At 49.0% G+C, this 71,581-nt stretch overlaps 1 long non-coding RNA gene across 3 annotated transcripts; it reads right to left on the reverse strand.

Moving 5' to 3' along the window:
• Window positions 1-33,962: 33,962 nt before the first annotated feature.
• LOC132509894 (uncharacterized) lies at window positions 33,963-45,071 on the reverse strand. 3 transcript variants are annotated; one of them, XR_009537163.1, is made up of 4 exons: window positions 44,847-45,071; window positions 43,939-44,152; window positions 34,449-34,758; window positions 33,963-34,181 (listed from the first exon to the last, which is right to left on the reverse strand). It is a non-coding gene; the product is annotated as an uncharacterized LOC132509894 (long non-coding RNA). The 3 variants fall into 3 exon arrangements; XR_009537164.1 differs by having other exon boundaries at window positions 33,963-34,199; XR_009537162.1 differs by having other exon boundaries at window positions 34,443-34,758.
• Window positions 45,072-71,581: the final 26,510 nt, after the last annotated feature.

The raw sequence follows: 71,581 nt of genomic DNA on the forward strand, positions 1-71,581 counted from the left end.
TTACAGAGAGAACTGTCTCTCAGAGGAGACTTCAGGGACAAAGTCTTAACCTTCTCAGTGGTTTATGTTTCAAAGTAAGCTCCTGAGGACTCAGCTACAGGAAAGGGTGAGCCAGGAAAAGACCCATTGCTGGACACATTTGGAAAACATGGCCTCCGATGGCCCCTGGCTGAGATGACACAGCAGGAAATAATCATGTCTGCAGCCGCATCTCTCCCCACGCTTTCTGTGAGGGAGGCACTGCCTCAAGCCATCCTTCATACCTTACCTCACCTTGTGAGACAGAATGTAACTGGCAGGGCTGAAATACAAAACAATTCTGTTGAAAAATAAAGCTGGATTTCTTCCTAACCTTAGAAACCATGGTGAAATGGAAATGGATTAAAGACAACTATCAGAATTACAACCACAGAACTGGTGTGAGTTATCCATTGCTGAGTAAGAAATTACCCCCAAATATACTGGCTTAAAACATGTGTATTTTCATCCCCGTGGGTCAGAAACCTGGGTGGGCCTTTAGCTGGGTCTTCTACTTCAGGGTCTCTCTTGACCGCAATTGAAGTGTCACCAGAGCGGCAGACATCAAGTCTCGACCGAGGAAGTATCTGCCTCCAAGCTCGTATGAGTGTTGGCAAAATTCACTTCTCCACTGACTGTTAGCCTGAGGACCCCAGTTCCTCACTGACTATTGGCTGGAGGCTGCTCTCAGTTTCTTGCAACGGGGGCCCTCCAAAATGGCAGCTTCCTTCATCAGTAGCGTCTGCTAGCAGACTGAAAGCCACAATCTTTTGCAATGTAATCGTGTAGTGACATCTCATCATCTTTGCCATACTCCCTCAGTTAGAAGTAAGTCACTAGGTTCGGCCAATCTTCCAGGAAAGGAGACTTCACAACTATGTGGATACCAGGATGCAGGGACCTTTGGGGGCTGTCTTAGTAGCCTTCCTACCATAGGACTATAGAAAAAGAAATAAATTCTGTTCAACTGAAGACACTACAAATAGTTAATGGGCAATGATGGAATAAGCGGAGATCGCTATGATGTCCAAAACTGACAAGGAATTCCTATAAATTAACAAGAAGAGGATAGCAGCCCCAGAAGGAAAAATAAATGTACAACGGCTATATTTAGGCAACTTGCAGAGATTAAAAAGGCTAATAAGCATATAAAGAAATGCTCACATTTATTAGTAATTAGAAAAATGCCATTAAGACAAGATAGCACTTCACACCTTTTTGAATGGCAAAATAGACAGCTGGATAATGCCATGTGTTGGCAGGCATGTGGGACTCTTGTCACTGCTGGTGGCAGTGGAGATAGCATCTGGTCCCACCTTCTCAAATTGACTATATGTACACACTCTAACCCAGCAACTCCGCTGCTCGACACGTATCCCAAAGAAACCCTCGCCCTCATCCCAAAAGACGCTCCTTACAGCAGTGCAACCCAAGTGCAATCTGGGCACCGTCTCCCGGGAGAATGGATGGGCATCGATATCCAGATGACAATAGGACCAGAAGCATTAGACTGTGTGTTCACAGGGCAACACGGGTACATGTCAGAATCATGGTGCTTGGGAAACAAGAAAGATACAGAATGAGATAAATAACAATATTACTTACATAAGTTAAATATACATGCAAACTAAACAAAAACGCACATGAAAAAAAATTCAACAGTTTCCAGTAAGGAGTAGAGCAAGCAGTTGAAGGGGAATAAAATACACAACACAAGAAAGGGACCATGCACAGACCAGTGATAATAAAGCTCTTAGAGCTGAGGAATGTGCGGACTTAACCTTCTGTCTCTGAAGAGAGGAAAACTCAAACAGAACAGAACAAAAATTTTGCCCAACTGTCCAGTCCATTCTGTAGAGTGTGGTGCTCTGCTCTAGGCAAGCACTCGATTTAGTTTGTCTCATCTGGATGCCATGCCAGCTCTTTTGATCCCGGTACTGTTTTTTGACAGGAGACCTACTAATAACCATGAGAATTTGTGCTCCTTGTCATTGCTCTGGAAAAACAGTTTACAATAAATCAACCCACTGACATTGCCTTCATTTTATTGCTCCAGGAGCTCTGTGTGTATTTACATGTGCACGTGTGTGTGTGTGTGTGTGTGTGTGTGTGTGTGTGTGTGTAGTCAAACAGTGATGGTCTCTCCTGGGAATTAATGACTCTGTAGATTGATGCATTTTTCAGAACTGTTAATTTGACCAGACATGAACTCTTACACGGCTTCTCTCTTCTTAAGACACTGAATTATTTCTCTTATTTTTATCTTTTTCTATTTTTTCAAATAGCATGTCCAAATAGCAAATAGTAATCAAGACTGGACACTAAATAATTAAACTTTTGGTTAAGCTCAAAAATAAAAGGCGTGAGTTCTGATGTGTGGGAAACACACACACACGTGCCATCTAGCTTCTCAATGAGGTTCTAGCTTCCAATATTATCAGCACCTGGCAGGATGAGACTATTTTATGTAAATGGATTCATTATTATTAATTTCTGCTGGTGCTGAACGATTTATGAACTGCTTTTCGAATGTAGAAAAGTGGTTCATGAATCAGAAGGAAAAATGTTCCCCAAAACTGGCATCGATAAATAACGACTTTTATTCATGGATCCCGCCCATGGTGTCTTTTATCTTCAGCAAGGATGGAATGGAAATTACCAAGTCACCGCAGGGGTGGGTGTTGGGGACAAACAAGGAAGCAAGGGTCGAAAAATTGGAGAGGCGGTTGGCTCCTGAGACAGAGCCAGCGGGCCACGTGTGGGAATGGCTGAGACTACCCTCCCTGGGGCCGTCTCCTCCTTTCCCCTTTCTCTCATTCCCCTGGAATTATGCACTGGATTAAATCAGCTTCACACTTATCTAATTGCAAACTGGAGCCAGCAGCCAGTGTTTTTAAAAAAATCTTCATTGGATTCACTCTCTCAAGATAGAACACAGCGGAAAGCCATGCAAAGCTGAGTGACAGCTAAGGTGCCAAGTCCAGGCCTTTTGTCTGGAGAAACCTCTAGGACTGCTTTGGACCTACAAGGTAAGGACAGAAATTAGGGACTGTTCAATAAACACTACTCGATTTCATAGGATCCAAAGTCAGCAGCAACAGGAGATTTTTGGTACCAGTTTTACAAGATTATTTCCAGGTTCTGCAAATTAGATTTTGCTGAACTGCTGCCTTAGATATTTCAGGTTTGATAACCCACGAGTCAGGTGAGCAAGGCTTTCCCAGCATCGGAAGAGAGGGAATCTGAGGCTGTCCCTGGAGCACTGAGACCTCTCTTACATGGAGAGAGATGTCCAAGTGAGCCGTCACCTCAGCTGCCTTCAGATGGGACGGCACTTAGCAAGCCCTCCCAGGATGTGGTGGTCCACCAGCTGTCTCTACCACTCTCCAGAGGATTTCTCAAGCTCCAGTCATCTGGAACAGCCTGAAACTACAGGGGGGTTACCACTCTTGGACTAAGGCCTACGCACACCTACTTGGGCAGTATGGGGACCAGAGAGAGAAAAGCAATGGGAGAAGTAGCAGGCCCACTCTACCTGCCAGCTCACTCAGTCAGCTCCACCAAGAAACAAACACGAAATGGGACCCCGAATCTGCAGTCCCTTCTGGGTCTCCTTTGCACATGTCTCTCCTTGGGTGGCCAGCTGATGGGTGTGATTCTCATGCTTTAAAATATTCATTTTTAATACAACTACTTAATCTAGTGTTCAGTGGCAGAAACAGAGATCTGTTTCAGCACCAGAAGATAAATTGAAAAAAACGGGTTGTTGGAGTTGTGGAAGCTCCCACAGGCATTTCCAAAGGGATGCCTCACCAGCCGGAGAGACTTCAGTCCTCAGATAAGATGTGGCCTCACAGCCAAAGTCAGCTGGTTTTCTAGATTAATAAACTCCTAGCCTTTGATCCTGTTGCGAATAATCCAGAAAAGTGCCTTAAAGGCAAATAAATAAATAGCTTTGTTCTGTTTTGTTTTACAATAGTTCATCTTCGCACCATTTCTGGGCAGCAAAGAAATACCACTCTCCTTATTTAAAGGTGGAGAAACTGAAATTCAAAGATGATAATTATCCTACAATGATATGACAGGAAGTTGGAACCGAGTCAAGATGAAAACTTTCCGTTTCTGCATCTTCCTCCCAGAAATGTATCCATTCAGTAATTGAGTGCCTTCTGTGTCCCAGCACCATACGGGGCCACAGGAACAGAGGCATCAGCAAGACCAAGAAAGCCCCTGCTTGTCCCCAAGGGGTTTACATTCCAAGGGGAGGAGATGACTAAAAAAATGCCATAATGAAATAAAACTGGATGATGAAGAGGTAGATATTTTTCTAGAAAATGACATGGTCAGGGAAGGCATCTCTGAGGAACAGAGATCCAATGAAAACAAAAAAAAGGATGCAGCAATGGGAAGAGCTGAAAAAGAATCCAAATAGAAGGGCCAGCATGGATGTCAGCATGACACATTCAAGGGACAAGCAAGACCAACCTGGATGTGGCAGGCAGAAGGGCAGAAAGAGGTGCGTCTAGAAAAGCAAACTGAGCCAATCCTGTGGAACCTATGGTCAGGTGTTGGAATGTTATCTAAATGCCATGGGATACTTTGTTAGATTAGTGACTAGGAAGACTGATTTCAATTACTTTATTACCACGGAACTCCATTGAAGAAAGCACACTTTAAAAAAATGCAAAGAAACATATTTTCTCCACCTATTGGCAAACCCAGTCCTCAAGGAGGCAAGAGTGGATTGGCTGTCACTGGGAGCTGAGTAAATCACCTATTGCCTGCAAACGTCTCCCCTGGTCTGGTTGCTCCAACGTAAGCCAAACCTCTTTGATACTCGGGACACCAAGGGTTGTCCAACTCTGAAGAAGTAGGGGTTGAAAGAAAAGGCATTTGGGAATTAAATATATGCTCCAATCAGTTGAACTTTTATACAGATTGACTGCAGTGAAAAATTAAAGCTTTGTGTAATCCAATAAAGTAAAATCAAAGGCCCCAAATAAATAAATAGTTGTCTTTTTTTATTAGCTTTCCATCACCCCTGGCTTCATTTGTAAGTTGCATTGTGTCACCTCTCTCTTCATTGGCAAAGTTGCCTCTGAAAACTGTTCTGTTCATTTGAGCTCAGCAGTCAGGCTTAAATGTACCAATATACTTTGTTCTAAAGTGTATATTTTTTCTGTCTCCCAAAGACATAGTGACTACTCCCTTTTATGGGAAACCAGTTATTAATCCAGTAAGTCTCCGTGAATCAATATCTTTGTGAAATGACACCGTGTTCAAGTTATTTTATGTTATGTTGATGGGTAGCTAATTTTGGAATGGAGACATTTCTTTGAGAAACAGACATAGCATAATTTAGTGGTGAAAACGTCAATCACTATAGGTTGTATGTCTTTGTTCAGGCAAAAGAGGGCAGATTTATTGAGGGAAATGCAGCTATATATTCCCTGCTGCACTCTGACCCAAAACATCCATTTTGCTTATAATTTTGTTTGGCAAAATGACATCAACTGCAATCACTAACAGAAAGACAATGCCAAAAGCCATTGTTCTTGGGTTCTGATTCAACAGTATTGTTGCAGGGCAATACAGTGACAACTTCAACAAGGCACCAACATGATGGTGCTTCTCTCTGCTGACGGATCTACAAAGGAAGATCTGCATGGTACTAAGCAAATTTGTAAAATTTAGTCTGGGAAATACACTTCAGACTAACTCCTTTTTTCTAGTATCTAACAGCCCACAGAGAAGGGTGTGGCCCTTAGATTCTCTGTCTACCCCTGACACATCTTCTTCCTCAAGGCAATTCTCTTTCCCCTGCCTTTCCCATCCCACTGGTGTTTTAGGCCAAAACAAAAGGTATGGGAAGGAGAAAAGGGGGAAATCCAATGGACACAGGAGGGGAGGGACAAGGAAACAAGAATGTAGGAAGACTCAGACATTGTAATAACCGCTGACAAGGCTGGATAAAGAAAATTCGCAAGCACATCTGGATGAAGAGTCGTTTTGATACTGAAGTGGACAAAGTGTTTTAACTGAATTTTAGGTAAAATGGTAACCTGGGAACATATTTTCATTCCAGAGTGAATGCGAAAGTGCTCCCTTAGCATGATAAGGAATTTCTCTTCTAAGCCAATAATCACCATCAAAATTAAGACTACAATAATAGACACATTTGTGGTAAATTGTTCCATTAGTGGCCCCGATGAGTCATACCTCCCAGTTCCAGGCCCTGCCACATTGACTCTGGACTTGGCCACGTTACTTGCTCTGGCTAACAGCTCATCAGCAAACATGAATCAAACACAAGACTGCACATTGGGGGGTGCCCTCTTGGACCATTGTTGCTTATGAAATCTTAATAATGGATAATATCTAAGCACTACTTTTTTTGAAAAGTTAAAACATTTTACATGTATTATTATTTATCCTTACACAACCCTCTGAATTAATAATGTTACAAGGCCCATTTTACAGATGAGCAAACTGAGGTACAAAGAAGTAAGTGCCTTGTCCAGCGTCACACAATGGACAAGTAATGGATCAGATGTAGACAAGGCTAGATGAGACTTGAGTCTGGGTAACAGTCTGGCTCGGAGCGAGGAGTGAACTGTGATTCACCACCCTTACTGCACTTTCCCCTGGCAACTCTCCTGCCCACGCCACCCAAACAGGTGTGAACATTTAATTGCTCTTAGTCCAGGAAACCTGGGAGAGTTTCACTATTTCTGGACTCTTGTCCTTTGCCCGGAGCTCTCTGTTTCCATGGGGCCTTATTCATACTGCTCCAAAAGCCACATCAGAACATTGGTGACAAAAGAAAACTTTCAGGATGGGTGGGCTTATGCACTGGCCAGAGACACAGAGATGAAGGTTTGAGAGCTCTGGCCTGAGAGTTCTAAGGGGTTTGGGGCACCCAGATTTCGTAGTTGAGGCAAAAAAGCTTTTCACTTCTGCCTAATAGAACATATTGAAATGAGGTTTGGGCACCTCTTGGCCTTCCTCCCCCCAGAGCAGTCCAACGCTCCTGGTGTGCTCCCACAGACACACTGAACATTCAGACGCATCGTCACATCCCAGACGGGAGTGTTCCCTCCAGCTCCTTCCGGGCCAAAGCCCCACCTCACCTCATCCCCACTTTGTAAAGGTGCTCATAAGCTTTGAGGACTCCAGAAGTCAAAGGGCGATATAGGAAGGGGAGGCGCCAAGAAACAAGACCCTCCCTAAGACCCCAAGAATACAGGGTGGCCCAGGTTTTAATCGGCTGCTGTCCCTACCCGGTAGTCCTGGAGAAAGATCTCCCAGCACAGGATCTACAGCAGGGCACACACCAGCTCCTACTGTCTGGAGGACCGGGTGAGGGGCAGGGCTGCGGTGGGACTCATTTCATCTTCGCATCCGGGCGGAGCTAAGAGCAGTGGGGGTGGGGTGAGGGGGTGGGTGCTCATAGACATGTAGGTGAGGGGCTGCCTGGAGGATGGTGTAGGAGGGGGAGCAACCCTGTAAGCTGCCTTCTGACTCAGAGGGTAGGACGGGGCCAGGGCACATCCGAGCCTCCAACACGGTCTGAACTCTGGTGCCACTTCCCTGCCAACAAACGTGAACTCTATGGACTGACGGTATCCATCCCCAAAGAGATACTGAAACCAAACGTCACCTACCGGAGACAAACCCTCTCTTGCTGACATTTAGTGATTACAGCGCGGAGTTAGAGCAGGGAGGAATGGGCTCACAGAGAGAGCCTGGGGGAGGGGCACCTCCTCTCTCCTGCCTGATCTGTGGGACAGGACACCTTTATCCCAACTCGTCCAGGGTCCACAGTCCAAACACTGGAGCCAGGGCAAAGTCAGAAATGAAGTTCAGCTGCAGGGCTCCACCGTCCCAAGAGCTTTCTCCCAAGCCTGAGCATCTATCGGAACTCCTGACTCCTTCCATAGATGACATTCATTCCCTGGAGAGAGCAACCACCCCCAGAGTGGGGAGTGGAGCGGCTGCCCCCAACCAGCTTGCACAGAAGCTGTCTTCCTCTGCCTCACATGGAAGCATTTAAAGACATCCTTCAGTTCAAGGCACCTCTGATCTCCAGCACTGACTCCCTGGCCCCAGCAGCTGGGGGATTTCAGTTCCAGCAAAGAAGTGTTTCCCAAGTTTCTCAGAGACACTCAGAAAGCCCCAAGGTGGGGGACCTGGTATTTCTCAGGAGGTCTTGTCCAGGCTCCTTTGTCCCAGGAAAGGGCTTATCTGAAGGTAGAACAGACAACGGAGTCTTGCAGGCATCCGATCTCAATGCCGCTCAGATGCACTGCTCTCCTTTCCTCTCTTTAGGTTTCTTTCATGAGATGTTCTCCATCCCAGGCAGGAAAACCATTTCCCTGCAAAATACAAAATCTATTGCTGAGCACTGCGACGAGAATTAACCTTGATTACTACAGTAATTTCCTAATCAAAACTGGAGACCTGCTAATCAAGCTGGAATTGCCAGCTGCTTGATTTTTATAGTAACATAACCAAAATTGAGCATTTGGTAAACAAGGGGTGTGGCTGTGGTGGGAAGACCGCAGAAGGCGAGGCAGGGCCTGCCAGGCTGGAAGGAGGCCGGCCTTCGCTGTGCTGACCTGTCGGCAGGTGTGGCAGAAACAGACACACCAGAACCTCTCCTGAATGGGGCAGGAAGGCCCACTGAGACACACACAAGGGGTGAGGAAGGGGCCAAACCAGGTTCTTCTCACATATCTGTCTCAGGTTGCGTGATGTGTTCCAGAAGCCAGCCCTTAGACGAGGGCGCCGGTGTGGCTCTTCACGTAGGAGGCCATCCCAGGAAACATGAGGGGGGAGGCAGGAAAGGGAGGCAGGTCATGCAGGCGTCCGTGAGCAGGTGGCTGCTGTGGGCAGCGGGGTTCGGGCCTGCTGGGATGGACTGGGACCCTGCGTGGATGAGCCACAGGTTGGTCCCACCCACGGGAAGGCTGTTCCTGGTGGTGTAAGCTCCCTGCATTCCAGGATGCCTCACCTGCGGGCACAGGCAGCGTCCTGTGGTGCGAGGGGCTTGCAGTAGGAACGTCGCATGTGAGCATCCTTGAGGAGGCCGATGTGATACGGGTGGGGCTCCTACCATGTCTGCTACACCACACAGCTCTTCCTCGACCTTCACACCCGCAGGAGACCTCAGCCTCTCTGAAATGCACCTTCTGGGGAGAAGGCACCACGCTTCCTCACACATCTATGCCTGTGTAATGCTGCTCACTCTGCTGGGGATGCAGGGACGGGTCAGCTAAGGAGACTCCCCGGAGTCGAGGGACGTGCCTGTGCCCAGAGCACCTTTCCTGTCTGCCCCAGTAGCACCTGCCACTCTGTGCTCTTCAATTTCTCTTTCTATCCCTTCTGCTAGGTGAAAGGTTGGATTGTGTCCTTATCTGCATCCTGCAAGTCTTGAAGAGTCCCTGGCACACGGTGGGTTCTCGATAAATTCCTGCTGATCAGGTGATTTGACGAATGAGAGGCTAAGCTTGAGTGACCCACTCCACACTCAGACGGCAGTGCCCCTCTCCCACAGGAGGAAATAGGAAACCCGGGTTCAGTCTAGGCTCAGCTACCTGGGACATCACTCAGTGGCCTCAAAATTCTAGGCAGCTGAGTCAAGAACTGAAGGGAGGGGCTTCCCTGGTGGCGCAGTGGTTGAGAGTCCGCCTGCTGATGCAGGGGACACGGGTTCGTGCCCCGGTCCAGGAAGATCCCACATGCCGTGGAGCGGCTGGGCCCGTGAGCCATGGCCGCTGGGCACCTGCGCATCCGAAGCCTGTGCTCCGCAACAGGAGAGGCCACAGCAGTGAGAGGCCCGCGTACCACAAAAAAAAAAAAAAAAAAGAACTGAAGGGAAACATTCTGACTCTGAGCCACAGATGCTGCCTGGACCTCAGACGATCCTTCCCTGCGTCACTCTGGCCTGGAACCCCTGACTCTGAGGACCACATCCATCCCTGGCCTCTCTTCTCGAGGCCAACGTGGTGAACAGCGTGGCAGTTAAGGGTATGCATACCGGAGTTCGCTGTGAGCCACTCCGTATCCTATGCTCTCGGCAAGTATTCAATAATTAACAGCAGTGATCAAGGACACTTGGATTTAGGACCTCTCCCTGAAAGCAGTGCTCCTGGCTGCTGTGCAGGAAACAGGCTGAAGAGGGCAACCCCGGTGGCAAGAAAGTCTGTCCAGGGGCTCGGCTCGGCACGGATGATGGCAGTGTGAATTAAGGGAAGGGGCGGTGGGCGCAAGAATGGTCATGGAAGGACAGAGAGGGTAGGGGAAACTGCTTCCGCACACGTCCGCACCCCCAGCCTGAGCTCTCCCAGGCCCGTCTCAAGAATACTCAGGCTGTGGCAAGTCCTCTTGTCTTAGCCTTGAGAAAGGAAATAAAGAAGGTTTTTCACCAGTGAATCTAAAACAAACCATTCATGAGAGTCAGAGAGTGGAGCCTTCCCCAGGGGCTGGGCCTAGAGGAGAGACTGCAGGGAGGACTGGCCAGCAGAGAAGAGGCTTGGCCTGGGGAGTGAGCCTGCGACAACCAGCGGCGATGGGCCGCCATCGTTAATGCAGCAATGGTGGTGAGGAAGACTAGAAAGGTCTGACCAGCCCTCAAAACAGAAGCTGCGGGCTTCCCTGGTGGCGCAGTGGTTGAGAGTCCGCCTGCTGATGCAGGGGACGCGGGTTCGTGCCCCGGTCTCGGAGGATCCCACGTGCCACTGGAGCGGCTGGGCCCGTGAGTCATGGCCGCTGAGCCTGCGCGTCCGGAGCCTGTGCTCCGCAACGGGAGAGGCTGCAGCAGTGAGAGGCCCGCGTACCACAAAAAAACAAAACAAAATAAACCAGAAGCTGCATCTGAGGGATTTGCAGGAGGTGCCTCTGCCTAGTGGTTTTAGAGTCTGGAAAGATGCAGAAGTCAGGGAAGAAACCCCTCTGAGCAGTCATGGGTCACCCACTCTCGACGCCACAGAGACGTCAATATGGAGAGACTCACCATTCAGCGCCACGGACGAGGAGGGCAGGAGGTCCATAACAAAATGCCTCTGCCACTCACAGGCTGCTCCAAAGTGCCAGGGGTGGCAGGAGCCTACCCAGGAGGCTCCCAAAGCCTGGGTAATGCGAGTACCGGCATGCACTCCCTGCCCGCCCTACACCTCTGTCTCTGTGAACGTGACTTCAAGCAGTAACCCATAGGGATGCTGCAGGCTGCCCTCTGAGTAACCAGCTTCCGACGGAGCTCAATAATGATGCAGTCAGTGGATACCAAGGAGAAGGGGCCCCACGGCTACTGTGGGTACAGCGACACGCAGCATATCTGTCTGTCTGACCTCACCCTGCCACCCTTCTGTATTATGTTTGGTCCAGGAGCCAGGGCTCTTTTAAAATGAACTTAATTGCTCAAAGAATACATGAACATGTTCTTACTGTAAACACTTAAAAATTATGAACTTAATTACTCAGAGAATACATGAACATGTTCTTACAGTAAAAACTTAAAAATGATAAATAAAACTAAAGTTCCCTTTGACCCTCCCCATTCCAATCCCTCCCATATAGGCTTATAATTATCCACACAGATGCAGCTTCCAGTCACTTCCTTTGTATTCAGAGAAGACATATATGGTGCAGGTGAGTGGGAAGTTGTCGTTCTTGCTGTCCTTATTCTCTCCGTGAATATGATTGGATGCTTCTCTGTTGCTCAGAGGTGAGCTATATGTCCTATGTCTGCTCACTCTCTACTTACCCATTTCCCCGGTGATGGGCAGTTTGGTTAATTTTGGCCTTTGCTGTAAGCATCCTTCCGTGTGACTCCTTGAGCAAAGTTTTACTGAAGCGCACACCCAGAGACAGAGATGCTGGAAGGGCAGAAGATCTGCACATCCTATTAGTCATTCTAGAGTTTGCCAGTTTGCTATCCTAAGGGTTTGTAACACACATACTCCCACTCAGTTTCCACATCCTCCCAGCCTTTCATGTTGTCAGATTGAAAAGTTTTGCCAGTTTGGAGCATAGGATGCTGTTTTATTTTGCATATCATGGACAACTGGTGAAACTGAGCAGCTCTTGGTTTTGGCCGTTGGATTTCATTGAAGAAGTTCTAGCCTTGTCCATTTTTCTCCTGAGGTGTTTTTCTCTTATTTACAGTTATTTATGTGTTTAGAGACCAACACATATTTAGTTATTAGATGCTACAAATCATGGAGATCTTTTTCCCCTCCTCCAACTTCTCCCCCTCTTCCTTTCTCTTCCTTTTTTGGGAAAATTCAGGTACTACTGAGAAAATATCTTTACCTGTGGCACATTCTGGGACTTCTTCCTACCTCACCTCTGCAAAGCGAAAAGCCCCAAGCGTGTACTTGCTGCTTTAGGAGAGAAGCAGTGCTCGTCCTCTGCTTCCTTGGAGCTTTACGATGAATAAAAGCCATGAATTCTGATGATTCCAATGGACAAGGATGCCACGGATTACACGTGCTCACACCTCTTCTCTAGGGTGGGTGGTAGACACGACTAATTAATCAGTGAAACCCCTCTCCCTGGACCTAGATATGGCCTCAGAATCCTTCCTAACAATAGCAGCCACCACACTCAGTTGGAGTGGGCATGTAAGAAATCTATATGCTGTTGCTGCCCCAGCATAACCAAGTGCATTTTAATCATCCCAGTTAACAAGGGATTCAAAGCCTTTCTGCCTCACAAGGATTATCTTATCGGAGTTTTCATTAAAAAGAAAAACCCAGCTAATTGGTTTGACCTCACTGTTTAGGAAAATGATGATAATAACAAGCTAACGTTTATTGAGTGGTTACTATGTGCCAGACATGGTGTGAAATGCTTTCCACGTATTTTCTCATGGAATCTAACAGCAGCTCCTTAAGTGAAAGAATGTCATGTCACAGGATAGAGGCAAAAACAGTCCCTCTGTTGCTCTCAAGTTGACCCTTTCCTCTCCTTCCTCTCCTAAGATGCTGCTGCAAATCATCAGCTTTCCTTTCCGCCCAAACCATTATTAGTTAACGTGTTTTTCTTCTGAGATGTTCAAAAACTTACTGGAGCACAGTGAGGTTTCTTGCCTTCATGGATCTGGAGTGTAGCTCTCAGCTCAGAGGGGAAATGTTAGAATGAAATTTCACTGGATAGTGGTGCCCCGCCAGACCCACCTGTAACGGGCCATGGCTCCTATCTCAGGCCACTGTGAATATCAGTGGTAACGAGTTTGCACATCTCCTGAGGACCTTCCTCAGCCCTGGGGGAGTCTCCTCACCTGGAAATATCCTGGAGGTGGCCCAACCAATGGCAGACTAAAACAGGAATCCAAAAGCCTAGACCCCTTGCCTCAAGGTGGGACAACTCGTGGCGCCATTAACACTCCAGAGTTCCGCGTGGACCTGAAAGTAGACTCCGGCTGAACCAGTATCCTTGCCTGGCTTCTTCCCTTGTCTCCCCGCCCCTTTCTCATCCCCTAACAGGTTACTTAGGACAGCACTCACTCCACGAATCCCTAGCCTGAATGATCTAGGTACACTTGGTTCCAGAGTTGAAACTTCTCAGTATCTTTGCTTTAAAAACTATGGGACTCCTTTATCCATTTATCCTTAACTAGACATTTAGGTTGCTTCCTTGGCTATTGTAAATAGTGCTGCAATAAACATTGGGGTGCATGTATCTTTTCGAATGAAAGGGGGGAGGGATAAATCGGGAGATTGGAATTGACATATACACGCTACTACATATAAAATAGGTAACAAATAAGAATGTACTCTATAACACAGGGATCTCTACTCAATACTCTGTAATGACCTATATGGGAAAAGAATCTAAAAAAGAGTGGATATATGTATATGTATAACTGGATCACTTTGCTGTACAGCAGAAACTAACACAATATTGTAAATCAACTTGACTCCAATAAAAATTAATTGAATAGGGTTTCCCTGGTGGCGCAGTGGTTGAGAGTCCGCCTGCCGATGCAGGGGACACGGGTTCGTGTCCCGGTCCGGGAAGATCCCACATGCCGCGGAGCGGCTGGGTCCGTGAGCCATGGCCACTGAGCCTGCGCGTCCGGAGCCCATGCTCCACAACGGGAGAGGCCACAACAGTGAGAGGCCCGCATATCGCAAAAAAAAAAAAAAAAAAATTAATTAATTGAATAAAACTGTTGGGTTTTATTTAAGTGTAAATTACCCAGATAAGCACCCCGGTTCTCGCCTTTTGCATACGTAAACACGTCACTAATGCTAGGAGAGTTCTTGTATTCCTTCATCCTCAGCTGTCCTAATAAAACAGGAAGCCAAGGGCATCAGACCCATTTTTGATATGGAAAAACCAAGTCACAGAAAGGCTAGTTTGCCTATGAAGTCTCTGTCTGGCAGATGTCACGGGTCACCTGATTTGGGAGTCGGATATCTGTTTCTCTCAAGCTGCTCTGAGCTTCGGTCTGAACCTTCCTCACCACCCCCTCATCTCCCTGGATCAGAAGTCAGGGCCTGTCCTAATATGACAAACGAGAATGACCATCTCAGTTCAGTCAAAATCACAGGAATTTTCTGGGTTCTCTTCCTTCTTCAGGGGCTTCAAGTTCATACATCCAAGCAAGTCAGCATTCCCTGCGTTCCCTCTCACCTCGCCAGCTGCCTCATGCACAAGGCTTTATTCTCCCTGCAGTCTCTCAAGAAGACTGAAGAGCCCACAGAATGACCTCAGGACAGAGCTTCTGGTCAACTGGTCCTCTCCTACCCCCAGCTTGCGGACAGGTGTCTCTTTTAGAATTTCATTTGGAGGTGCCAAACCAGCTTGAGGTTTCCAGGTGGAAAGTCATATCGAGAGGGGAACTGAACAGTAAGTATTGAAACCCAAGATTTCCTCCTCTCCTTTGCATCTGTATCTGAGGTGGTGACTCTCTAGAGAGGACAGGTGGACACTTTGCATTCAGGAGTGATATTGGAAGCTAGACCTTCAAAATGGCAAAGCACAAAAGGCAAGAATACATGGCGAGTTTCTGTGCTGCTGCAGGGTGGTTTCCAAGTTCATGCCAATGTATTCCACAATAAACAGCAACCTGCCTCACTTTGCCAAATCATGCAATCATCCTCTCCCCATTACATCAAGGAACGGGAGACGGCAACACACAGCATTACGACATCACAAATCAATTTTATTGAAAACGTATTAGGTTTCAGTAAAACTGAAGAATCAGACACCAGAGGAGAGGAAGCCAGGGGAGAGGAGACAGCATACCAAGATTTACTTCTGAGTACTACAAAATATTGAACTAAAAATAACATTAAAGATGAAATTTGTAATGAATCTCAAACTGCTAAGTTCCCCAAGGCTGGGTCTGCCAAAGGCTTTGCAGCAATCTTCTGTTCTTTGCTGTCTTTATTTAAATATTTTATACAGTTGTCTATGTTCGTGTGCAGGGTGAACTGTCATTTACCTTTCAGTCCACTCGAAAATGGGTCTTAGGCTGTGTCATCTGAGCACTGGGTGGAGTGGGTCTGAGCTGAGCAGGGGGTTGGAATGCGGTGCTAAATGAAGACAGATACTTAATGTACTTTTGGTGTCCTTAGATTTGGCTGTCATGGTTTCTGCCTTAAACCTGATTTGTAATTCTATGGGTTTCGTGGCATTATGATAAGACGAGATGTGCCTAGGACTCCCATTTAGCAGGGACATTGATGGGCATTTGAGTTAAAGAGAGTGGTTGACGGGAGTGAGGCGGGATTCGGACCCAAGGCTTAATGCTCAGCGGAGAGCCAGCTCCGTCTGGAGTGGTAGGATTTCACGCTTTTTTCTACATTAGACTTTGCCAAAGTGAACTTTTGGAAGAATAAAACATTTCCAAGATAAATTCAATTTTCCCTAGCGTTAAACGTAACTTTCTGTGGCACTGGATGGTTTACTTGAGTTTGGGCGAAAGAGTGCATTTTCCTGGTTTGCAGGCTGAGAGGGGGGATAGAGAGTAGATGGTGAGGCCGGGGAAGAAAGCAAAGGGAGGAGGAGTGCGGGGCAGTGAGTGTGGAAACCCTTGGAAGAAGACCCTCTCGTACTCATCACACGAAAGCCTGTCTGTGTGTGTCTGTGTGTGTCTGTGTGTGTGGTGGGGATGCAGACATATCCCCTATGAAGTTCTCCATTTGTTTCTGCAGAAGGGCTGGGGTGCCCAGCATATTGGAGCATCACATACAGAGTCTGATGAGCTGGACAGTCTGGGGTGATGAAGATGCAGGGGGCACAGGGCCCTGCACAGTCCCTTCGCCTTCCCTAGCTGCTGGCCAAATGCCACCTATGCTCAGCCATCACCTCCTGGGGCCGTGCCTTTCCCTGCAGCCTGGCATAAGACGGACAGCTTCGTCTCTGCCAGTAGAAGGGTTTCTGCTCCACCCTGCTCCTGACATCCCCCCTTCCCCTGGCGTATCCCTGGACCTACCCACCAACACCTTCACTTTCAAAGGGCTCTCTCCAGTGTTCAAGACTCTGACACCTGCCAATGCTGCTGGCCGTGTGGCCGGTGGGATCTGTAGGGTGTCTCCTAAGAGGGTAAACCATGGTTCGTGTAGAAACATTGGTGGGGACATAGTTACAAAGATGTGGACACCACCCCAGGCCCCCTACACTGGCTTTTCTCTAAGAGCCATAGATCCAGGATACATATCTGGTTTCTCTCAGTACATACAGGGGATAGCCAGCACTGGGCAGCTCATTATCTCTTTGCTTCCCCCTTCTCTGTCCCCACCTTATGCTCCTCCCATGTGTCCATATGTCCGTGCAGGATCCAGCAAACACCACAGCACTCAGGCTGGACTGGCTCCAGCCCACACTCAGACTCTCACAGGTTTGTGACCGTGGGAAATCAGCCAGCCTTGCTACAGGGAGTTGAATGGTGGTCCTCAAAATGATGTGTCCATGTCCTAACCCTCAGAATCTGTATGTCCTTGTCTGGAAAAACAAAAGGTCTTTGCAGATGTAATTAAGAATCTCAAGATGAGATCACCATGGGTTATCTGGATGGGCCCTGAATCCAATGCCAAGTGTCCTCATATGACATGGATGAGGAGACACAAAAAAGGAGGAGAGAGCAATGTGAAGACAGGCACGGATGGGAGTGATGCTGCCACAAGCCAATGAATGCATGGAGCCACCGGAAAAGGCAAGGGACAGAATTACCCCAAGAGCCTTCGGAGGGAGCGCATCCCCGACTTCAGGACACCTTGGCTTCAGACTTCTGACCTCCAGAACTGTGGAAGAATGAATTTCTGTTGTTTTAAACGGGCCAGTTTGTGGTCATTGTTATGACATCCCTAGGAGACAAACATGCTCTCTGACGCTCAGTTTCCTAGTCTAAACGGGAACGTTGTCGTGCCTGAGGGAACTTTGAGGGAGTGCGTACGTCAGGGTGAGGGTCAGGTAGTCAAGAGCTGGCACCACTGACCCTCGTGATGCCCCCTCCTGCCCTTGCCCCACGTGCTCTGTCTCCAGTATCCGCATATTCTGGGATGACTTTCCTGGCTTCCCTCCGCCTGCAGGAAACCTGTCCCTCTTTCAAATGGTGTGTCCTACTTGGCCATTCAGGACATCCACAGAGACTGTTCTCTCCTGATTGGGGGGGGCGGGCGGGTACTTGACCTCAGGGTCAGCAGGCTCCAGCCCCAGCCCCTGCTGGACCTCAGGGTGTCAGAAGAGCAGCTGTCCCTCCATCTAGGGTCCTTGGGCCTCTACCCAAACCACGCCCAGGGCCGTGCTGTTCACAGAGGCCCACACAGTTGCAGCCGCCGTCAGAGCTCCTTTGGTTGCAAGTAGCAGGGGCCACTCAATCAGTCTCAAGCAACCATGCGAATTCTGTCATTAGGAAGCAGAGGACAGAGGAGGACCCCAGGGCAGGGAGGATGGGAATACTGCCAGGCCCCAACCTGGCATCTCCTCCTCCATGTCTCCCTCTGCAGACGGCTTTTGCTGCTTCTTTAGGACAGAAGAGAGAAATCCATGGGTCCCAAGCCACTGTCCCCAGCACATTGATGGGAGGAGCTGGCCCCCAGAGCCTTCCCACCCTAAGTCCCTTCAAAAAGAAGATGACCCACTCAGCCTGGGGCAAGAAACCACTCTGGCTCCACTCCACAAGACGATCATAGAAAGGCCAACATGGCCCTGAGTATCAGTCTTGGCAACTGGGGTCAGTTCTCAGACACAGGGGGGACAGGTAGAGCAGATTCCCTTCTTCCCCCCCAAAAAACTTCAACCATTGCTCATCATTCCATCAGACCCCAGGCTGTATAACCAGATGACTTTCTCTGGGGGAATCAAGCCTGACCAGGCCTCTACCCACCCCAACCCCGGTGACCTGCTTCTCTGCAGTAACTTGGTAACTTTGTAAGTGATAAGGAGGGTTGTGTGGTTGGGGATGAAGAGGAGGGGCCTGGTTAAAACTTCAGCCTATGCATCTCTAGAAACCTTCCCCCAATGACCCACAATTCCCAACAGGACTGTCCTGGAGACCCTCGTCAGGTTATGTGTATCCTGAGACTTCCGGAATGTGTGAACCATCTAAGTGTTTGGGTCCTCCAGCCCTCCAGGTTTTCGGGAGAGGTGAGAGCAGAGGCCAAGGCTGGCTGTGTCCAGAAATACTTGAGGGCTGGCCTTTTCCTCTCCCTTCTACACACAGGCTTCTCCTAGACTGGGAGGTCGATCTCCAGACAGGGTGTCCATAGTCTGGGGTCTTTACATCCTTCTCCCTTCCTGTGTCCTCAGTTGGCCTCTCTGGGCCTCAGTCTCTTCATCTGGAAAATGGACATGGTAAGGCCAGGCTGTGGTGGTCCTGAGCATCCTGTGAGATGCTTCGAGAAGGGAAATCATGATACGAATACAACACTTCAGAGAGACTCCGGACAAGGCAGGGCCGCTTGGCTTGCCTGTTAGGAAGGCAGCATTTCCATTGGTAGGTGTGGAGTCAGGCTCTTGGGACACAGGATAGGGGAAATGCCGTGAGCAGCCTGGTATCCCTTCTCAGACAGAGAAGAGCCAGGTCCTGGGAGGGCAGGGCCGCCTGCCTGTCTCGCTGTGGTTCTGCTAGGTTAACTCCCAGCAGGAGGACGCCCTGCCCTGCCCTCTCTTTGTCCCCTTAATCTCTCTATGTTTCCTCACTGACCCTGAGCATGCACTGACTTGTGACCCTCTTGCTGATCACAGAATGCGGGCATTCACACGAGAGAGACAAGGCAATGATGAGCTCTCCGCAAATCTCCAGCCAACAGGAGGGGGAGGGCCAGCCCTCTCCCGGGGACGCCACAGAGCTGCAGCCTGACCTGTGACTTTGAGCTCTTCCCTAGCAAGGAGGACACGTGTCCTGGGGAAGCTGGCCAGAAAATCGTAGAGAGGGGACAAGAGACTGCACATTTGTGGAGCGAATACTTATGGCAATATGTATACGCCCAGCCTGTACCTGATGACCAAGGAAGCCACGGGTGGTAGCCAGGACAATGGACCCCAAAGACATCAGGTGTCTTAGGCCATTCAGGCTGGTATAACAAAACATCACATACCGGGTAGTTTAAAAAAAACAGAAATTTGTTTCTCACCGTTCTGGAGGCTGGGAGTCCAAGATCAAGGTGCCTTCATGGCCGTCTCCTGGTGAACGTCTTCTTCATGGTTCACTGTGTCCACACAGATGGGAGGGGAGAGGGATCTCTCTGGAGCGTATTTTATAAGGTACTAATCCCACTCTTGAGGATTTCATCCTCATGACTTAAGTTCCTCCCAAAAGCCCCAGCTCCTAATGCCACCGTCTTTGAGGGTTAAGATTTCAACATATGGGTTTGCATATTTGGACCATAGCAGGTTCTAATCCCTGGAACTATGAATGTCACCCCATAAGCATGTAATCTGCAGATGTGATTAAGTGAAGGATCTTGAGATGGTTTGATTATCTTGGTGGCCCCAAAGGCAATCACAAGGGACCTTAGGAGAGGGAGGCAGAGGGAAATTTGACACACACAGAAGAGAAGGTAATGTGAAGATGGAACGGACAGAGGTTTGAAGATGCTGGCTTTGAAAACTGGAGGAATGCAGCCACAAGCCAGAGAATGCTAGCTGCCACCAGAAGATGGAAGAGGCAAGGAATGGGTTCTCCCCCAGAGCTTCCTGCTGGAGCAGGACCATGCTGACACCTTGATTTGGGCCCAGTGATACTGATTTCAGACCTCTGGCCTCCAGAACTGTGAGAGAATAAATGTCTGTTGTTTGAAGTCACCAAGTTTTTGGCAATTTGTTACAGCAGACGCGGGAAACTGACACGCCATATAAGGCAGGACTTCCTCACAAGAAGTCGTGACAGAACCGCGGCTTAGGGCACCAGATCCCAGAGTCACTAGCTGGGGGCTCTGTGTCCCCAAGCTCCAGAGCATGGGGACACAGTCAGACCTGTCTAGCTCCCCGGGTCTCTTCCGAGGGTCACATGCTCCAGTCAAATGTGAGCTCCTGGAGGGTCAAGGCTATGTGCTATGCATGCTCGTATGCCCCAAACTCAGCACAGTACCGAGAAATGAATATAAAGAATTATGTTTGAGTTATCAGCCCAGGTAGGTAGTAATGGAATGTGAGTTAGTAAAGGAACAGGACAGGGTCTGCCCTGTGGATGGCAGATATGTGAGAGCATCTTCTTGTATTATTATTTGCCTTGCATTGGATAAGCCTCTTCAACCATGTGCCTTGCCTTCCCAACAAACCAAAAGGCACCTGAAGGTACGGACCTCCTCCCTCTTAGCAGAGACCTGCTCAGGACTTAGCACTTAGCAGGTGCTCAGTGAAAACCCATTGACTGATTGGCTGGTGATAGATTGAACACCTGGATTCAGCTGTACCTGAACTTGCAGTCCCTTTGTCTACATTTCATCTAATCCAGTTTAACTGTTTTTTACCCGCCACCAAAACTAGTGTCAACTACAGAACGAAGTGCACAGTCCCAGGGCTGGAAGGGGTTGCAAACCACATATTGAAGCACATCCAGGTGGAGAGTGAATATTTGCCCTGCAAGGCAATTTGCCCTGCAAGGCACCCATTGGCTTAGGGTGAACAGGGCTCTGAGCCCTATTTTAAAATGTGGACTACAAGGGTCTCAAAATTCAGATTCTGTAATTCTGGGGAAGGCCCAGGAAGCTGCATTTTTAATTAGCCTCTGAAACAAGGGTCTTGTTCCAAGGCCACCTATGATAGACACTGATGAAACCCCCTGAGGTAGAAATAATGAAGCTTTCCAGCTTTCCATGGACCTGCCAGTGAACTTGAAAGTATGCTCTCTGCTTAAGCAATAGGCATGCTTTTTAAAATGCAGGAGAAATAAACAACACAAAATGATCTGGCTCCATTTGGGGAGGAGCCCAGCTGGACATCAGTCAGGGTCTGTTTGCATGTGCGGATACTCCAAGGCAAAAGCTGTTGCATGAAAATGCAGTGCAGAGAAAATTGCAGCAAGACACTAAGTGAACAGGGTGTGAACACACGGCGAAGTTTCGGTGCAATCATGTCTTTTCTGCGGGTTGGCGATTACTTCTGAAAATTCTGGATTCACAGCACGTGCTTTGGTAGAAGCAGCTGCCACTCTAGAAGCCAAACTTGGAGCCAACAAAGATTGTCCTTTGAGCTGAGTGTCCTTGTCTTTGAGATGAGGCCTGAGTCGCGCCAGCAGCCTAGCACTGCAGGGTTCTGGCCGTGTGTCCTATGCAGAGAGACCACCCTCACGTTGCTTCTTCTTCCAGGAGAGTTAGACATTTGTCCCAGTTTACCCCGGACATGCAGTATTCCCTCAACATTCATTTAAGAGCTGCTGTGGTGAATCACAGAAATAGGGACGGAAACAAGAGAGAAGCTGGAACTGGGAGTGAGGGGGCTATTGGAACCACAGAAAGGCTTCCTCCCTTCTCTGGTCCTCAGCACCCCATCTGTTCAATGAGGGACCTGGACTCCATCGATAGGGGTACTTAGTAATAGGAGTAGTTGAAAAGGTTTGAAGTAGCACATGGACAACCCATGAAATAACAGTAGACACCACAATGAGAAATTTGCCCATGTTTTATTTAACTTTTTTTTTCTTAAATCACTCTGATTACAACAAAGTCAAAGACTCAGTTTGGTGTCACGACGCCTTAAACATCTTTCTCACATTTTGCTCACCTTTTTCAATAAAAAGGGAATAGACCTGAGGCGCAGAGCTCTGGGCATGCAAAAGCATCAGGCTAGCTTTTAGTGACGCTCTCTTGTTTTCATTTTATTCAAGGCAAGTGATTGTGGTCTTACATCTGCTGTAATAATGTAAAGGTTCTTTTCAAATAAATGTGAGTGAGGCATGCCACGGAGCAACTAAGCCCGTGTGCCACAACTACTGAGCCTGCGCGTCTGGAGCCTGTGCTCCACAACGGGAGAGACCGCGACAGTGAGAGGCCCGCGCACCGCGATGAAGAGTGGCCCCCGCTCGCTGCAACTGGAGAAAGCTCTCGCACAGAAACGAAGACCCAACACAGCCAAAAATAAATAAATTTATTTATTTAAAGAAAAAAAATGTGAGCGAGGACAAAGAGTGGGACAAATGGGATAGATGCACTGGGTAAATATAAGTGCAGACGTTAGGTGGAGAGGGGTATCAGGTACCTGATATTTGGGGATACCTGTATCTCTCTATCCCTAAGAAACCCTCCAGCTCATCTTTCTGTCAGGCCTCATAAGAACCAGTCAATATTCTCAAATGGCTACAATTTGTCCCTGGTTTCCATTTAGAAGCTAGATCTGCAATGACCATGGGCTATATAGCATGATAATTGCCTTTCTTTTCCTGCTGAAACCCCCAACCTACAGCCACAGAAAACATCCTTTCTCTTTTGTGCCACTGACGTCTGCACCATCCTGGATTCCCTTGATGCTAATATTTCCATCAAAAGACATTTATTTGGGGTGTGTACTATGTCAGAATCCAGCAAATTTTTCCTCCTGCCTGTTTACATTAAAATTACTCATTATGATTCAAATTACCTTCAAATTATGCTCATCTGGATTTCTGTGCTTCATAAAGACTCCCATGCCTGTCTCTTCCTGAGGTTATAAGTTAAAGTATTTTTATTATGATAGAAACAACTTTACAGACTCCACAGACATTTGCTAAACTGTGGCTAAGATAGCTTCATGCTGAATAAGCCTTCTCTCCCACCCAGACTGAAGGAGGGGAAACCGAGGACGAGAGGTTTGGGAATTAACGCTGCTTCAAGTATGATCGCGAGGCTTTGTGTGTCAGTTCTGGTGGTACGTGAGTTCCAGCCCTGCGATATGGGTTAACTTCACCCATCACTGGCATTTTGGAGGGAGTTAGGTACTAGCCCTGGAGTCCTCAATAAGAATGCTGGCATTCTCCGACCTTCATCCACGAATAAAAAGTATAGGAAAATACATTTTAGCTACTATGAGAGGGAACTTTCTAACGTTCAAAATTTTCAACAAGGAAATGGGCTGACTTCAAATGTAGTGAGTCTGAAGGCACCACAGGAAGATTCTCATCAGATCTTCAGAGGCTGGATGGTCGCCTGCTATCGTAGAAGTTCAAGAACAACTTCTAGCCCTAGTACTGTGTACTTCATCCCTGAGTTTAACAAGAGTTTAGTGAAAGATACCGGCTCAAATTGAATTAGATAAAATGCATTGTAGACAAAAGAACTGTAAATCCAGGTACAGCTGGGTCCAGGTATTTGAATGACATCATCAGGAAGCCATGTCTCTCCCCTCCTCTTTTATACTTTCCTAGTGGCTTCATCCTCCAGAAAGCAGCCAACAGGCCCTCCAGCTGCTGTTGACTAACACCCTACCAGTCAAGTGGCCTGAGCAGGAGACTCTTTCCCAGTTGGTTCCACAAAGGTCTTGAGGTTTTCCTAAAAAATAATCAGAGACATTCACAAAAATCCATTACAGGAATGTTCATTTGTTTCTACTTTTTATTGGAAAATAATTGAAACACCTTAAATATCCAGTGTTAGAAGACTGATTAAATAAATAGTAGTATACCCAAATAGTGGAATACAGTTCAACCAGTAAAAATGGATAAAAAATGATACAAATGAACTTGTTTACAAAATAGAAACAGACTCACAGATCTTGAAATCAAACTTATGATTACCAAAGATGAAACATAGGGGGAAGTGATAAATTAGGAGATTGGGATTAAGATGTACACACTACTATATATAAAATAGATAACTAACACGGACCTACTGTATAGCACAGGGAACTTTACTCAATAGTCTATAATAACCTATATGGGAAAAGAATCTGAAAAAGAATGGTTATATGTATATGTATAACTGAATCACTTTGCTGCACACCTGAAACAAACACAACCTTGTAAATCAACTACACTCCAATACAAATTATCAAAAATAAATAACTAAATAAATAAAAGTAGCCTGGATGAAAAAAATTTAAATAAATAAATAGTATAGCCAAGTAGTGGAATACTATGCAACCAGTAAAAAGTGTGCTTTCAGAGAGTAATCATGATGATAATAAAATATTCTTGACATATTGTTAAGCAAGATACGGGAATGAATAAATAATAAGGTCGTAGTTTTGTTACAAAATATTTATTAATGAAAAACTAGATGCAGTGAATTCCCTGGCGGTCCAGTGGTTAGGACTCAGTGCTTTCACTCCTGTGGCCCGAGTTTGGTCCCTGGCTGGGGAACTAAGATTGGGCAAGACATGCGGTGTGGCCAAATTCAAAAAAAGAAAAAGGAAAAACTAGATGCAAATGCACCAATATATTTTCTCCATGTGGAGGAATTACAATGATATTATTATAATTTTTTTCCAGGTTACCTATTATGAATATGTATTACTTTACATACTTAGGAAAAGGTAAACAAATATTGTTTAAAACCCTAGATTAGGTGTATAGTGGTTGACCAGAGAACCCCGGACGTGGGGCAGCAGAAAGACCCACAGAAATTGCTCATTCTCTGACCTGCAACTGGATTGGTTCTTATGGAATATATAGTCCACTGTGGGAGAAGGCAGGATGTTGTTTGCTTCTCTGATGACACAACCAGGAGAGCTGGAGCGATGGGCCAGCCAGGGACCTGCAGATGAACTCTGGCCCAGCTCCCAGCCTTCCAGCCGCTAGCTCTCAACTCAGCCTCGCAGATTAGTATACTCACACCCAGGAGACAGCATGCAAGGCCATGGTCAGAGGCCTCTGAAATGCAGTCATTCCAAATATTTAATGAGATTCTCTCTCTCTCTCTCTCTCTCTCTCTCTCTCTCTCTCTCTCTGTCTCTCTCTCTCTCTCTCTCTCTCTCACACACACACACACACACGCACACATGCTATATTGTTAAACCAGACTGTATACATATATATATATATTTTTTTGCGGTACACGGTCCTGTCACTGTTGTGGCCTCTCCCATTGCAGAGCACAGGCTCCGGATGCGCAGACTCAGCGGCCATGGCTCATGGGCCCAGCCGCTCCGTGGCATGTGGGATCTTCCCCGACCGGGGCACAAACCCGTGTCCGCTGCATCGGCAGGCGGACTCTCAACCACTGCGCCACCAGGGAAGCCCCAGACTGTATATTTGATATAGTTTTATGGCACAGACACTTCAAAACCTCGCAGGCCTCCTGGATGTCTGTTCATTTTACACTTGGGCTTCCTAGTAAAAGCAGTATCACCTCTCCTGGTATGAACCACACTCATCAGTGGCCCATGGAGCCATCAGGGTGATGGGCACACTGCAGAGTGAGCCCCAGCACCAATGCCCCTGACTACAGCCAGAATCCTGCAAACCCCTCAGCTGCAACGTTACAAGGTGACAGCCTGAAGTTGTCACCATCCCTGTCTGCTGCCCTCTGTTTCCAAGAGCAATTCTGAGACCCACCCAAATACCACACCTTCCCAAACCAGACCTTCCTCGGCCTGAATTGTTGGCTTTTCACTGCTCTGCCTGTTCCAGATAATTCCTGACCCATCCTCTCCTCTTTTGAGGTCACCTGAGAATGGGTTTTAGGGAAATGTGAGTTGTGGCCACATATTTGAGGGTAGGGAGACCAAGACTTGGCAGGAATGACAAGAGAGAAAACTGCATATAAGAAGTAAAGGACAAATGCATTCACTTATTCACTGAGAGCCTACGTAAATATACTAGCTTCTCTGAACACAGTGCTGTGCAAGGGACACAGGCCTGTCCTTACGAGCCACAGAGGGTGACAGACAGTCAGATAACTGTGAGCTCATATGAGAACAGCTGGGTGCAGCCTGTTCAGGAAAAGTAACACATGCTATTTAAAAACAACAAACACCCCAACATAATGAATGAATGAATGAAGACTTATAGCAGAGTGGTCTGGCCCAGTTTGGGGGCAGGGAAGAGCCATTCAAACTGAGATCTGAGAAAAAGGATGGGCAGGAACTAACCCAGGGAAGACAGAGAGCTCCAGCAGGAGGGAGAACAAACGCCCAGGAGGGAGGGAGAGAGGATCCTGAGGTTTTGGGACCAAGAGCACGCAGGGAATTTAGGTCTGCTAGAGATAATTCTGGTTGTTTCTCCAGGAGCAGTAAGAAGTGGTGGGTTTTTTTGGGTTGTTTGGTTTTTTTTTTTTTTGCGGACGCGGGCCTCTCACTGCTGTGGCCTCTCCCATTGCGGAGCACAGGCTCCGGACGCGCAGGCTCAGCAGCCATGGCTCACGGGCCCAGCAGCTCCGCGGCATGTGGGATCTTGCCAGACCGGGACACAAACCCGTGTCCCCTGCATCGGCAGGCGGACTCTCAACCACTGCGCCACCAGGGAAGCCCAGAAGTGCTGTTTTAACTACCTCTGGCCTCCTGGGTGGCCCAGATACAAGCCCCATCTTTCACTTCTGAGCAGCCCAGTTGAGCTGCGTCAGTTCTTAGTGGACATGTTAAGAGAACGAAGAGCACTGGGGCCCCAGTGGCAGGAGGTCGTTGGACCACAGCCATGGACACAGTGGGAGGAACTGGGGGCATTTAGCTGGAGAAACTGGTCTCTGCCTTGAGCAGTTCAAGCCACCTCGTAGCAGACAGAGGACGGCTCGGAGTGAGCCTGGAGAGCGGCTTCCTGTCCACAGAGGCAAACTGCGGGGCTCGGAGGAAGAACCTGGCCATGGTGAGTGCTGCCCATGGCTCCTGGTCTCAGGAGGCCACACAGTACCTCCCCATCTCTGGAGGCAGGCACTGGACATGTCAGGGAAGCTACGGAGGGGCTTCCGCACTGGGACCCTGCAGTTTCCCTCAGGGGGGCTCAGAATCCCCAGGTGGAACCTAAATCTGGCTCTCGCCTTCACGCCTTTCCTCCCGCTCTGCCTTGGGCCAAAGATGGGTGTATGTGAGTCTCACTGTTGCAAGGGCAATAAAAAACAGGCAGACAAAAGCATCCAAGTGGGTTAGGCATGAGTCAGTGAGAGGCCTAAGGGTGGTCGAGCCAGGGGCTTAAACTCTGTCCTGGGAACTCATTCGCAGCATGCCTGGGCACGGGGCAAACAAATGCCCATCAGCGGCCCCAAGATCACACCTTCTTTTCAGCGACTGGGCAGAAAAGCTGCTTCTCATCCCTGGAGATTCAGGCATAAGTCCTGATTCCAACTCTCAGCTGCCCAGATGGGGCCACGGAACCACCCAGTACCAGCCTCAGGGGACTGGCTGGAGGCAGCTCACTGATTCAGGCTGGACCACTGGTTCTCCCTGGAACTGGGGCCAGTGGAGGGGGAGGGGGACGCAGTTTCTAATCACCCAAACATCACCATCATGGACTGAGAATATGGGAGAAGCACGTTCCTCCAAGGAAAACCAAAGTGCTATCAGTAGAAGAAGGAGGGAAAAGAGCTGGGCCATGAAAACCGACAGCTGTCCACTCCATTACAGAAGGACACCCACTCGTGGGCTCCTGGGTCCAACCCCACCTCCCCCAGCCTCTGCTTCAGCCCCAGAGAGCCTCCCACCGGAAGTGCTTGTGGACAGCAGGAGGGGAGCATGTCACCCAGTTTATACACTTTATCACAGGCTTAGAAAAACCCACCTGTGAAGAAGAGGGTCTCCACCCTCCACACTCATGTTTGCTGTTAAAACAGCCCCATCCCCTGCTCAGCACAGCGTTGCTGCTCTGAGAAGGTACACCTTCCCTATGACTTTAATTATCCTGCCAGACTCATTAGCACTAACAGCAGATGTTCTGACCTGAGGTGAGAAGGGACCCGAGTTTGGGGTTTTCCCTGAGTTTTCTTCCCACTTCTTTAAGAAATTTTTCACAAAACATAGTATTTTTCTCTTTGGGGCCAAAAAAAAAAGAAAAAGTGGAATTACATCTCTGACTTTTCTCCCTTCTTATAGAAATATTTATGATCTCTCTACTAAATAATGTATTTGAAGGACAACTACATAATGTATAGGCATAAAATAGGATGCAAGATTTTAAATTATGTAAACGTAATTAGACTGAAAATCCGCTTCTACAGCCCCACATTTAGGTTTCCACATTCAAGGTACATGTTTCCTCCTTAGGTGAGTCAATATAGGTACCACTGTCCCAAAGATTCAAATTCATTACTGTGGGTGTTTGGATTTTTTTTTTAAAGCTTTTTTCTCATGCATACACACAGAAAGTTAAACGTTTTCTTTAATTTCTGAATGTGTAAGAAGATGTTCATGGATTTTAGAGGCGCCAGACATGTGCGTGCAGAGTTTTCCCTTCTCTGCCCCCCTTCTCTCTATGGCTCCTCTGGGCGAGGGGACTGGATCAGGTACCAAGTAAGGTCAGGGAAAGTCCTCTGGGCAGGAAGGAGCAGCTCTGACATGCTCTGAGCAAACTTTCCGGCTTCCTCTTCACATGCCCTTTTGTCATTGGCACGCCTCTTCCAGGAAGGGGAGCTTCTGTCCCACTCTGCCTCTGGACCCAAGACAGCCCAGCCAGTTAGCACCATATGACTAATTCAGATTCACTGTCATGGATCAAATTGCAGCAAAATATTTCCAGTTGCCAGTCTCTGTTTTCCAACTGTCCCTCTGTTATCCATCTAAGTAAACATTTGTTCTGCTTATCTTTTTTGAGCAAAGACATGAATCACTCGCCCAGAAGAAAGCGTAGCAGCAGCTGTTGCATATTAGGAATCGACATTTGGGAACAGGGCCTGCTAAATGGGACTCCAGTATGGGGTTCGCTTTTTATTTGTCCTCATCCTAGAAAAGGAAACTTAGGGCACTCTGGGAGACTCACAGCCAGGTCTGCCTACCATTTGTGGCAGGATACTGGAACAACCAGAAGCCCCCTACTCAGAAATTCTTCTCCTGGCTTGCCGAGGTACCTGAAATCCCACCCTTAGTGCTGCCCTTTGGCTGAAGACGGATGCTATTGCCAGTAGGTTCGTGGGACAGTGCTGTGGTTTTGCCTGAGGTGGCTACACACGGACCGGTTTGCTGTCATTGAAAGCATCTTGAGGAGCCCTCTGTCAGACCCTGGCTTCTAAGGAAGGATGGGAGGGAACCTTAAAATGAGGGGCTCTCAGAGTTTGGGGGCTTGTCTGGTTTTGCAGCAACTTGCATGGAAAACATATTTTCTAATAGGCTCTGTGCTGGGCATTTCTAAAAGTTTCATATAGGTGATTTAATCCTCAAAACCCAATCAGCTGGGAGAAAAGCCGACATAGTCAAAGCAGGCAACAGACAAAGAAACAGAAGTTTTGGATCAGAGAAGGCTTTGGGCCTGGTGGATTTTCCAGGCTGGGCTTGGAAGGGCAGACAAGGTTGACCTAGGTGGGGAGGAGGGCAGACTACACTTAGGTGGAGGAAACAGCTTTTGCAAGTGTGGGTAAGATGGGGATGCTTGGGCATAATTCTGATGGACCAGTTGGAACCGAGCAGAGTTGAGGGTACAGATTCTGAGGAAGTTCCGAGCCCCTCTCAGGGCTCAGGGTCTAACCTGGACAGTCCCCCGCCCCCGGGTGGCGGCGGGAAGGGCAGTGAATTCCATCAGTCTTCTGCAGCCCAATGCCTAGCAGGAATCTGCTTACCACAGGTGCTCAATAAGTGCATATTAGTGGGGAGACGGGAATGACTTTAAAGATGGTCTCCATGATCACAATTTAAAATTTTTTACTCAAAAAAGATAAGAATGAAAAGACAAAGCTATTGATCAGGGAAAAAATTTGTAAATCACTTACTCAATACAACAAAGAACTTGTACCTTTAAGTATACAAAGAACCCTCAAAACGCAACTGTAAGAAAACAAACAACTCAATTAAAAAATGGGCAAACACTTCAAGAGATGCTTTACCAGGAGGATGTAAGGATGACAAACGGGCATGTGAAAAATATTCAACATAATTAGCCATTAGGGAAATAATGGCTGAAACTTAAAACCATAATGAGATACCATTATATACCTATTAAAATGGATAACATTTTAAAAATACTATCAATACCAAGTTCTGGCAAGGTCTAGCAACAGAAACTCTCATGCATTGCTGATGGGAATGAAAAATGGTACGGTCACTCTAGAAAAAGTTTGGTTGTTACCTATAAACGTACACTCACCATAGGACCCACACAGTCCTATTCCTGGGTGTCTTCCCAAGAGAAATAAAAATCTATCTTCACACCGAAACCTACATAAAAATGTTTGTAGCAGCAACAAAGAGAAACACATATTGATACATGCAATAATTTGGGTGAATCTCAATGGCACTGAGCCAAGCAAAAGAAACCAGTCTCAAGAGGTTACACGCATGTGATTTGATTCCACTTCTGTGACATTCTTTTTTTCTAATTTGTTTTTTTTTTTTGTTCTCCTTTTTTTTTAACATCTTTATTGGAGTATAATTGCTTTACAATGGTGTGTTAGTTTCTGCTTTATAACAAAGTGAATCAGTTATACATATACATATATCCCCATATCTCCTCCCTCTTGCGTCTCCCTTCCAACCTCCCTATCCCACCCCCTAGGTGGTCACAAAGCACCGAGCTGATCTCCCTGTGCTATGCGGCTGCTTCCCACTAGTTACCTATTTTACATTTGGTAGTGTATATATGTCAGTGCCACTCTCTCACTTCGCCCCAGCTTACCCTTCCCCCTCCCCGTGTCCTCAAGTCCATTCTTCACATCTGCGTCTTTATTACGCGGGCCTCTCACTGCTGTGGCCTCTCCCATTGCGGAGCACAGGCTCCGGGCGCGCAGGCTCAGCGGCCATGGCTCACGGGCCCAGCCGCTCCGCAGCATGTGGGATCCTCCCGGACCGGGGCATGAACCCATGTCCCCTGCATCGGCAGGCAGACTCTCAACCACTGTGCCACTAGGGAAGCCCTATGACATTCTTGAAGAGACACATTGTGGAGAACAGACCAGTGGCTACCAGGGGTCTGGGGTGGAGGGAGGCTATGTCTATAAAGGGAAAACATGAGGGAGTGGGCTTCTTTTGTGGGGGTGGATGATGGAACTCTCCTGTATCCTGACTATAGTAGTCATTACAGGAATCTACACGTGTTAAAATTCCTAGAACTTGTGTTCCATAAGGAAAAGGTGGCCTCCTGACCTGCCTCTGCTCCATGAACCAGACTGGAGAGGAAGCTGGGGGCCTATGCTTAGCAGCAGACTTTCCCCAAATCCCCCTGCTTTGGGTTTGATATTCACTCTAGCCTTTAACAGTGTCATCCTCCCATCTTCCAAAAAGAATGGGGGAGGAAATCTCAGGCTCATGAGTGGGGGCCTGGGGACACACTCCTCCCATGGAGTGTGTCCCTGTGCCACACGTGGTGTCTCCTAAGCCTTGTGCGGTGTGTCCTGAGCTACTTGAGGTTCCACTTAGCAGATTGGCTCCTGCGCCGCTGCAAACATAGTAGAACAAGGTCCCGAGCCTCTCTCATTTTTGTTCTATCCTTTGCACTATCAGGTTACGGCTGTCAGCTCATTTTGTAAAAAAACAATGGTTTGTGTTTCTACTTGGCATTCTTGTTCTCTCATTTATTTGCCTTTTTTTTTTCTTTGGTGGGGGGTGGGATAATGATTTAGAGGGAAAAGATGCAGAAACTTCTTTGCCCTACCAGCTTAACCCAGACCTCATAACTACATCATCAGAAAGCTACTGGGGGTTGTGCACCATCGAAAGGAGGGATTAAACCAAGAAAGAAAAGACAGAAGCTCCAGGAAGCAGGGAATCCAATGGCTGAAAGAGGTGACGGAAATTCCCAGGTTGGCGGTGAGGAAGAACTCCAGACGGCAGCTGTGTAGTCACCCAAGTATGGAACCAGACTGCGATGTCAGAGGACTCAGAGGGGCCTCCAACAGCAATGGAACATCTGAAACGTTCGACCTTGTGGAAAGTCCTGCTGAGAGGTTGTAAGGGTGGGAAAACTTAATCACATGTACAAAGAAAGTCAGGCAAATTGGCTTCAGAAAAAAAAAGGATAGAAACAATCAAGCTATCCTAGTATACTACCTGACTCAACAGTGAACAATATTTATATAATAAACAATGAATGTTAATTTAACAAAAATTTGTGAGATAATCATTGTGAAGGAATGAGGGCGGGGGTGAGAGGAGAGGGGAGTAAGAAGGCCAAGGTCACACCACTAGTCAAAACAGGGAGCTGGGGTAGGACCCAAGCTTTTTTTTTTTTTTTTTTTTTTTGCGGTACGTGGGCCTCTCACTGTTGTGGCCTCTCCTGTTGCGGAGCACAGGCTCCAGATGCGCAGGCTCAGCAGCCATGACTCACGGGCCCAGCCGCTCCGTGGCATGTGGGATCCTCCCGGACAGGGGCACGAACCCATGTCCCCTGTATCGGCAGGCAGACTCTCAACCACTGCGCCACCAGGGAAGCCCCAGGACCCACGCTTTTAAGTGCCTGCTCCATGATGCTTGTCATGGGGTGCCCAGAGCAGCACCATCGATTAGGGTGCAGTCAGGGTGTGTGGGCAGTGCAGAGTCCACAACAAGAGACAGTAGTATCCGTGTCTGTCTTCCCCAGCAAGGGGGAAACTGCTTTGAACACCTCTGCGGTTCTGCCATCAGTGTGGGCTGGGGTGTGACAAGGGCCCTACCCTGGGACTCTGGGTCCTCAGTTATAAACTGGAAATGAGCAGCCTGCTCTGTTCCCAAGCTTGTTGGAAACAGACAGTACAAGCCCAGCCTCACTTGCCAGTGCCCAGCTGGGAACTGGGACCACAAAGACCATATCTGAATTTCAGCTGATACTTAGAAGCCTCCATCAGGATCCTCAGCTCAGAAACAGGATGAAATCCCCTTCTTCACAGGTCTCTGGAGGGAGCAGAGCAAGGCTGCTTTTCTCATCAAGCATCTGATTCTGGAAGAACTTATCCCCTAAAACCCAGACAACAGTTGCAGGGACCAGCTTGGAGAAGAGGCACTGGAAGAGAAAGGCAGACCGACACCCCACACGCCAGGCTCAGGGCTCCCCACTCTCGGGAACTAAAGAGGTGTGTTAGGTCAGAGAGAGAAGTTCTAGAACTCTGATCCTTGTCCTACCTGTGACAGCCAAAGTTATTAGGTATTTAAGGACCATTTTCTTATTTTCCCCTTCTGAGGATCATTGACATTCATCTCATCTTTTTGTTTGTTCTAAGTCCTGCTTGTGAGCCCTTGACTGTGATGTTCCCCTGCCAGAAGTGCCTTCCCTCAATCTGACTCTTCTCCACTTTTCCAGAAAAGGGCTTAGATGGGAAGGTCACAGGCCCAGGAACCTGTAGCCCAGGACTTCAGAACTGAAGGCCCAAACTCTATGACCCACTTCCTCTTCTAAGCCACTTACTGTTGTACCAGAATTGTGCACCTGAGTCTCTTTAATGTGACTGCAAACTCCCTGAGAACAGGAATTATATTAGGGTCAGCCAAGCTGTGTAACAAATAGGTCCAACATGCAAAGTTTCAACACAGTTGATTGGATGTTTATTTCCTGCTCACATGGCAGTCTTTGAAGTGTCACTCTGGGACTCGTGCTCCTTCTAGTTTGTGGCTCCACTTTTCCCTGGCTCCTCCTCGTCATCTGTGTCCAGCTTATGGAAGCGGCAAAGGCATGGAGGAGTGTTCCCAGGGGCTTTTTATGGGTTAGGCCTGGAGGTAGAACACATCGCTTCTGCTCACGTTCCATCTGACAAAACCTAGACAGCCACACCAAACTGCAAATGAGAATGAGAGATGCAGTCTACTTGTGTCCCCCACCAGGGTGTGGCCTTGGTAGACCAGCTGTTCTGCTGCCCCAGCCTCCTTTGGTGCTCCACACCCCCCAGAGCCAGCACAGAAAGGGACCTTCAGAGGAAGTTCCAGAGAAGTTGGTGAGGTCGGCCCAAGGCTGCTGGTGCTCTACAGAGAGAGGAAGCTGGCCATGTCAGGGCTGAGTTCTACCTGGGGCCCCCTCACACCTGTACCTGCCGAGCTGCTCAGACGAGATGGGCCCTGCAGCAGCTGTGGTTGCATCGGAAAACAGACTGAAGGCTGGTCTTGACATCCACATAAACGTCAGCCTGGCCTCTGCCCACAGAGGTAGCATCTGTGCAGAAATCCATGCTGTGGTGCCAGGCAGGTAGGCATCAGGCACCCCTTGAGATGCCACTGTGTCAGGAAACTTGTATGTCTGGTCCACTTGTCCTGGTCACAGGCTGGGCAACATAGAAGATGAGGATGGCCTTGAAGAGAGTGGTTTCGGCAGAGTGGTAGAAACAAGGGCCAGACTAAGAGCTTAAGGAAAGAACAGAGGTAAGTGGGCTGGAAGTTAACCTTGCCAATTAATTGGATAAAATAGGGCCGAAGTTGGTAATGTGTGTCACAACTCATGCACACACATACACACACACACACACACACACATATGGAACAGGTACCCCTCTCCAGAACCCTTGCTTTCTGCTGCTGCTGTCTTAGCCCCCATCTTTCCCAACTTTATTCCCCCCCTGAGAGGCAGCTGACTCGGGATTCAGGTACGTCGGTGTGAGGATGTGGCTGCAGGCTGTGTTGTGTTGTGGAAAGCCCACTGGAGTAGAAAGCATCCTTTTTAGATGCCCTACCTTCAAAATAGATCTTCACTCACCACCACAGCCACCACCCTAGGCCAACAGACTGCAGTGTCCTGCCAGGACCACGGTCCCTGCCTACTCACTGGCCTCCTGATCTCGCCCTTGCCCACCTAACCCCATTATCCACACAGCTGCCCTTGTGATCTTCCAAAATTCTCAACCTGATGGTGCCTTCCATTGGCTTTCCACATCCCCACCTCTCCGTTCTCTTCTCCTGCATCACTTTCTTCACAGCAATTCACTCTACCCCTAATCATACTTTACTTCTAGTCATTTCACTTGGTTATTTGCTCTCTCCCTGGAAGGCAAAGTCTGTAAGAGCAGGCCTTTGTCCTCTCCACTTTTGTGTCCCGGCACCTACTAGGCATGCCAATGTTTATCAAAGAGATGCAGTTTCTTTAAGGCTCAGTTTCCTCAGCTATCAAAGGCAGACCATAAATTCTTGTGCGCTTCACCTCGTCGGGGTTTGTGGGGATTAAATGAGAAAATGAGGCAGAGCAGACCCCAAGGTCTGTGACATGGGCAATGCCACGGGATCCTGGTGAAGGCTGCTGCCTAAGGATTCTCATTTTGCGGGATGCTTTCTTATCATCACAGGTCCCTTCTGAGGTTGAGCTGTGGTGTCTTCACTAGAAACAATAGCCACAGTGCTCCTCCCAGTTGAGAAACCTGGGACTGTATTGAAAATAAATTAGTAATGCCTCATTCTCAATGAAAGAAGTCTCAGGGAGATTTATAATTTTATTTTTTCTAAGTGTGTAGAATAACATAAATCAAAAGGAGCAATAGTCTACCTTGTGTTTTGACTACTTTGACCCTCTTCAACCTCTGCCAATTTTTATCTCATTTTTGTTTAACTTTATACATCAGAGTTTAATTTGAGAGCTGGTCAAGAAGACAGTGATGTATAGGTTACATCAAGTGCAGCCGAAATTACCCTGTCCCCGGGGACCTCAGGCTGAAGGGAGGGTCCCCGTCCTGTTTCAGGGGGTAGAAGAGGAATGGCACCGTTTGCCCCTTGAACCCAGCCCCCCTCCACCCAGCAGGCTTCAGTGTTGCCTCTCGTTTATTGATCTGGCCAGGTTTGAGGCGCTCACAAGATTGCATCCATCCATGGCTTAAGCTACCCAGCACGGCCCCAGGCTCAAAGCAGCAAGCCACGGGGGACGGTATCATTTTAGAAACCAGAAAAGGAGTTCTATTAGCATTGATTTTTCCTCTTCTTTAAACTGCTATCTTCTCTGGGAAAGTGTGCCCAGTTGGTAGTGTTGTCTGGCCAAAGAGAACACTGGCCTTGCTTCCCTGAATGTCCGGAGCAGGGCCTGGCATCCCATAGATTACTCGATAAGAATTGATACTTGAATGAATGAATGAATGAATGAATGAATGAGTTGCCTTCTGCTTCCTCATTAGTGTTGGTGTTCCAGCTGACCTCAAGTATTTTTGGAGAGGAGAAACACAAATAGGTGAATTGGGTCCCTGACTTAAGAACTGGTGAGTTGCTGAGTTTGTTCTAGAAACTTCCTTATGGATGCTTGGGACCAGGGGGATCTTGAGATCTTCTCACCCACCTCTCGTCTGTCACATCAGTGTTCACCAAGATAGCCTGGCCGGGGGCTGGACGACTTCTACTAAACACCTCTAGGGACAAGCCACTCGAGCGGTGACCCAAGGGTTAGCACTTTGTAAATGTACATTTCCTTCACAGCACTTATCACAGTTTGAAATTACAGACTTGTGCAATTATTTGATTAAAGTCTGTCTCCCCACTAGACCCTAAGAACACTGACAAGTTCTGTAATTAATTCGCCAGAAAAGTCTGTTTGTTCACCTGTATCTCTAGGGCCAGGCACAGGGCTTAACATCTGGGAAGTGCTCAGTAAATATTTCTGAATGCATGAGTCCAAAACAAACTGGGGGGGTGGGGAAAGGTGCTGTGATTTGTTGTTAGCAAGGCAGGAAAGAGGTAAAAATGCCCAGGTACAGAAGTCATATTACACCTTACACCTGACCCACTGTCAATCCAAAGGCCAGTAAGGGGATTGAGCGAGGCATTGAAAGGTAGCTGGATCTGGGAACTAGGTGAAGATGCCAAGGGTGGCAAATATCTCTGGTAGATTCCTTGTTCTGGAATTGTACTGCCCAATACAGTAGCTAGTAGCTACCTGTGTGGCTACTGAGAACTTGAAATGTGGCTGGTCTGAGTTGAGATGTGCTGTAAGCGTAATACATACACCAGCTTTCAAAGGTTTACATGAACAAAGGATGTAAAATATATCACTAGTAGTGTTATGTTGATGACATGCTGAAGTGAGAATTTAGGGCTATGATTGGTTAAATAAAATGTATAATTGAAATTAAGTTCACCTGTTTGTTTTTTTTAAAATGGGGCTATAATAAAATGTAGAATTGCATATGTAGCCAGCATTATATTGTTACACTGTTCTAGAGGAAAGTCCTTGGAGGAGTTATTAATTGGTCAAAAGCCTTCACATGAATGCCCACCATTGGAAAGGCTGAAAGTCTGTCTGTTCTGCAGCCAGCATGGTGCTAGGTACTCTACCGCCTAGTTAAACAAAGGTTTATCCCTTTGATCCAGTAATTTTATTTTGGGGACGTCCTCCTGTAGAAGTAATCTGAAGTGTGAAAAATTCTTTATACATAAAGTTATAGTATATTATTGTAGTGTTATATAATATGAATGAAAAAGAGAAAATAACCTAAACATCTAACTAGTAGAAGAATGATAATATCAACTATAAGATCCCTACAATGGAATATTATGCAGCCATCAAAAATTCTGTTTACCAAAGATTTTACTCTAACATATGGCAAAACGCTGTGACGATGTTCAGTCAAAAATATGAAATCCTAAATTGCACACAAAATACGACTGTAACACACGAGCAAAAGCTCAGGGGAAAGCGAGTGGAAGGGGTTCTACCAAACCATTACAATCGTCTTTGGACAAGGAGATGAGTGACTTCCCTTTTCTTCTTTCTAGTTTTACAATTAAATGTTATTTAGCAAGCGTTTGATAAGAGAGAATTGTACACATCTTGTCTCAAGTCAAAAGGGCCAATCTCAGGAGTTTGCTTGAGTGTTGTAAACAGCTGCGGGTGGAGAGGCGCGCCGATTCTGGATTGCCCCTTGGAAGCACACACAGTCACAGCAAGCAGCGTGTACCTGGTGGGTCATGCAGTCCCTTAGCCAAGCACCCATGTCCTCCATCGACCTAAGACTCCTTGAGAACAGCCACTGCAGTGTGGTCCCCCTCCTTCCTCCTGCCCAGCACAGAGCGGATATGGCCCACAGCCCTGCAAGAGGGTACTGCACCTCCGCTGGCTTCCTGCCGCACCCTTTCCCGCTCTCCTTCCCCTGCGCTGGGCCCGGGAGGCCCACCTGGACGGCTGTTTCAACCCTTGCCAACTAGCTTCTGGTGCGGTTTACCCAAAGTGGAGTCTTGGCAGGAGAGGGGAAGAAGGGAGGGCAGGGCAATGGGAGATGTCATTCCCTGGTCACCTCCCTGTGGGTCTTCTGAAGGTGGCAGCTTTAAGATGCCCTCCTTCTGGTTTCCAGGAACCAAGGACCATCTCATCTCGTTCCCCGCAAGCCTCAAGCTTTGACAGTTCTGTTCGCCTTCTCCTGTGCATCCCTTCCCCCTTGCCATCAGCCCCTTCAGGAAATCCTTCTTGGATCATCCTCATTTGAGTGTGTCCTCTTTCCTGCCGGGACCCCAAACTGACACAGGACTTAACTGAAAGCACAGATCCTGTGCCACCCAGCATACCATGAAGAGAGGCACAAAGCACTTCCTAAGATGCTGGGCGTCCCTGGGCCTTGCGCTGTGGAGAGTTGGGGCCGAGCCCTGGGGCCGACAGACCCGAGTTCAAACGCAAGCTCTACCCCTTCTAATAGCCATGAGGTCCTTCACTTCTCCAGGTCTCACCTTCCTCACCTGCAAAATGGAGTACGAACACCTACATTGCGGGAGTATTGTGCTGATGAAACGAGGTAAGATACCTATACTTCTTAGCATGTTGCCCAGCGTGGGGTAAACTCCAGCAAACGTTAGCTCTCACTCTTACTGCTATTATTAACCGGGGCTGTCAGCCTCGTGAGTGCAAGTGTCCTGTCAGACCACCGCATCCAGAAACGTGCTGCAACTGGGACTAAATGGCCCTCCTCCGTGTCCTGGGCTGCAGAGGACCTGCACCCAGCCGCATGTTCCGCTCTGCACTGCCCCACGAATGGAGAAGGGGGTTGGGTGGGTGGCCGCAGAGCTAGAGGAGAGGGTGGGAACCAGCGGGACGTGCAGTGCTTTGTGAGAAAATCACCTGTTTATTTAAATATTGTACTCATGAAAAAAATGCCAGAATGAGAAATATGGGCATTTATGGTAATAATCAAAAGGGAGGGAGTAGGGATACATAAATGATCGAAAATACAGGAAAGAATGATAAGACATTTGAAATAAAAATTTGCATCGTTAAAAATATCTGGACTTCAACCTCAGAACGAGCGTATCTTTTAGAAGCTCTTCGAAAACACTTCCCCGCTCTCTTTGTCTCTTTTCTTTATAAGCCATCTTCTCTTTAACTCCCTTTGGGAAACTTCTTATAAATGAGGATTTGCCTCTCAAGGGATTACTCTGGTTAGGAAAGTGTTTTATTAAAAAATATATGTTTGCCACAGAATGCTGAGCGATATAATTAGCTGGTCCCTTCTGTTTTATTTCAAAAGGCTGTATGGCCAAGTTCTAATTAAACATATTCTCAGGACATTTGAAATGTGGAGGTGCCTCAGAAATGGGCACTAAAATGAAGGAAGCGAAGGCTTGGAGGATGTAAGCCGGGATGCCGGTGCTCTGGCCACAGCGTACCTAGCATTTAGCCTCATTTCTGTTCCTGAGTGCACAGCTGCCGCGACCGATGATAAGTCTGCCGCAGCTACCCTGCCCTGCATCTGGGAGGCAAAGAGTCCTGGGCTGGGATTCTGGGGACCTGGGTATGTGACAGGTCATCATGGCCGAAGTGAGAGCTTTTAAGGTCCCTGCTAGCCCTGACTTTTTTTTTCTTTTTGCGGAACGCGGGCCTCTCACTGTTGTGGCCTCTCCCGTTGCAGAGCACAGGCTCTGGACGCACAGGCTCAGAGGCCACGGCTCATGGGGCCCAGCCGCTCCGCGGCATGCGGGATCTTCCCCGGCCGGGGCACGAACCCTCGTCCCCTGCATCGGCAGGCGGACTCTCAACCACTGCGCCACCAGGGAAGCCCCCTGACATTTTGATTGTACGTCTGGATGGGTTCCTCTGTCTAGTTCTGGCCACATAGCATAACAGTGTTCCAAATGCCCGTACTTCATTTTACCCTGTGAGTCCAGGAATAAAACACAAGGCCATGGAATCTCGGTCTTGATGGCTCATCCAAGAAAGGCAGGGTGAAGCCCTCATTTGCAAATGAGTAGAATGATGCTTGTTTCCTCCTGAAAGAAGCAAACGACCTGAAGATGGAAATATTCTGTCTGCACACAGCAGGACAGGCTGGGAGCCCAGAGTTGAGTTTAAAACAACCTCTTCTGAAGTCTCCCACCTTGTCACCCTGGTAGCACCCTCACTCTTTGCAAAGCATTTACACATCCATTAAGACCTCTTTAGAAGCAAGCAGTCATTGCTGAATGATCTCAGTCATTGCTGATGGGGATACGCAATGATAACAGCCACTTTGGAAAACAGTTGAGCAGCTTCTTCTAAAGTTACACATACTCTTACCATAAGACCCAGCAATCCCAATCCTAGACATTGAGACGCAGGAGAAATGAAAACTTATGTTTACACAAAACCTCTATGTCCATGTTTATAGCAGCTTTATCCACAGTCACCCCAAACTGGAAACAACCCAACTGTCCTTCAACTGATGCACGAATGAGCAAACTGTGGTACATCCATACAGACTGTTGAAATACTCAACAACATGGATAAATCTCAAATACTAAGCGAAAGAAGCCAAACTCCAGAGGTGACATACTATATAATCCCATTTATATTACATCCTGGAGAAGGCAAAACAATAGGGATGAAGAACAGATCAGTTGTTCCTGGCGTGGGAAGTGGGAGTGAGGGGCAGGAGGATACTTTGACTATGAAAGGGCAGCACAAAGGAGTGTTTGGGGTAATGGGACTTTCCCAAACCTTGATTGTGGTGGTAGTTACACGACTCTATGAATTTGTCAAAACTCGGAGAACTGTATACCAAAAGACTGAATTTTACTCTATTCAAATTAAAAAAAATAAAAATTTAAAACCCTGGCAGCCTTGGTAGTGAATGTGGTGGCCTTTTGAGGTTGCCCTGCCCCTTATTCATTTCACCCTATAAGGGATTAAGTCTATCAAGGTATGGCATTCTCTGGTGATGACTACTGTCCACAGAAGTGGCCCCTGAAAACTGGAGGGAGGGACATAGATTACATGGGCCAGGGACAGGTTTTTTTTTTTTTTTTTAAATCTCTTTCCTATTGGATGTGGACAAAAAAGAGGCAAGTGGGTCCATTTACCACTTGTGACCACTCTTGAAATCATGAGACAAAACACCTTGAGGATGAGATGATCCTGACAACACAGGAGCTAAGAGCACAGAGCTAATAGAGGGCAGAGAAATCTAGGTTCCTGTTTGTATAATTGAGCCAGGATTTACCTCTAGACAATTTCCGTAAGCTAGTGTGAGCAGGGGGCTGTATTACTTGCAGACTAAAGCATCCTAGGAAATGCAGTCAGGGAGCTCGTTGAAACATTTCTGTTCTGATCCACAGTCCCAAAGCAACTTGAAACAAACTGGGCAATAAAGAACTTCTATGAACAATAGAAAACATATCCAACAAAAAATGGGGAAAGGACTTGGACAGGCACCTCATGAATAAGGAAATCCAAGTGACCACAAACATATCAAAATGTACTCGATCCCATCAGCATTCACGGACATGCCAATTAAACACAGAGAGAGGGTAAAAACAACCACTAGAGTAGAAAATATCAAAAAGAAGGGGAAGAAAAGCTTATACTATCATAAACTGACAAGGATGTAGAACAATGGGAACAGTTAAAAACTGCTTGTGGGCGTGAAAATTGACATAATCGCTTTGGAAAACAGTTGGGAGTTACAGATACACATACTCTATGACTTAGCAGTCGCACCCCACCACATATGTATAACAGACAGCATGGATACTGTTATGGCTATTATGAAAAATGCCTCTGTGAACATGAGTCCGAGGGAATTCTGGAGAAGTGGCCCCAGAGACAGACGACCCGGATGGTTACAAGTTTTGCTTTACTTCATTACCATTTATTCCAGCCAGAGTCCTCTTAAAAGTGTTTGCTTTTAAGTAAAAGTTGAATCCTTTGAAAAGTATCAGTTCTCTCTTTTAAGTCTAATGTGTGAATCTGACGGAGTGCTCTTTCTGATTGATTATAGTTCAGACCAGATCTGTGCCTTACAGAGACTACTAAGACTTGACACAGCTATCCTGTCCAACTGCTCCTTATCTGCCTGGAGATCTTTCATCTTAAAAAAATTAAATCATCAGGGGCTTCCCTGGTGGCGCAGTGGTTAAGAATCCATCTGCCAATGCAGGGGAGACACGGGTTCGAGCCCTGGTCCGGGAATATCCCACATGCCGCAGAGCACCTAAGCCCGTGCGCCACAACTACTGAAGCCCACGAGCTCTAGGGCCCACGTGCCACAACTACTGAAGCCCTCGCGCCTAGAGCATGTGCTCTGCAACAAGAGAAGCCACTGCAACGAGAAGCCCGCACACCACAACGAAGAGTGGCCCCCGCTTACGGCAACCAGAGAAAGCCCGCGCACGTAGCAACAGAAGATACAAGGTAGCCAATAAATAAACAAATAAATAAATAAAATAAATATATTAAAAAAAATTCAATCATCAGGGCCAGACCCAGACACGCAGGAGACCACACCCAATGCCTCTTGTAAGTGAAATATCTACTGTGGGTCCAGGCATAAACTTCATGCATTTTCCTTGTATAAAATCCTTTCATGCTCTTATTTGAGCCTATTGACTTTATTTAAAATATAAATCTAACATGCCCAGACGTCTGTTTCCAAGACTCCATGTTTACCTTAGAAAGGTAAACGTGGCAGGGAATGGCTACGAGAGCCCGTGACACTGTGTAAGAAGACAGACAGAAAACACCTCAAGTCACCTGGGTTTCTGGATGCATTTATTGTAGGCACAACAATGAAATGTTAAATTAGAAATTGACTAAACCCTTTTTTAAAAAACAGGAACATGCGCAGTGCATAAGGAATGATTATCATCCAATCTTTAGCAAACCTTACTATTCAAAAAAGTTGTTTTATAGATATTTTCCTGTAAGGAAGTCATTCTGTGAGAATGTAGAGATGTTAATCTAAATCCAAGTCTCTAGAAGCATATGTGTGTGCATAGGTGCAAATATGTAGACCTGCACACATACATGGACACGGATGAACAATGAAAAGTAGTATCTATATTGTGTGTGCGTGTGTGTGGTGGTTTGGGTCCCATTAAAAACTCAGGATTTGGATAGAATTCACCCTGATAGCTGAACAATTATGGAACAGCTGCATCCTCAGAACAAAATGACCTTTTCATCAAGTTACAAAACATTAAAGGTTAAAGAATGTTTGGAAGGAAGTTAATACTTTTAAAACATTGAGAAAATTGCCATTCTTTCAAAGACCTGACCAAAATGAGAGCAAAGTGCCAGAAGGCATCTACGAGCCTTACCCCGAGGAGGGGTGACATATTTGCATCGCCTGCTTCATTCAAAACTATGAATGAACCTACCTACTCAGGAAATGAGACAAGGTGGGCCTGGGAGCCGCACAGCACGGGAGCTCATGAGAGGAACCCTTAACGGGCTGGCTCCTAATTGCAATTTTGAAATCACATTGCTTCTCCTCTCAAGTAGCGATGGCAAGGCGAGCAAATCAATGAGACTGTCAGATTTTCCAGGCTTCTATTTTCCATCTGACCTGGATGGTGCAAATTCCACTCGCTACTAACAGGGAAAATAGAAATATCAGTGAGGCTCTTCACCAAACCCCTTCCTTTAATTAACTCCCAGAAAGGCCTGGAGAATCCACCTGACTTGCCCTACAAATGCCCACTCTTCCCAGGAAGTCAGGCGGTCTGTGTTCTGCCCTGCCTTCCACACCTCCCCCCTTTCTTTCTTTTTGCCCCACTCGAAGCACCTGCTTGCAGCATCCTCCAGGGCATCCAACCTCAGCCTGCTTATAAGCCTTTGTCTTCAGGGAGGTCTGACCCTGTGGCAGCCCCTCTCGCAGTGGCTGGAGGAGGGGTCACTATCATTAGACAACCACTGTATGTCAAGCTCTTCACCAAAGCACCAACATGCGTCATCCCAGGGAAGCCTCACTTTCCCTGGGAAGTGGGATCTGCTGTGACTTGCCCATCGGCAGACAGCTAGTAACACCGTTCCTCTTTCAAACCCCGGTCTGACCCTGAAAGCTCCCGGGAGGCAGCGCAAGGGAGCAAAAGCTTCAAAGGACTTCTCTGACTTTGATCAAATTTTTCCTCCCCAAGTCCTACTCTGCTTGGGAAGGAGAGAGCCGCCCGTTTTAGAGATGAAGGAGGTGAGGCTCTAAGAGCGTGGGCAATCCGCTTGAGGTCACTTGGTGAGTTATAGGCCGCCAGCCCAGGCCCTGCCTCGCATGGGCAGAGCTTGCACTCACCTGTTGTGTGCACACGTGCAGCTGCTCACTTGGCCCTTCTGTGCTGCTGATAGGTGCTTCTCCTAGCCACCTTCCCTCACGCCTTCATGCATCCTGGGCTGGAGAGCCAGCTCTCTACTTTCTCACCTTTGCTGTCTACCTTCTAGACTCCTGACGTGCCCCAGATAGGACCATCCTCCAGAGAGGTGGCATTTCTGGACATTTGAGATGGGTGTGTCTCCATGACAAATTTCCCCATTGGAGGACGACTCTGGCCCATTTTCAAGTCTCATTTTTCCTGGCCGACAGGTGAGGCCTGAGGAAGAGGAAAGAGGGTTTGTGGGCTGCTGAAGGAGCCCTCCCTGCCATGTGCCATAGAGCCAGGGGGACTCCACAGGCCCTCACTGTTACTGTGACTGGTAGGCCTTCTCCTAGTGGGAACCCTACCCCCAGGCATTCAAGTTGGCAGGGACTGAAGATTCTCTTGAAAATTAGGGAGGACCATTTGTACTTGAACTTACCCCTTCCCCAGCTATTTCCCCCAAGTATTCCCAGCAAAACCAGAGCCAGAGCCCCCTCTCAGCAGCCAAAACACTCCTAAACACCTTAAATCAGTGGTCCCCAACCTTTTTGGCACCAGGGACCAGTTCTGTGGAAGACACTTTTTCCATGAACCAGGAAGTGTGGTGGGGATGGTTCAGGCGGTAATGTGAGCGACGGGGAGCAACGGGGAGCGACGGGGAGGGATGGAAAGGACGGGGAGGGATGGGGAGGGATGGGGAGGGATGGGGAGGATGGGGAGGATGGGGAGGGATGGGGAGGATGGGGAGGGATGGGGAGGGATGGGGAGGATGGGGAGGACAGGGAGGGATGGGGAGGACGGAGAGGGATGGGGAGGGATGGGGAGGGATGGGGAGGGATGGGGAGCGATGGGGAAGATGGGGAGGGATGGGGAGAGATGGGGAGCGATGGGGAGGGATGGGGAGGGATGGGGAGGGATGGGGAACGATGGGGAGGGATGGGGAGGGATGGGGAGGGATGGGGAAGATGGGGAGGAATGGGGAGGGATGGGGAGGGATGGGGAAGATGGGGAGGGATGGGGAGGGATGGGGAGGACGGGGAGGGATGGGGAGGGATGGGGAGGATGGGGAGGGATGGGGAGCGACGGGGAGCGACGGGGAGCGACGGGGAGCGACGGGGAGTGCAGCAGCAGATGCAGCTTCGCTCGCTTGCCTGCTGCTCACCTCCTGCTGTGAGGGCCCAGAACCTGGTCTGTGGCCTAGGGGTTGGGGATCCCTGCTTTAAATGATGCAAAAGGCTTCTTATGAATTAATCCCCCTATTTGGGCCACAGATTTTAAAGGTATTGATAATATCTCTAAGGTGATCAAAAGTCAAAATTCACTCTCTGTCAAATTTGTATTCAGTACCTACCATTTTTTTCTATGTGTATTTACAGTTAGCCAGCCTGGGTCAAGGCTCTGAGAGCCCGCTGCCCCCCTGCACCAGGGTGCCCCGTCTCCAGGTGAATGGGGACTATGGGGAGGATGGCTGCAGATGACTGACTTGAGTATAGCTTGTCTCCAGAGAGGGCCCTAGAGGGCCCTCTGCACTGGAATTCACACTTCCCTGTTGGCTGCCCACCAGCTGCCTTTGGCAGGGGGCAGGGGTGGGGATCAAGCACTCCCTGGGGCAGTCCTTAGCTGGGATCTGCCTCTAAGTCCTGTTGAGATGGAGAAAGAGCAGTGTGCTCACCACTCCACAGTAGAGAAAGACAATTGCACTTCTAAAAACTCTGTACTTAAAAAATATCTACAAAACAGAAACAGACTCACAGACATGGAGAACAGACTTGCGGTTGCCAAGGGGGAAGGGGTGGGGAGAGGAATGCACTGGGAGTGTGGAGTTAGTAGATGCAAACTATTACATTTAGAATGGATAAACAACAAGGAGGTACTACTGTATAGCAAACTCCTGGGATAAATCATAATGGAAAAGAATATAAAAAAAGAATGTATATAGATGTATAACTGAGTCACTTTGCTGTACGGCAGAAATTAGCACAACACTGTAAATCAAATATACTTCAATTATATATATATATATATATATATATATATATATATATATATATATATATATATATGCCTGCAGGGCCATGGTGGGCCCCAGGGTACTTGGCATCGATGAGCCATGCGGGTGCTGGGAAGGGAGAGATGCTGAGCAGTCAGGAGCTATCCGCTGGTCCTTGATGGAAGCCAACCCAGTGTCCCAGAGAAAGTTCCCTGCCGAGTCCTGAGCCACAGTCAGAGCCAGGCGAGGAGGCCAGCTTCCCTGCACCTGCAGAGTCCCTGCATTCCTTAGAGTCCAGAGGCCAGCACCATAGCAGAGCCAGTCTCTCTATGTGCACTTGCACACTCCCTTATTTCCACACTCCTCCTGACTGGTGCTGTACACGCGTTCCCTCCTTGCATGCTTTTGCACACCCACAGGAGCTCCTGCCTCGGGGTGTGGGTGCTTCCTCCAGGATGTGTTTTTCTATGGGAGGAGTTCTGCTGCTGAAGCCTGTTGTCAGCACACTGGCACTGCCTGCTCAGGCTTTCCCAAGAGCCAGGCTCCCGCAGTGCCCCAATCTAAGTCCCAGCTCCCAGCGCCCTGGAAAGCCCGGCCTGCGGGGACGCACAGTCCTCCGCTCAGGGCAAGTTGGATTTATCTGCTCCAGAATTTCAATATTGGAGTGCTTTGGAGAAGGTGGTCAAGATCTGGGCGGGCGAGGGTCTTATCTTGAAGTGATCTCAGTGGAACAAACACTGTTTTAACAGAAATGCTAGATTTGTTAGGGGAACCTAGAGAGGGGAGTTGGAGTCAAGGGGCTAGAGCTGTTCTTAAACCCCTCCTTGGCGTCACCACCTGCCTCTACCATCCATCATTAGGTCCAAGCGCAAGACCCACATGGAGACCGCAGAGCGCCTAGTCCTCTAGGCCAGCGGTGGGAGCTCCCCAGCCCCCCGCCCCACCTCCCGTCCCTGGGGCGGGAGCAGCGTCCCCGCCGTCCCGCCTCCAGAGGGCGCTGTTGGAGAGGTGGTACAGCCAGCTGCCGCCGCGGGCTCAAAGGGGGCGCCCCAGGGACTCCACCTCTAACCCCTGGCCTAATTTGAATATTTCATTGGCTGCCGCCAGTCTGGTCAATTTATCATGCAAATGCGGGTGCCCTCCGCGCCAGAGAGGAGCCGTCGCCCGCGCAGGAGAGCGGCGCCCGATTGGTGGCCGAGACAGCTGCATTTGTAATATTTTTCTTTGGGCATTAGAGTCATTTACCAATGCCATCGCCTCAACTCGAGGCACTGAATCACAAGCCACTTAAAGGTTTTTATTGGCAGCTTTGAAACTTCTTAACATGTTCTTTTATTTTAAATCAAGTGTCAACCTATTTCTGACCTCCCCCCCCAAAAAAAACCCCACAAAAACTGCAGCAGCCACAAACTGTTTTGTTCCCTCATCATCTGTGCACCGCGTGACCGCCCCTGCCTTGTCACAGGGAGGAGGACTCGACCTCTTTGGGGTGAGCACTTGGTAGACCTGAAATAAATTATCTTTGCGAATGCATACGGTGTTGAGAGGGTACTGACAGAAGAGAAAACAAAAAGGAACCAGAGAGTAGGAGGAAGAAAGAAGATGAAGGAGATGCGGGGAAGAGAAGTGGCAGAAAGACGAAGAGGGAAGGGAGAATTCAGAGCTCCTGTGCGGAGGAGGAAATTCTTGGAGTTATCAAAGCTGCCAAGATAAGAGACTATCTGAATACAAAGAATCTGAACCTGCTGGCCACCGTGTCCCAAAGAATTCTGGCTCTGCTCTTCTGGAAATACAAGGGATATGCACCAAGTTTCAAGAAGTAAAAATGAAAAAGAACGAGGCCCCAGCACAGTAGCCCTCTATTGTACCTGCCCTACTGAGAATTGTGCTAGGTCTCGGTTTTTCCCGTTTTGATATTCAGTGACAAACACAAAACCATAATATAAAAGATAGAAAAGAAGAGCGATATAGAAGAGGAGAAAGGGGAAACGAAATTCCTCCTCATCTTGCAAATTCACTGGCTGGTTAATGAGGTCACCAGGCTCACTGGTGCAACACTGGGGCTGTCTGGTCTGAGAAGACCTGGTGGTTTGATTTCTGAGACCTCCTCCTCTCCAGGGTTGCTGCATTGCACGAGCCTGAGCTCAGCCTGCTAGTGATTCACAGGCACGATTCTTTCCGCGGAACTTGCACCCGCGGGAAGAGATAAGCACCTCCGCTTTCGAGCTAGCAAGGAGCTGCTTACTTCCAGCCAGGGGTGGGCCCCACCGTGGCTGCGGCTGTCTGGAGTGTAGTTTACTTTTTTCTTTCTTTTTTTTTTCCTTAAGCTTTGCCTAAATGGTTTATAAAAATCCATTTCACTCAGAGTGGGAAAAAACACGCCACGCTGCAGCGAGTAATTCTGGAAATGCCCCGCGCAACTGAGGTCAACGCGTGGGATTTGATCAAAGGGCGTTTTGCCAGTAATTGTGCCCTCCAAACTGGCCTTAATGTACATCTGTCCTTCTTAGACCGCAACACGAAGACTTTCTATTTTCTTTAATTTTAGGTCTCCTAAAAAAGTTTTTTGAAAGTTTGGTGAACGACTGGGCTTGAAAGAGAATTATACAAGAAAGGGGAGGGGAGTCTAAACTGGGCTCCCCATATCTGAAAATCTGGTACTGAGAGCAGAGGAGAGCCCGGGGGTGGTAGGGAAGAAAAATCCTCAGCGGGTCTTGGGAAACCCCAGAAAGTAGTCCCTACCAATCACCCAGCTAGGAGATGGGTATGTAGGCAGACCTGGCTCTCCTCCGATAACCGTGTTCCCTCCCTCCCTGTTAGGTGCATAGTTTTTAGTATTTGTCTTGAAATACGTTTATAACTGCCTGGAAATCCCGAGTCGGAAGAAAAGAAAAAAATGAGTCATCAAGGAGGGGGACCTGCCAGCCCTGGCTTTTTAGAGGGCTTCCATCCAAAGTTTAGGAAGTCCCAGTCATGCCCAGGAGTTCAGGGATGGCCTGGGGGCCGCCTTGCTCTGCCCCGCCCCAGCTGACAGCGGACCTCAAGGCTGGCCAGAGAAGATCAAAGGTCCTTTTGCCTTTGAGTCGGGTGGTCCTGGTGGGATTGGCAGACCCGCAGTGAGAGTAGTTGGCAAAGCTGGGCCAGGCCTCTGTGTCGGAGCCACAAGAAATTTACAAAGTAGGAAGCCCCCGCCTGAGGGGAAGGGTTGGGAGCCTGTGTACCCAAGTGTTGGTGGGGCGGCGGGGGGCGGGGGGGTTAGCTTCACATTCTCAACACCAGTTCTTGACCTTGGGCCAATATGTCTACTTTTCTTCCAGGAGTGCCTTGCCCCGCCCCCAGTCCCATCCAGGCACGCCTGATGCAGCTCCCCCAGGGCTCCACAGAAGTGGCATGAATATACCGCTCCGATTTTCGAAGGTTTATTGCACGTCAAAGCTGTAAAAGTTCTTGGGAGAATTTACAGACAAAACATCTGGTTCGTTAAAACAAAGCTACCGGAAAAAGAGAAACAAACTTCACTGCTGTGTAAATGCACTTTTAGCAAACAATTAACCGCCTGGCTAGGGCCTGGCCCCAGGGTCCAAATCCTTCTCGTTTTGGCAGGGGCTGAGGTCCCGGGCCCAATTCTTGGTTGAGGTGTGCAGGTGCTGGCAGTCAGCTTTCCTGCACCCAGGGTACTTCCTACTGCCTAGCCCAGATTGTGGCGAGGAGGAGTGTGAAAGCGGCCGAACCAGAGCGCCAGCGTTCCAGGAGGGCGAGGGCTGGAGAGCACTTGGCGCCGCCTCCCCTGGCATTGCTGGGCAGGCAGTGGCTCCCCAAAGGCCCACCGCCCGGTCAGATGCCCTCACACCTTGAAATGGGGTGCAGACTCCCAGAGCGCGCCCTGTCCCTCCAGGCGGCCCGCGCCTCCCTCGGGGCACGGAGAACCCCTCTTCAAGGTCTGGGCTTAGGCCCCTGGACCCCCAACCTACCCTGCCTGGACCGGCAGCTTCAAGGATGCTTCTTTCCGGAAGGCTTTTTCCCTCCTGGCCATCCCAAATGAGGACACACTTCATTCAGCTTGGCTTGGGTCCGGCGGACTCTCACACACTGCCCTCAACTGCACCTTGTAGACAACCTCGGCTGCCTCCCGGCGGTAGCCCGCCTGCTCCTTCCCCAGCGCGAACTTCCCGACTCCAGACGCAGCGCGCTGCAGCCGGATCCCTGCCCCTCCACCGCACACTTTTTTGGAGCCACGCCTGCGTACTTCCCACCTCCCCAACTCGTCCGGGTCGGGCTCGGGTTAGCCCAGGGCAGGAACACCCCCGGGGTGGTAGAGACCCGCTCAGGTAGGCCCTGGCACTGCGGCCTGGGGCTCCTTGACTTCCGAGAGCTGGAGTCGGGCCTCTAACCCCTGACCTGAAGGAGCCGCGTTTGGAAGCATTTGTACTGAACAGGGCTCAGCATCCCGCCGCGGAGAAGGAGCGGGGTTCTACTGGGCCCCAGGCGCAATCTTGGGGGTCAGGAGTTGTCTTCATGGCCCCTGGGAATTTTCGGGGCTCTTAACAGGGTGAGCCACCTGGTCGCAACGGGAGCCGCCAGTTTCCCCCACGGGCGTTTGCCACCGGACATTTTGGTGTCTCCCCACTGTCCCTTAGGCAACTTTCTCCTTTTACTTTTAGGGGTGTAAAAAATTATTCCCAGAAACACGGCACTTCCCAGAGGTGGGAGCATTTAACTGGCCTGGAGGTTACTTTTTGCGGGACTCACGCGTGTAAGAAGTTGCCAGGTGCTTGTGCTGGGCGGAAGCCTGTTGTTGCTTTTCAAAGGAATGGTCTCTGCAACTCTTCAGAGTGGGGTACAAAGATTTCTATACAGTGTGCCTTCTACAGAATTCTAGCTCCTCCGCCCGGCGCGGGCTTTTCCGCCCTCTAGTCTAGCGTGAAAACGGCTCGGCCGCTGGATGTGGTGCGCGAAGCCCGCACCCTACAGCGTGGTCCGTCCGCCCTGAGAAAGGAGCCCCAGCGAGCGCCGCCGCGGCCGTCTCTGGCCTCCTCCGGAACCGCGCAGACCTGGGCGCACGCCGAAAAGCAGTTCCTGTATCCCTTCGAACTCGGGAATCGCGGAACGAATAGAAGCACAGGTTTTGACCTGCTTTTGTAGTCGACTCGGAGGGGCCGAACTCACCAGGCACCCGGACAGATACTTTCACGGTAGGAATAATGCAGATATATCAGAGAAAGTGCCAGGGACAGCCGCCCCGCAAATGTCCGAGGAGGAGTAGGTTCTATGTTCGCTCTTCCTCTTAAGTTCTTGGGAGGACAAGAAAGGCCCTTTGGCCCGGCCAGACTGATCAGGGACATATGTGAAGGTGTCTGTCTTCTGGACACTGTTGGGGGGGGGCGGGGGCGATACGGAAAAGCAAGAAGCAAACGCAGGGGAACATGCCACCACCGCCGGGGTCAGTACTCTGGAAGAATTGCCGGGAACCCCCTGCAAAGCACTGGCTTCTCCAACGTATGGCCCTGCTTTCTCTCCCGCTGTAAGTAAAATGTGAATTACAGACTTACTGCCACCCAGACACTATTTCTCCCTAAATCTAGCCCGTGGTTCTCACTGGGATCCGCATTTTCTTCCCTCCTCTCGCTCCTCACTGTCAGGCCATGTTACAAAGCAGCCAGGCGGGGCCTGGCAAAGTTTTAGATTGAGACCTCCTGGCTAAGACCTGCCTGGCGACCTCGACAGCCTCAGACTCGGCCCAGCAGAAGCGGGTTTAAGCCACGGAGTTCAGGTAACTTCCAGGTCTATACTATGCGTGCTGCGGATTTGGGAAACCTCCCTTCCTTCTTTCCTATGCCGTACCCAGTTCACAGAAAAGGGGCAGAGAGAACTTGATGGAATGCAAGGTTGACACTGTCCCCCTGCATCTGTCCCATCCTTAGAATGGCCTGCAAAGCTAGTCATGTTTAGAGGTCCCGGTATTCAAGGGAGTGCGTGTGGCTAAATGATCCCCGTAGAGATCCGGGTTCCAGACTGTGCCAAGCCGGGCCGGAACCCTGTTTGCGTGTCCGGGCAAAGTAGCGCGGTCGCAATATGCACTCCGCATAGCCCGTGTTGTGCGTGACGGGCTGTCGCGGCGATGTGAAGCTCACTGACACTGATGGATGCGCCAATGGTTGGACGGACAGATGTTGGGGCGGATTGCACTCCGCGCGGCCCCTGAACTGGGGAGGGCGAGGCAGCGATCAGGCTGTGGCTGCCGGCGGCGCGGAGACGGGAGCTCAGGCCGAGGCCGGCAGGGGGAGGGGGCGGAGGCAACTGAGGTTGGGAGAGCAGCGCGATGAAGGAAAGGAGTGGGGAGCACAAGCCAGGGCGAAACTCTCAGCCTTCCGTGCGCGGCGCCCAGCGCCGTGCACTCACTACAACCGGCGGGCCTAAGTGGGCGCTCGGCGCGTGGAAGGTGAGCCGGGGGCTGGCAGGAGCTGACCTCCCGCGGCGCCTACCCTCCTTCAGGCAAGTGGTGCTCAGTGCCGCAACCAGAATCCTAGAATCCTGAGGCCACGGGCGGCGTCTGCCAACTCACCGTTTTCTCGTTCGCAAAAAGCGTTTCACGCCCTACGGCCGCGTCTCCCGGGCCTGGAGGGACAGTCGTTTTGGCCTCTGCGGCCGCAGGCACCAACTGCACGCCGCGCCCCCGCCCCCGACTCCACCTCACAAGGCCAGCCTCCGAGCCCAGCCTCCGCTCGACTCCGACTTCCCGCAACCACCCGGGGTCCGCATCCCGCAACTCCGAGCGCTCTTGCGCGCGCCAAGGCGCAGGAGACGTCTTTATAGCCCGGGAGGACGGCGGCGGCACATCTGCATTCAGGGAGGCGTCTGGACCGAGCCCAAGCTCTTAGGCTGGGGGCGAGCGGAGACTTTTGATCTTACCGTCAGGGTGAGATCACGGTCTCCTAGTCTAAAAGAGAAAGCATGCCTGTGAACTTTTAAAACAAACTTGCAAAAACAATCACAAAGAAAAATAAAGAAAAGAGGGGGCAGAAGAAGAGGGAGAGACTAAAAAAGAAACATAAGGTGGGGGGGGCGGGGAAGGAAGGAAGGAAGAAGGCCAGGGTTTGCAGCTCCCGGAGCGCTCAGGCAGCCAGTCCCAGGGCACTGGGCTCCGGCCCTCGCCGGGACTCTCGGACGCTGGGCCCAGGAAACTCCCTGGGCCCCAGCGGCGCGCCCGGGAGCAGCACCGCCTCGGGGGCAGTAGGCCTGGCGGCAGCCCCCGCATTCCCGCCAACGCCGCCCGGCAGCGCCCGGAGCCGGCCCCGCCGCTGCCGCCCCATTCCCGGCCCAAGAGCTGGCCTAGGGAGACGCAATCGAGCCCGCAGCGCATCGATGCGCCGCCGCCCGCGCCTCTCCGGCTCCCGCTCAGTCGGCGCCGCTGGGGGGTCGTCCCAGTGAGCTCCGGCCCACCAGCGCCCTAGCGGCCGCCCGTAAGTGAGCCCGCTTTACCCCGCAGCCAACGCAGCCCTGCCAGCTCCTCCTCTCCACGGCCCGCCGGCCCGGCCCGCCGCGAGTCTCAGCGATCCCAATCACCCAATCAATAATCAATTCTGTTTGCTCAGTACTGCTGGCTGGCCGGGCACAGGGCGCGGTGGCCCCTCTCGGGGCGCCCCGGGGCGAGGGATGGGCTTGGGTGCCCGAGTTCCTGACCCCGTCGCCGTCCCGCCCTGGGATCTGCCTGCGCCGGTGGTGGGGGGCGCGCCCCGGCGCCTAGGTGGCGAGGGGCGGGGTGGAGGTACCCTGATCTTCCCAGTCAGGAGAGGAAACTTGGAGGCACCCCCTCCCACACCAACCCCCGGGACGGCCCGGGAAAGTTTGCCCGGAAAAAAAAAATTGGGGGAAGTGGCTGCGGCGGGTCCCGGGGGAGGAGCCCTGGTGGCGCGGGGTCTGAAAGCAGCCCCCACCCACTCGGGCCCGCGCCCACTTCCTCCCCCGAGGGCGCCGGCGCCCGCCCGCGGGCCCTGCCATCCCCGGGGGTGCGCGGGCCCAGGCCCGGGGGTCCGAGCTGGGGGCTTTGGACGCGGCGTGTGGAGAGAAGTGCGGCCTGGGAGGGGCATCGGGGGACGGCCAGGGGGCGAGGCCGGGTGGGGAAGAGGGGCGGGCGGGAGTAGCTAGCGGCCCGGGACGGGCTCGGCCGGGCCGGCGCCGCGTCCCTGCTTGCGCGCACGGGGCGGAGGCGGAGGGGAGGCACCCCCTCCCCAGACTGGGCGGGGGTCCTAGACAGGCCCGGGGCCGGGAGCGGGGGCGCGGCGCCCCCGCGGGCGGGCGAGTGACACGATCATCTCCTTTTCCTTTAAGCTTGCCTGTTGCCGACGCCGCCGCTCCAGCCGCGCAGCGGGCATAAGACTGGACCGCCGAGCCCCGGGCCGCGGCGGCGGCGGCTGAGCGCCCCCTCCGACGCCGTGACCCCCTGCCCGGGGGCGGGGGCCGGGGCTTCACCGGCCCGGGCCGCTCCCGCGCTCCTCCTCCCACCCCTCTGCCCGCCTTCTCCCCCTCTCCCCGCCCCCCGGCCCTGAACCCCGCGCACCTCGTCTGGGGACGGGGCGGGGGGGGGCAGGGCCGCCGCTCCTCCCCGCCCCCTCCTCCTCCGGCCTCTGGAGCGATTTGTCAAACTTCCCAATCCGCCGGCAGCGCGGTCCTCCTCCTCCTCCTCCTTCACCACCTCCTCCTCCTCTGCCTCCTCCTCCCCCCGCGCTCCTCCCTCCCCGCGCCTCCCTCTCCCGCCCTCCTTCTTCCCTCCGCACGTTCGGGGATCGCGGCGGAGCGCGGAGCGGGGGGGACGCGGAGAGCCGGGGCTCAGCAGCATCCTGCGGGCGGCCGCTCTCCGGGGGGGAGGCTGAGAGCCGGCCCGCCTCGCCCCCCCGCGGGCCCGCCGCCCCTCCCTCCCTCTCCTCAGCCCGGCAGCGGCGGCGGCGGCGGCGGCGGCGGCAGCGGCAGTCGCCGGAGGAGCATCATGCCGAGGAGGAAGCAGCAGGCGCCCCGGCGCGCAGCAGGTACGAGCCGCTTCCCCTTCCTCCTCTCCTCCGCCTCCTCTTCCTCTCCTCGCCCCGCGTCTCCAGCCGGCGGCGACCCCGCTTCTTGCCCCGCTCCTCGCCCCTCTCGCTCTGGTCGCGCAGAGTAACTCCGGGGCGCCGGGCTCGCTCGCCGCTCTCCTGTCTGGTGCGTGCGCCCGCCTCACGGACCGGCGCCCCCCGGACGCCCCGCTGCGCTCTGCAACCCCCCCCCCCGCCCCTTCCCGCTCGCACCCACTTCGGGAACCGTGCTCGCTCGCGGCGAACTGAGCCGGGCTGGGTCCCTGCCTCCTCAGCTCTCTGCCTGGCCGCGGAGAGAATGGGAAGGAGCCCTCTTCTGTCTCTTTCTGTGGGGGCGGGCGGGGTCACCTGAGTTCTCCGGGACACCTTCCGTGTCCTCCCGCGGCCGGCCGGCCGGCGGGGAACTGCCTGGTGTCTCTGCCGAGCGAAAGAGAGCGAGTGAGCGAGCGGGTCCCTTCGGCCACCTTACTGCTAATCCGATTGATTCTTCATTTATTGGGCCCAAACCGGGCACAGCGGTGGAAAGCAGAGCGCACAGGGTCTGGGTATTGTCAGATGACTGTCAAGTCGATGTTAGATGCTGGCGTTCCCTTTTCCCCGGTTTGTTTTCGCTCACCCCCACCCTCCTTCCACTGCTTCTCCCATCCTCATCTCCTCATAGCACTTAGTTCTGGGACGTGTCAGAGTACTTTCTCCCCATCACCCCCCGCCTCTTTTTTTTTTTTTTCCAGGAGTGTCAACTCCTTTTAAGACTGAGCCGGGTTTTTTTTTTTTTTCTTTTCTGGAAAAAGCATTGAAAGCAAAACAAAACCCACACACATAACATTATTTTGCAATAATGTCAGTTGGGGGCATGTTGCTTGGAAGAAGGGTTTCTGGCCCTTTGCCACCCTTGATTTGATGACTGATTGATTGCCCATCATGCTGCTGCCTTTGATCTATTCATTCCCAATAAACATCAATAAATCACTTGAAATGGTGAGGCCAAGCTCTGTGACGTCACTAGGGCCCTGTCAGTGCAACTTCTGGGATTTGGGGCGGATTGCTGAGAGGACCACATATGGACAGGATGTATTTTGATATGAGTAACACTCAGATGTGCAGAGGTTCAGATGCTGCCTGAAGGGGAGGGTTAAGTGGAGGTTCGTTTCTTTTCTTTCCCTTTTTTTTTTTTTCCTTCTCTTCCTTTCTTTTCTGTTCTTTGCTTTTGTGGAGGAAGGGAGGGGAGGGAGAAGGGTCAGGGCATTGCCTGGTGCCCTTTTTGGATGAAAGTATGGTACCCATGTTGCCCCAGAGTGCCTGTAGTAGCAGTGGGGGTGATGGTGATGGTCATTTCTGTCACTTCAGCTGGCACTGCCGGTAGAGCTCACACACCGGCTGCATCTGAACTTGAGTCTTCTCACACAGGATCACAGAGAGGAAATGCTGTTCTTTCTTCTCCCAAAAATGTACTGTCCTGTCCTAAGAAAATCGTAGAAGAAAACAGACTTGGTTTGGGGCATATATTACAAATTTTGCTTTCTGTCCTCAGGGTTACCCAAATTTAGAAAGTTTGAAAATCCCAGTCGTGGTTGTAGGGAGGGTGCTGCCTCTCAAGTCACCTCCTGGCTGGTGCTTTTTGCCTATCCCATCTTCTACTTTAAATTCCAAGCTCAAGCAATGAGCTTATCTACCCAAAATAAACTCTCAAAGTTTGGAGGACTCCTTCACAAAGTTGGGCAGTAGGAGTGTCTTGGACTGCTTCCAGTCTTTGGGATTTTTTTCTTTCCTTTTTGGATGCACATTTGAAGGTATCTGTGTGCCTCAATCAAATGAACCATATGTGACTGCATCTTTACATTTGGTTTAGAATCCTCTCCGCCTTTGCTTCATCTTTTCTCTCCCACCTTGCCAATCTGAGACTCTTATTTGATAAATTTCTGCTAAAAATAGTAGAGGAGGAGGAAATGTGCTGTTGGTTTTATTTATCTATTTTTTTAAAGCAACCTGTTCACTGACCTTTTTGCACCTTTTAAAAAGCCAGCCAGGAAATCTCAGGTCAGTTAAGAAATATTCATTATATAAAAACTTGACTGCACTACTAATAGGAGCTGGAAGAATGGTTTTGCTCTATCAAAATGACCCGTCAAAACGACTTTGTTTCATATTTGATTTAATTGTCTCTCTCCTGACAGGCACATTCATCAATAGCTTAATGGTCAATCAGAAGTTGGCAGCATGAGTGCTTTTTTTCTTTCTCATACCCGGGTTTTGGATTTACTTTATCAGAATGCCTCTGCCTAATGGACGTGTGGAGGAGGGGGGGAATGTCTGAAGGGCTACTTATTTAGGAGAGTGGAGGAATAAAAAAAACCTTCCACATCCAGGCTGGTGATAAGTATGCACAGGCCAATAAGTGCGCTGTGTGAGTTTGTTTGTTTATTTGGACGGACAAGAAACTTCCCATTTTTTTCTCCTTTTTTCAGTTCTCCTAGCTGCAAGTTATAAGGTTCATGCCTGCGTTTGTGGCATACTGGGAGTGCTGACAAATTGATTGCTTTGTACTGATAGAGAGTGGGGAAAAAGAAAGATGTCTGCTGATTGGTAACTGGAAATCCATTCCCCAGCAACCTTGAGGAGACTGGAGAATTTTTCCCCCCTCCAAACTGAAAGGTCCGTTCAGCCATAAAAAAAGAAAAGTTGTTTTGCCAGCTTCATTAGTGTTCACCTAATTAGCTGTAAACCTGATGGATTCCTGACAGCTTTAATGATTGGAGATGACAAGCTCGACGCAGTGTCATCCAGCAGAATTAGGTTTGCAGCTAGTTTGATGTAATCAAGTTGATATTACACAGTCCTGGCTGCCTTTAGTTGTGCATTAACTCAATTTTCTGCTGCAGGTGACAAATGGGCTTTGGTACCTGGATAATCATGTCATAGGAATTAGGGCCCTTTTAATGGTCTGGGGGGTAGAATAACAACCACAAAGGGCTGAGAGCTGGGGAGAGCGTGCAGACATAGCACACAGGTGCACACAGTTTTTACATCTAGGCCAAATGTAACACTGTTCTCCAGAAGGCCAAAGCAGGCTCCAAGAATCCCTGAAAAGACATATTTCTGCCCTTTAGGATTTCTCTGTTTTTGATAGAAATTATGCACGGCTTAGTGTCTTTCCTTAAAGGGGAGAGAGAAATTTCTTCACCTGCTGAAGAGAAACCTGGGCAGGAGTTTCCTTTCTCCAGGCATGTAATTTTAAAGGGCTATACATTTGTGCTGGACAAAAGCTATTGCCTGTAGAAGTTCAGAGGAGCGGGGTTACAGAGGCCCCTGTCCTTTGGGCAAAACGACCATTTTCCCACTCTCCTATGTGTAGCATTTGTTTTTCAACAAGTATTTTTTGATAATACCGGAAAAGAAAGTCAAGCAGTACTTAATAGCAGATCACGTTTTATTCTTTCCTGTTCATTTTCTGGAAGGAAGTGTAAAATCATTAAAAGCCATTGCCTAAACTCCACCCTCCCCTCAAAAAAAAAAAATCCAACAAACGACAACTTGCCACTGACCTTTTGAGTCTTATTTGGTGAAAGAGAATAACCTTCCATGGAGTTCTTAGGTGGTCCCACTGCAAAGGTAAACCTTCAAGCATCTTGACTTCTGTCAAAGTGGTTTGGAGCCCTTAGGACCTGCTGGGGTAACAGATCACTGTGGGTCCCCAAGGAATAGGATAAGCTCATGGTGGCACAGCCTGGGGGTTTTTACTTTGCCGGTAGACACGGGCAAACTAAAAGGTGGCACACCTGGCGGTGTCCAAGTAACACCATCCCAACCTTCCTAAGTCTCGTGCACATACCAGGCAGCTCCAGAGAGGAGCTTTTCTCTCTTGGAAGTACATGGAGCATTCAGGAAGGCATTTCGGCATCAGCCTTGGGAATTTATTTGCTCTCAAACCTGCCACACGTCTCTCCTTTGGACAGACGTTCTACCCTGTAGCAAGGTGACAAAATGACTGGTTTTGGTCGCTCTGTGATTCCCCGCACCCCTTTTCCTACAAAATGAAAGGAGCAATGTAAATTCTAAAAAAAGAGAAATCAAGAAGCTGAAGGGGAAAAACAAAGAGGGCAGGAGGCAAGGCTATTCCCCTGGACATCCACACAGGGGAGAGAAGCTTCCCGAATCAGCTGCTGTGCCCCCATTATCTTGACAACTGTCAGTTAGGGCTTCAGTGCTCTCCAGGGCCACCCTTGATTGTGAGCAGTTGATGTTGTCATTTTGTTCTCAGTTTTGCCTTGAGCGTGCTCGTAAACAGGAGCCAGGTAGTCAATAACTGATGTATCAGCAGTTATTCCCCAAATTGCCTCGCAAGTCTGCATTTTTCCTCTTTTTTTTTTTTTTTTTTTAAACTAAAGATTGTTTTGTAAACTGATTAGAATGAAAGGTGACTGCTCAGGGCCGGGGGAAATGCCGTGAAACCCAGGTGAGTTCCCAGAACGAAAACCCTTCGTTTCCCTGCCCTCCCCTTCTGGGTTTCTGGAGAGAGAAGGGTCACCTTCTTGAGGGCGAAGCGCCTGGCCCTTTTTGGGGGCCTTTGTCTTTCCCTGGTGTCTGGCAGAGCCAGGCCGGGCGAGGGCTGTGGATGCAGGCGGGGAAGGAGCAGGGAGAGGATAGGGAGCCCTGGTCCTGGTGCCCCACAGCCATGTTTAATCCAGTAACAGGAGCAGGCCAGTTATGCCGAGTATAGTTTGTGAGGCTTTCCTGCTGGCCCATTTTTATTCCTGCCTGTCACTGGACAAACTATAAAAATAGCTTTAGTCTTGTAGTAGAAAAAAAAAAAAATAGGGTGTGTGTCTACCTTCTGTGTTTTTGTGCAGCCCAGGTAGGTAGGCCTTTCAGAGAAGCTCTTTTGTAACACCCCTGTACCATCATCCTGCAGCCCGTGCAAGGAAATAGGACAGAACAACACAGTGGTATCACTCACCTCGGACCCTCTCAGGTGTTCAGTGTGTGTGTGTGCGCGTGTGTGTGTGTATGTGTGTGTTCTAGTTATGCTCCAAATTGTGGTTTCTCTGTCTGAAGTTAAAAATGAAAGGTGAATACAATATATTGTATTTGGTAACAATGGTATGGACTGGTACATCGAGACAGATAATGTGCAGTTGTAATTAGACTCAATAGACAGGCAGTCATTTTTAAATTCTTTTGACACATGCATAAAATAGTCATATAATAAGATAAGATGACAATTTTATGTTAGGTTGATAAAGTGTCCCGATACTTGCATTTAAACGTCTGTAAGCCTTTAAAAAAAATCTAGACAGATTAATTCTAGTTTCCAGTATTTGCAGTTAGTCATTAAATTAATTTTCAAATTCTACTAAACAATGGCTATGAATATTTCTTTTTCTTGCTGGAGTCTTCTACCTGAATTTTAAGGAACGGATACATAGATCTGGTAGCTTTCTCAAATTTTTCAACATTTGTAAACATTTACGTTAGACGTGGGTGTAAAAATTCAGGTTACTGTTTGTGATTAGAAAGACGCTATGCGTTTTTGGAAGTTAAAAAAAAACACTAATAGAACATAATCTGCTTATGACCACTTGCCTGAACGACTGTCATACTCCACTTTTAGGAATCTTTATTAGAAAGATTACACAGTGTCCTTGACCAAATAGTGAATATTTTATAAGCCCCATTTAAAAAAAGACATTTTGAGCACATACACTTGATTTGATCAGCGCTTAGATTCTCGGGTTTAATTACTTTCAATTCTGTAAATTATTTTAGTATTTCAACAAGAGTGGCCTAAGAGACGTATTGGGGGTCGGGAAAGCATTTTTCTGAAGGTCACATTGCCCGGACTTTTTGACCATCTCCTTACCTTATTTTTCTCAAATGTGCTAAGGTGTGGCTCTTGAAGAATCATTTAAATTTGTTTGGGCTTAATGATAAATTATTAATTCATACTGTCAGGACACATGTTATTAATTATGACTGTGTTTTCTTCATCCAGAACAGCTGTTGGGGAAACAGTGTAAGTTCAGATTGTCTTCAAGGGGGAGGGCGCAAAGCAAGGAACTCACCAACTTCTTGTCATCATCTTCCTGATTCCCTTGCTTGGGAATAAAGGATTGCAGGGGGCGGAGTGAATAGGGAGAGAGAAACTATTAATTCTAGACCAAGATGGGTACTGGCAAATGTTCCCTAATGTAACTTTTTAAAAAGCAAGCCTAACTCTCCATGCTGTAAGTCCAGGTGAGATTCTGAGGTGGTACCTGCTTCCTTCCCCAGTCTGGTCTTGGACTGGCTTCCATTCCACCAATTTCTCTTGTTTTCTTCTTCCTCTTGGGTAGACCGGAAGGTCACGTTCACAAGTTTATAGTAGCAGAAAGCAAACTACTTTGAATGCCTGTTTTTCCCCAAACTGGATCCCATCCCTTGGAGAGCAAAGGGCTGTTTGGTAATATACATGAAATGACTCCAATTCATTTCCTTTTGATTTTCCATCCCCGTCATTAAATCTAGTCCTATGTATTCAGTTTCCTCTGAGTTCTTTGAGGAATGCATGTTGCATAAAATAGGCAATTTTTAATGAACAATTTAATGTAAATGGGTTTTGAATTTAAATTAATATTAATGAAGCCTTGAGTGAATTTATTTTGCATACGTAAAGGCTTGTAAGTCTTTCACCCATGTGCTTTCTCCTTTATGTAGTAACATTGGTTGGGTGGATTAACCAGTGCCTTTTAAAGATTCATGCTTAAAAAATTAAATTGATTTTATATGTCCAATAGCGCCAACATATTATTAGGCAAAAGTGTTACTTAAGGTAAGGGGAATATACCTCATTTTTGATTAAAGCTCTCCGTCTCCATTGCCCTGCCCTTCCTGAAAGCTGCAGTTGGTTTGGCACTGCTGCCAGGGAAAATACACACCAACAATAGTTACTACAATCAAGATGTTTTCTTTCTTTGCCTTACCTCTAATGCATTATGTATCCCGGGATGATGGGAAGTTCTGTAATTAATTCTGTTAAATGTAATTGCTATAATCACTTTGATGTTACACATAATAAAGGTAATATGGTAAGCACATAAAAAATATAAACACCTTATTGTAACACTCCTGCTAAAATTCCATCTCGTCAAGTCTGGTTTGTAGACAAGTGTTCTCAACTCTTTTCGGTCATAGGTGACAATGTATCCGAGCTGTATTCATTGATATTCCAAAGGAGAGTCAGTGATTGGAAAGGATGGGCCTTGGCTTGAAAGGGTCTTCAGGTTGGTTGCCTAGGAATCTTAGTTCCCCTTTCCTTAAAGATGTGGTTAATTAAGGTGACCATTATTTCTGGAGAGGAGACAGGTAAACACTTCAGAAGGGCCTATGGAATGAAGTAAGAGGTATAGGAATGGAAAAGGAGCTCAGAGAAAAATGAGAGTGGAGTTTTCAGATCAGGGGAGAGGCTGTTCTGTAGGTTTTCTCATCCTCATGGTGTGGGATTATGGGAAGTGCTGTGTGTGCACGTGTGTGTGTGTGTGTGTGTGTGTGTGTATGTGTGTGTGAGAGAGAGAGACAGAGAACATAGGAGCATGTGCTTATGGGTAACAAGAGAAAGCCACCTTTCTGTAACAGTGCAATAAGGGAAATTAGCACAGAACATATGCTTTATTATTATTATTTATTGCTATTGTTATACACCTTTCATGGGGGCATCTGAGGACCGTGCCTGACTGTTGCACATCCCGCCACGGAGCTGGCCGACGTCGCCTGTTTGACAGAAACCTGAGTGACCTTTGAGACTCCCCCTGCCACATCTCCATGCACCTACCCTGGATCCAGGCCACTGTAGGACATAAGTTTGCCAGAGACCCCAAGTACACAGTTCTTGCGGGATGTTTCCAAACACGTTCGAATTCTTCTTTGCCATCATAGCTTGCAGGAGGTGGAGGATGTGGTGGGAGAGGAACCTTGTCGTTTACTTTTCTCCCTGTGGATAACCAGGAATCAACCTAGCAGGGAGGTTTGACCCCCGTCATCAGCCGGGCCCTGTCTCTTGTACTACAAAGGCCAAGAGGTCTCATGACCCGGTGTTGGCCTGAAGGCTTGGGTGTGAATTCTCTGCATTTATATTTTGTTTTTCGGTGTGTTGTAAGGCATGGAGTCTGTAAATCAGGCATACACAGAAAGAAAATAAGGGAAAGTGGGTGTGGGAGAAGGGGATGCCTCTTCTTCTTTGGAGGAAGAAAAAGGTGTTTGCGGATGGTGCTGAGATGCAGTGACAGCAAGTGGTTCCCTCGACTGTGCCTGAGGCCCAGGGAGCTGGGTCTGGCTGTTGCTTTCACGGGCTGGCTGCAGAACAGGCTGGGAAATCAGGGTGCTGCGGAAGGCTGGGCAGGGCCTGTCTCCTGGGCACCAGGCCTAGCATCCCGGCGGGCCAGGTGAACAGGGGCCGAGGACAGGGTCTGGGGGTCCCAGCCTGGGCCTGGGCTGCATCGGGCCAGCCACCAGCCCTCCTGCGGTGACTTTCAGCTGGTTTTGATGGTGAGGATGATAAAAGGTCTGAGAACTCCATAGGCCCCTGTAATCAGGGCCAGTGCTGACATCCTTCTCAAGTTTGACAGCTTCTTCCTTTTCTCTCCTCACCGCCAAGCCTTTCTCAACTGAATTTCCCCGCCCTCCTCACTCCTCCCCCCCTCCCCGCCGCCCACCCCTTCCCTCCCTCTCCCCCTTTCTGTATGTGTCTCTCTTGTTTCATGTTCTTGATCAGTCTCAGATGCTGGGAATTATTTTTTTTCGGGCGGGAGGGGGAGTGTTGCTTTAGGTTTGTGGGTTGGGCAGGTGTGAGAGGAAGTCTGTGTGTTTTTTTTTTTTTGTACTGTAGGCCTGTTGCTAATTAATGTTCCTCCATAAGATTCTGTCGGAGTTGAGTAATGTTTTTGATCTTTATGCCTGATAACTGCATACTTAATGAGATTTCAAAGCTGTGAGTGCAGCTCCCTACAATTATTGACAGATGCCTTTTCTTTGCCATTGGGTTCAGCTTCATAAATCCTCTTGCCGTAATGAGGTTCAGCAGTGCCACCCTGGCAGTGAGCTAATGAAAGGGGGGAGGGCGAAGCGGCTCAGGGCTGTCTGACACATTTTTTTCCTTTAAAATTTACTATGCAGATGTCAAGCTGCGGACGATTACTTCAAACATGCTAATTTTTATCTTGCTTTTGTGTCAGCCCTTTGCCATGAAAAAATAAATAAATAAAAGGACCAACCTTACTCCACTTCATTTCTTTTCCTTTTTTTTGCCCCCAAAGTCACATTTTTTAATAACCCGTGGTGTGTGACTGCTGGGGACTTTGACACGCGTGTGGCCTTTTGCAGGTATCCAGTGGCAGAGCCGTGTTTTTTTTTTTTTTCCCCCCTCCCTTGCCATCAGAAGGGCAGGGGGAGGATAAAAGTGTGATTTCCCCAGGCCTCCCATCAGCCTGCCCTAAGTATGTACTTGAAACGTCGGAGAATTCATTTCAGAGTTCTGAAACTAGATCCCGGTGAAGAGCTGCGCCATGCCAAAGAGTCGATTTCCTTTTCAGCGGAGTCATACATCACTGACCCACCCTTCCCTCCTGACAGAATGACATATGTCATTTATCATATGGGCCCCAGCCAGACACGGGGAGGGGAGGGGAAGCCCGGTCCATGTGATGCTGCCTCGTCGTCGTCCTCCTCCCACTGTACACAGTACGGCTGGCTTGCAGAGAGAGCACTGCTGATTTGGCGAGAGGGAGGAGAGAGGAGACTCAGGGGCGAAGGGAGGAGAGCCTGCTTCGTATGGATGGCTGGGCGTGTGGCGGGGCGGGCACGAGATTGGCAGAGGCATGGACGAGGTTATGTTCTTTCACATTGTCTGCTGAGCCACGCAGCTCAGCCTCTGACGCTCTTCTCACTTCCCCCACCCCCCCCCCACATTCCTTTTCTCTGTTTTTCCTTCTTTTATTTCTCCCCCTTTAGTAGTCAAGGGAAAAAAAAAAAAAGAAGAAGAACAAGCAGGGCTGACAGGTATCATTCAGCCTCCTTGGCTAGTGAGGGGTGGTATAAATGAAGCTCAGGGCTCCTGGCTTCACATGATTCAGACATGCGTTATTGAAGATGGATGTTCCTTAAAAAAAGATTGATGGTGAATCCTGGGCTTAGGGTGCCATTTATCATTTTGAATATTATTTAGACTTGCCGTGTAAACCTGTAACTTGAGAGTTGGAAGAGCCGGGGCAGGGTAGGGGCCTGTGTGTGTGTGTGTGTGTGTGTGTGTGTGTGCGCACGCGTGTGTGTTTCCATCGATTGGCCTTGAATTATCATTGCTGCTGACCAGACGCAGGCCCTCCCATTTACAATACAGAAGACACCACCTCCCATAAAGGAGGGACGGTTTAATTTTGAATAATTTCCAAGGACACAAGGAAAAATGAAGTATCTGTGATTTACACTAAAGCTAACAGGCAACTTCTCTCTCTCTCTCTCTCTCTCTCTCTCTCTCTCTCTCTCTTCTCTCTCTCTCTCTTCCCCAACAGAGGCAGTCACGTACGAAACATTAAAATATAAACAGAGCTGTACTTGCCGAAGCCAGGACCCTTGCCTGATTTTTTAAACTCTGTGACATGGTTAAAAAAAAAAAATCTGTATCTGCAAAGCTTAGCACAATATAACTATTCAAAAAATAATAATAATACCGGTTGGCTTGGTTAGCAGTGCGAGAATGAAGAAACATAGACTTCTACGTCCCAGGAATATTTCAGTTAAAAAATGATCTAACCCTGTCCCTGCTCCCAGCAGCTTCCCCCCATTTTGTGTCTGCACTCGGTCCCCCTCCGCAGGCCCCCGCAGACCCCTGCCAGGACTGATGTGGACAGCTGTTTCCAGGCCCCACCGGCTAATCACTTCTGGTTCTTTTGCACCCTGAGCTCTGCTCTGGGACACCCCCACCTACTGGAAGGACGTAGGGACGCAGGCTGGCTCACTGACCGGGCCCCCAGCTGCTGGGAAGCATCAGTAAAGCGGCCTTTCCCCCTCCTGCTTTAGAGGCCTGCCGCTGGTTTCCCCGGTGGAAAAAGGGAAACAGAAACTGCTGGCCTTCCCTGCTCCGTCTCCTCCGCTAGGAGAGCCCTGATAGTGCAAATTTAATTGTCAGGCATTCTATTAAATATGTGACTTTATTTGGGTCCGCTAATTAAATTTAGGGCTTCTTGTATGACTTTTCGTGTGGACATTAATTTAAAAAAATGATGGGACAGAAAGTTAGACCGGGGTCGTTTTTTATCTAAAGAAATGAGAATCGAGAATTTGTGGAAGGGCTGAACGTTCGTATCTTGCTGCTTTCTTGGACAAACTTTTCCCTGACGTGTAAAAAGCCTGTATCTCCCGTGAACGGGAAACAAATGGGAACGTGGCGTATTCACTCACCAACTCCATGCAACTTTGTGTGTGTGTGCGTGTGTCTGTTTATTTTGAAATAACTTTATTAGCAGCCCGACACTGTGCACAGGCGGACTTAGGATTCACTTTTGGTGTTGTCCAGCTGCTGCCAAAAATCGGGTAGAATCAGATTTATATCCTTTGTTGGTGCCTGGAATCACATCTGACAACAGAAAGATGATATTGTTTCTTGCCGAGACTTCAAGGAAGAAAGCAAAACTTTGATCCTCTGCCCTTGCACTTGGGCAGTGTTGGAGGTAATTGGAGTACAAGTGCCAATTTGCAGGAACAATTGTAAACACCTTGGATACAAATGCATCATCCCATTTTTACTGATTAGGAAAACTTTGCTATTAATAGGTGCAAAGTCCATTTCAGGTGTAATTGGTAAGGAACTGAGTGCACTCATGGGAAGAAACCTTGTTTTGTTTTTTGTTCGCTTCCCTTCTTATCCCCTTTTCTCAGTTTTATGGCTGGAGACATGATTTATTGCAGCCATCCATCTTGGGGGCTCATCCATCACACCCGGGTTGCTAGGAGATTGTGGCAGCAGCTGTTTGCTCTGAATCAGACAGAAAAGTTGTCAATCATCAAAGGCAGGTGAATAGCATTAGAAACACGCTATTGTCAGACGGAATAATTAATCAAAGAGAGAAAAGATAATTAAAAAGATATGACCCTTGCAAGTACTTGCTCTGGGTTGCCTGGAAAAAAAAAAAAAAGAAAAGAAAGAAAGAAAAACTGCCTGGTCTTTTCTAGACACTTAAGCAGCTGAGGGCTGATAAAATATGCACTCTACAGTGCATAGTTTTTAATTAATTGAAAAAGGTTCAACATTCAAAGACGATGCTGGAGAAAAGTCCGATTATGGGGAGAAGTAATATTTATTGTTTGCATGAAGGGCTTGACACAGAGTTCTAACTTTCTGTCACAAATCTCTGGCTTCCCTGGCTGGAGGAGGCATGGCTGGGGTCTTCAGGTAGCCTCCCAGCATCCTTCCTCTAAGCTCCCCTAGCCGTCACGCTGGGCCATTCAGGAGAGCTTCAGACCCGAGGAACAGGAGTGGAGCCTGCAAACCTGGACCACACGCCACTCCACAGTCCCAGGGAGTCTAGACAAGTGAATTCCTTAGATCACAAGAATTTTTTTTTTTTTTTTTTAGTGAAGATGGGAGACTTGCAAAGCATGCCATGAAGTCCACCTTCAGGGTCCATGGAGAGAGCACTGTATCATTTCACCTGCCTGGGAACATGCTCTAAATGGAACATGCTCTAGGTCCCAAACGGAAACTTGTAATCCATCTTGGTGTGGCCCCAGGAAGCGCACCAGTGACTCAGATCCTGAGTGATCACCTGGCATCACATTCTGAAAAGATCCCCACTTACCATCCAGAAATAATTTGGGGTGCCCATTTCAGTCACAAAAATATTCATAGATTAGGAAGTTCATCCTTGCCTTTTCTGAAGCTAAAATATTCTGGAGAAATTGGAAAATGTATTAAAGACTCAATAGAAAGTGGCGTATCTGGCGTTGCTTTTCGGTTAAATATGCTGCACGCCCTGAAACACAGCTACTCTTTTATTTTTGGATACTATGCTTGATTTTCACACCATTCTCCTCCCAAAGAATAGCAGGACTTCTAAAATTAGCAGGAGGAAAAAAGGCTTTGAATATTAGAATTCCTGAGAAGGAAGAAAGTCACACTTTTTTTTTAGTTGGACACCGTTTTCAGGGTGTAGCAGATCAAGAACCCCATCCCTCAGCTCCCCATGCACAGCAGCCCTGGCGATGGGTTGCCAAGCATCACATGGGAGTCCCCAGGGGCTATCCCTCATGGTGTGATGTCCACCTTCTCCCCTGGTACACTGGGAGCCCGCTAGGGGTGACAAAACCACCACTCTGGCCTTTTGGTGAGAGAGAGAGAAAGAAAGAAATATTCAGATTAGAAAAAAGCACCCGCCTGGCTTGCTGGAGCCCCTCAGAGACATGTCACCTGTTCAGGTGGCTGGAGGAGTGTTCTTGTTCAGAACTTGACCTCCAGGAGATGGATGACTTTGACTTCAAGTTTCTGCTTGAGTCCTTGAGCTGCTATCCCCTGGTGGCCTTCTGAGCCTTTGAGTAAAGCTGGGAGTTTCCTGACCACATAGCGGTTGTCCCTTGAAGTTCAACATTTTCTTGGGTAATGCCTGCCCTTGACCTACAAGGGCCGTGCCGTTGGAGAGCCAGTGATGCCAGAAGATGCCTGGCTGGGGCTGGAGAGCTTCAGTTAGGTAGCTTATGGAGTTCGGGGAGTCAAGAGGCCCTCCTGTCACCCATGAGCTCTGGCTGTTTGGAGATGGGCAGTGGGGGTAGTTCCTTTTGGCGCTTGAAGAGAAATTCTTGTAGTTGCCATCTCCCCATTCCAAATAACTGCCGAGAAAACACGTTGCCTAATGTCAACCAGAGCAGTTCCAAAATGTGGTGGCTCATCAGGGAAGGGCAAAGGAAGAGAGTTCTGTGCGAGTCACTTATGGTAGCTTTGTGAATTCACAGATAAAAAGTATCAACCTTTAGTGCTGGTGAAATCAGATTGAAATTTGCTTCCCCATAAAAAGGGGAAACAAAACCCAGGGGAAAAAGGGAAAGTCTTCAAGTGTGGAGAAGTTGGTGCAGGTCGTTTTTTCTGGAGCTGTGGCTGGGATCTAATGTCCTCTCCAGTAACCCCTGGCATCTGTTTAAATGATGCACAAAATAAATGAGAGACAGAGAGAGGGGCCCCAAGGGAAGGGTGGGTTGCTTACTCTTTAGAGGTTTTGGTTTTATGAGTGTCCATTTTGACCAGAATTTCAGCATCTCCCCTTGACAAGGGAGGGGGAACAGACACGGGTCTCTTGTGTCGCAAGGGTGTGCCAGGATAGAGTACCCTGTTCAAAGTCATTGTGACCGTGAGAAAACCCGGGACTGCACTAACCCCCACGCCAACTTGATATTTGAGTGTTCTTCTAAACGATAGGCATTTTCCTCTCAGTTCCACGAGACAAGGTTACCTAGAAGTCATTTTGGGTTTTCCCAGCTCAGCTGCCTTAGACCCAAAGCAGGCTTGGTCCCCACCCCGCTGAAGCCTTAGGATGCCACCCACAGAAAGAAAGCACAGCTTACCCAGTGGGACTCCCTGTAGGTAAAGACATTTTGAAACACTTAAAAGACCTCGGAACAGCCTAAGTAAGTTGCACTAGTTACTACTCATCCGCTCAAGGAAGAGCTTTTAAAAGGGGGCGAGGATTCCTATTTGGGAGAGAAGATGGGGTTCCCAGGGGTTTTCCTGTGATGAAATGTTCCCCTTTCTTGGCATTCCATTTCCTGCCTTTGTTTTTGCTCTGGGCCTGGAGTGAAATGGCTCTTTCATATATACTAGTTAGCGAAGACCACGGCGGGGTAATCTATGAGGCAGTGGTGGTGGTATTTTCTCTTGCTTTTCCGTATAAAATAGTAAGGCAGCAGGGACACTCGGCTATGTGCCTGAGGTTCCTACCGAGATGGTTAGGTGAGTAAGCAATAGAACAAACACATAGTTAGCTGGGCAAAGGAAAATAATAAAATAACAGCATGCTCTTGGTTCTGAGAGCCCTGCCACATGAGCTTGTTCAAATTGGGTCCAGGAGCTTCAGACTTTCTGCTGAAGTGTGGGTGGGGAGAGAGAAGAGTATTATTTGGAAACACATGTACTCATTCCTTGTGAAAGAAGTGAAGTATTTAACATTTCTCCAAGGAAAACATCTTTCATTACTTGATGTGTTCTGTGGTAATGATTTTTCAGTTCAACAAACACGTACTTATTAGCTTTCGTGCGGGAACCTGGCTTAGGTGGATGGCGGGGCCATTTTTAACGGGAACTCACTGGCCAAGGTTAAAGGGAACCTGGCTGGTCACAGGTGGTCCCGATGCCGGGACACACAGTCTGCTCCAGGCTCCTTGGAGCCCATCGCTCTGGCCTGGCCTGTGAGCTCAAGTTAGGAGGAATCAGCAGAGCTGTTTATTGTTTGGTTTTTTTGCAGACAGAATGTTGGATGGCATGCATTTGGTGATTTCAAGTGGATTGGCCTGGAGAGATGGCACACTCTGCATGCCGGGAGTTTGGCTGAGGGTTTGCTGGTTAAATAGACTATTTTGGTTAAAGATGATATAGAGGGAGGGGGGCCGTGAGGTG

The sequence above is a fragment of the Lagenorhynchus albirostris genome, chromosome 19, assembly GCF_949774975.1.
Source record: "Lagenorhynchus albirostris chromosome 19, mLagAlb1.1, whole genome shotgun sequence".
NCBI lineage: Eukaryota > Metazoa > Chordata > Mammalia > Artiodactyla > Delphinidae > Lagenorhynchus > Lagenorhynchus albirostris.